General features: G+C 39.5%; 1 protein-coding gene across 1 annotated transcript; it reads left to right on the forward strand.

Annotated features, from left to right (window-relative positions):
- Positions 1-12481: 12481 nt before the first annotated feature.
- Positions 12482-40090, forward strand: LOC120514766 (EMILIN-3). Its single transcript, XM_039735306.1, has 4 exons — positions 12482-13421; positions 30376-30498; positions 35747-36075; positions 38043-40090. Exons 1-4 carry the CDS (start codon positions 13255-13257, stop codon positions 39881-39883), a joined length of 2460 nt encoding a protein of 819 aa, XP_039591240.1. The 5' UTR covers positions 12482-13254; the 3' UTR covers positions 39884-40090.
- The last annotated feature ends 31999 nt before the right edge of the window (positions 40091-72089 follow it).

Consider the following 72089-nt stretch of genomic DNA (forward strand, 5'->3'; position numbering starts at 1 on the left):
AGAAGAAAAGGAAATGGGAAGAGAATCTACTTCCTCAGTGCTTTAAAAGCTTATTCTAAAATGTTATTGATTAGATCCTGCCAGGTTTTGAAAACGTTCTTCACAGATCCTTTAACTGAGAATTAGATTTTTTCCAATTTCAAATAATATAAAACATCAGTTACCCAATGACTTAAAAGAGGAGAGTTAGGATTCTTCCAGTTTAGCAAAATAAGTCTGCGTGCCAATAGTGTAGTAAAGGCAATCACAGTTTGTTTGTCCTTCTCCACTTTAAGCCCATCTGGAAGAACACCAAACACAGCTGTTAATGGGTTAGGAGGTATTGTGACACCAAGGCTGTCTGAAAGCCACTTAAAAATTTTGGTCCAGAATAATGTTAATTTGGTGCAGGCCCAAAACATGTGACCCAGTGAAGCTGGAACTTGACTGCAGTGTTTGCAGGTTGGATCTTGCCTTGGAAACATTTTGGACAATTTTAAGCGAGACAGATGTGCTCGATATATAATTTTCAGTTGAATAATTGTATGCTTTACGCATATGGAGCTCGAATGAATTCTCTGCATTGCTACCTTCCACACCTTTTCTGATATGTTGAGTGAGAGATCCTTTTCCCAGTGTCCTCTTGGATCTTTAAAAGGGAGGGACTGTAAAATCATTTTATATATTGCAGAAATGCTGTCTAAGTCCTCGAAATTGAGCAATATTTTTTCCATCATAGAGGAAGGTGGGAGATGGGGAAAATCAGGCAGGTTCTGTTTAACAATGTTTCTAATTTGAAGATAGTGAAACAAATGTGTTGCTGGAAAATAAAATGTGGAATGTAATTGTTCATAGGATGCAAAGATGTTGTCTATATGAAGATATCTAAGCAATTTAATCCCAAATGTTTTCCAGATATTAAAAACTGCATGTTTGCGATGGTTGAAAAAGGTGGTTCTCGTGCAGAGGTGCCACAAATAAAAGATTCTCCATCTTAAAATGCTTTCTACATTGATTCCATATTCTGAGTGAGTGAAGCACAATTGGGTTATTAGTATATTGGCGATAACTTACATTTATTGGGGCACAAAGCAGGGAATTTAAAGAAGTACTGCAGGATTTTATTTCTATTGCGGACCAAGCCTGTGTATATTCATCTATTTGTGTCCAGGTTTTTATAGCTTGTATGTTTGCTGCCTAGTAATAAAACTGAAAGTTAGGTAGAGCCATGCCACCTTCTTTGAATCTAATTGCTTAAAAAATGATTTATTGATATACTGTATATTGGAATGTTTTGAAATAAAAAGAGAAGCTTAGGAAGGATATTCATCTTAACAACGTTAATTCATCCAGCAAGAGTGAGATGAAGGGTTGACCATCTATGCAAGTCTTACTTAATTTTTTCTATGCAGACGACAAAATTTTTTTGATAAAGAGCTTTATGTTTACTTGTGATATTTACCCCTAGGTATTTAAACTGATCTGCAATAATAAAAGGGAAGGTGTCCAATCTAATATTGTATGCTTGAGAATTCACTGGAAAGAGCACACTTTTAGTCAAATTAATTCTGAGACCAGAGATCTTTTGAAATTCTGTAAGTGCTGTTAAGACTGCAGGCACAGTATTTTGTGGGTCTGATATATACAGTACCATATCATCTGCATATAGAGACATTTTCTCTTCCAGTCCTTCTATGATAATCTCCTTTATCTGATAAGCATTTCAACAGTGAACTGCCAGTGGTTCAATGGCGATTGCAAATAGCAGTGGTGCCAAGGGATATCCTTGTCTCGTACCACATTCTATTTTAAAGTAGTCTGAACAAATGTTAATACAAACTGAAGCTTCTGGATTGGTATACAGTAGTTTGATCCATGCACAAATGTTCGGGCCAAACCCAAATTTCTCTAATGCATTGAAAACGTAGTTCCGTTCAATCATATCAAATGCTTTTTCTGCATCCAACAATAATAATATCTTCGGGGTGTTTGACTATGCAGGTGAATATATTACTTTAAACAGGCATCGGAGACTGGAAGCTAAGTGTCAGCCTTTAATAAATCCACTTTGATCTTGTGATATTACCGAAGGTTGCACTTTCTCCATCCTTCTAGCTAGGACTTTGGAGAGTATCTTCATCATTATTCAGAAGTGAAATTGGTCTGTATGATGCACAATGTAATAAGTCCTTATTTTGTTTAGTAAAGACGATGATTAATGCTTGGCGAAAAGTTTGAGGTAGAATTTGATTGTCTCTAGCTTCTGTAAAAGTTGCTAAGAAGAGGGGAGCTAGCTGAGTGGAGAATTTCTTATAAAATTCGACAGGGTAGCCATCAGGGCCTGCTGCTTTCCCGCTCTGAAGTGACTTTATAGTATCTAATAATTCTGATAGCGCCAGACGTTTATCAAGTTCCTCTGCAATAAAAGTGTCTATTTGTGGTATCTGTAATGTATCTAGAAATGCATTAGATTGTGTGTTGTCTTCTTTGAACTCATTAGAATATAAGGATTTATAGTAGTCTTTAAATGTGTGCATTATATTGTTATGGTCAATGCAATGATTTTATTTCTGTTCGTGTTGGTGATTGCTGGGATTGCATTGCAATCTTCTTACTTGTGGATTTGTTGAGCTAAGAGCTTATTAGCTTTCTCTCTGTGTTCATAGTAATGATGTCTTGATTTAAAAATTAGTTGTTCAGTTTCTTTGGTTGTTAAGAGGTTGAGCTCTGAAGGCAGAGCCTGTCTTTTCTAATGAAGATCCTCACTTGGACACCTGGCATGTTCTTGATCTATTCTAGTAATTTCACTGGTTAGCTCTGATACTTTCTTGGTTTCTAATTTATTTCTGTGGGAAAGACATGGAATAATCTGTCCTCTTAAGAAGGCCTTTAGAGTTTCCCAGAGTATTCCTGCAGAGACCTCTGAGGATGTATTATTCTCTAGGAAGAAACTGATTTGTTTTGATACAAATTCTGTACAGTTCTCGTTTGATAATAGAAGTGGGTTAAGATGCCATCTGCGAGATTAATATGTGGGGCATAATGATTTTATGAGTGTTCACATTGGGAATGGATGCAAATAAATTTTGTATAAATTCCTTATCATCGACATTAGGTGCATAAACATTTATCAAAATCATTTTACAGTTAAATAAGTTGCCCATGACCATTACATATCTCCCTTCAGGATCAGATTCTATATCTGATGCTACAAATGAGACTGTTCTATGTATGAGGATTCTCACACCTCTAGTTTTCTCTGTAAAGCTGGAATGGAACATTTGGCCAGTCCAGTCTTTTTGCAGCTGGAATTGGTCCTTGCTTAATAAGTGGGTCTCCTGTAAAAATACAATTTGAGCGTTTAGACCTTTTAGGTGAGAGAATACTTTCTTTCTCTTTAATTCGTGATTAAGACCTTTAACATTCCAGCTCACAAAGTTAACTGTCCCATCATGGAGACATTGATTCTGAATTTTTGATGTTATTTTGTAGTCTTAACTGGAAATGAGACAGCTTTAACCTTATTTTCCCTTGAGTTATTGCCATGCAACCTATTGTTACATTGGAAGTTATAATTGTAAGGATTAAAAGGATAGAATAGATATAGCTTGCTCTCTTTCTCTACCCCCTTATACCCCCATTTTGCCTCCCCATGTTAGGCTGGACCCCACTTCACAAAGTCCCAGTCCTCTGACATACCTAGAGATAGAGGACGTCCAAAACAAAACAAGCCCCCCGTTTGAGGATTAAAAAGTAGAGATATCTATCGCTGATAAAGTCTAAATAATATAAGCATAAAATATAATCTTCAACAGTCTTGAAATATTACGACAGTAAACCCAGGAAATGGTGTTAAAAATTGGCCCTGGATAAGCATAGTAAACCCCAATGCAATAATAACAATATCAATAAACCAAGGGTGTGATGTTAAACAGTCTCCTTTAGAATAGTTATCGAATCATTTCGGCTTCTGTGCTCCGCGGGTGAAGTGGCAACCCCCGTTACAGCCGATGCTTCCGGCTCGCGAGGAGTAGATGAATGCGTGGACTGCAAGGCCATCTCTAGTTTCAAGTGATCTTCTGGAAATGGCGAGTTATCGTGACCTGCATCACTTGCACCTTCGCTCCCATTTTCGCTCTCAGCTGGAGATGATGCTGTGGAGCAGGGTCCTGAGAAGTGTGTGCTTTTGCCTGCCTGTTTCAGAAGCCCCACAAAGTAAGGGTCTTGGATCTCTGCTGCACCCACAGAACTGAACAGAGCTGCTCCATGGCACCTCAGTTCCCAGCATGCCCTAGGTGTTGGTATGGGTACTGAAACCCAGGGATGCTGCCATCCAGTGTACCCAGAGATGGTAGCCACATCCAGTTGTCTCCCATTGTCCTTCCATTATATTAGCCTACCAGCCAGGTAATCGTCCTTGCTCCATCCAAGCTGGGATGCCAACAAGCTGTTCATAGTTTTGGGAGCTTCTGCCAACTCTCTGGCAAAGACAGGAATTGTTCTGTCCTTTCTTCCTCCTGGCCTCTTTGCCAGGTAATGGATGATTGCCCATGCTTGAAGGGATGCCAGCCCATAAGTGCTGTCCATCACAGCTAAAATGTTCATTGCCAAGGTTTTCATTTTAAAAAGGTACATGATTTATTCTGTAAGTAGCATGCTTTGTTTTAGCTGAAGGATTCATGAAACATTAAAGCAATGGCTGAATTAATTTTTAATTTTTGAAACTTAAGCTGATGACCCAGTGACTCATCCAAAGGTTGAAAGCACTGCTTTACAGCTACACCTGCGTATTGCTGCAAGGATGGGTTGGGTTCTTTCTCTGATCTGTCCTGCAAGACATAAAGCATGTTAAGAAGATGCATTAATACATGTAAGTGTTAATAAATGTGCTTCATTGTTGTAAATTGCTAGATGCATGTGTACTATCATTACCATTATCCTGCAATAAAAATATTTAGGGAAATTGGACCTTGTTTGAGAAGAATCAAAGTCTATTCATCAATTCTTCAATTGATTTCTTGAATCTGTTTGCATGGAGCTGGAAGCATTAGGCATACTGCAAGAATGAACTCGGAATGTTTGTTAGTTAAGTTCTGTAAGTCATCCAATTCTGAGTGGAAGAGTTTTACGGAATGATAACTCAAACAGGACTCATTTCCATATTGGTTTCAGTATATCACAACAGTTCACACATTATACTGTAAGTCAAAGAATCAGACTATGTAATGCTAAAATTTACTAACGGGTGTGACAGTGCAGGTCAGCTCCATGCTACCGGTCCCATCTGGGAGCTTCTTGAACCCACCACTGTTGATAACGTTACCGAGATGAACCAGGCAAATGAGGACACATATAGTGCAAAGGGGTGGGTGTACAACTGCTCAAGTGCTTTTATTTTTATTAAAATCCACTTGAAAACAGGGCAGTGTAATCATCATAAATAAAAAAAACTCATAAAAAGAGTGACGGTCCATGAGTGACACCAGGAGCCACGATTCCTCCTTTACATGACCTTCATCTTAGCTGCCAGAAACAGTTCCAGCGAAACCGGCCAGGATCTGTTATCTTCCTGTCATCCTTCATGCTCCTCTCATTGGAGTAGAATGAAGCAGCAATCACCTCCACTCTACCACCAAAACTCAGTGAGATCAAACCTCCCCAAGAGAGCAGATACTTTGCTCCTCTGCAGGGCCAACAACCATGGCACTGTTCTTAGGACTCTATCCTTCTGCTCACTCTCCCCGTTCTTTCTTTCCACCCTACTTTCTGTCCTGTGCAGGCTCATTTATCCTGCCTTCTCTAATTGGGTGTAGGTGCAGCATGCCGCTCCACCCAAGGTACAACTGAGGCACCCAACCAATTGACTTGTCTCCACACGCATGTGCGACATGGATGGCTAAGTACCCCAATTAACCATGGAGCAAAGTGTGCCCCCTCATATACAAACCTGATTGAAGCCCTGCACTTGATGATTATTTATTTCAAAAGCCGCCCTACGCCACGGACAACTCATCACAAAGGGTTATAATGACTTAGCCATTTTCTATATACTAGAAAAGTGACACTAATTTAGAATGTGCCCCACAGCATCCATTACCTTTCAAATCCCAATTATTCCATGAGAGGGCACATTAGTTGTGGACCAACTTTTAATGGGGCTATAATCTTAGGGCACTTTCAGACACACACACACCACACAACAAAAGTACATTCTCGATGGTCCCAGACCAATTTACTGACGTCTACTATTTTATAGGATCTGGAGCAAACCGTGGACAGAGTGAATGTGTGAGTTCCACAAGGGCAGTGAACCTATGAAGTAGCAATGCTTACTGTTGTGGCACAGAGCTGCCCACAGAAGTAAATTTCACATTTTATTCTCTGCTTACCATGCATTCTATTGATTTTCTATAGTGTTATGTGTGGCAAGTCATCCATACTGGGGCAAAGTAAGTTCTTGTAGAGTGTGTGCTGCTCATCCATTGTCATTGTTTGCAAACCAGTGACAAACGTCTGGCAGCTCTGAGCAAGAAGGCTATGTTTACAAAGTCAGATGAGAGAAATAAAAATCTGTTAGCAAATGCCTACTCTTCTCAAGTCAGCGTTAATAAATTATAGAGCGGGTGCAAATTAGAACCTAGAGATGAGACTCTGATAAAAAAGATTCATTGTTGACATTGGAAAGGCTTGTAGACTCGTCATGTCATTTCAGTGCAGAGTGCATTGCTTTTTATATTAGGAACATCTGAACAAGTCTGAAATCTTGGCGTCTGTGAAGAACTAAAGGGCTGTGGCCCTAGCTATAGACAGCCAGCATAATAAGGTTGATGGCCCTCTTTCTTTATAAATGTCTTTTTTAGCATTATTTTGGCAGGGATTGTATACAGCTGATCTTAGTGAGAACAGTTTATGCTGAGACTATAGAAGGATTTCTTTTTCATTATTGACGCATAATGGGAACATGCATGAAATATGCATTCTGTTAAAAAATGTCTGATTTCAATCACCAGTGACACACACTACCTTTACTAGACATTAATTATCTAAAATACACAGCAAACTTTAGATAAGATGTTGTGGTTTAGGGTTAGGGTTAGGCAGTGTTTGTGACATTCTGGAATTTTTAATTTTGGGGAATTTACTGGTAGGTTAGTAAATGACAGATAGAGTGAACATTCATAACATAACATGCTGAAAACTACGTAATCAATTTCAGGAGAGATTTTAAAAATCAAATTTTAGAAGACAAAATCTATGCCAGCAGTATTAGGTGCAAGGCATGAACCAGCACTGGATGTGACACTGATAAATCACAATGACTACTTGCCCACACAGAGCCAATTTCAAGACATCTTTAGTGTTAGGGACACAGAGCAGCAATGAAGATTTCTTTCAGGTTTTGAATATTTTCACCAGCTTTGATAAACATGTGACAGTGGTGATAAGTTGCATGTTGATTGACTGCATGCAAGTATCTGTTTAATTGTACACTGTACACATGACACTAACAACCCTATTTATACATTGGCCTATTTAATTTCTTTCAGTAAAATAATGTTAGTGGGGTTCTGTGTGTTCTATTTAGAGGTGACTTCCACAGACATGAGTTTTGCTCCTTCTGTTTCCATCGTCAACTTTTGTGTGATTCAATAGGAAGGTGGTTGGTGTCAAACTGGGCTGCTGCCTGATAGACTGTAAGGTTCCCAACTACAGATCTGGGTTTTGGCGTTTTGGAAGTGAGGGCTTCAGGGTGTGCTTGACAATGCTTCCTCTGGCTACCATGAGATCTCTGGCCTTGGTTCAGTTGCGAGTAGAGGACCTGTTTTGGAAGATGGGAGTTCTAATTAAAGGATCTGTCCAGTGGAGATTGTTCAGAAGAATGAATTCAATGCTGTCTCAATGAGGACGCTGGTGTTGGTGTGGTGCTCTTCCCAGTTGATACTGAGAATCTTTTTGAGGCAGAGTTGATGGAATCTTTCCACAGCTTCCAAGCGACAGGAGTAAGTGACCCAAGTCTTGCTGCCATAGAGGAGAGTTTTAACACAAATGGCCTTGTAGACCTTGGTGTTCTTCTTGAAGTCGTGGTTTGCTAAAGCAGGTACTAGCACAGCTAGTACAATGCTGAACTTCTTTCTCAATAGTGAATCATGTAGTTTAAGTTGTAGAAAGTAAGGGAAAATTAATTTAAGACCAAAGCAAGTCAGCAACTTCTTTACACAAAAGTTATAGGAATCTGGAACTGAGTATCAGAACCTTGACATCTTTTAAAAAGTCGAATCAGATATTGAGATAGATTAGCTATTAGGTGTCCAAATTAGCTTATTGGACTGAATGGCCTTTTTTTGTTTGTGAGACTGTAGTTTTTTTTTGTGATCAAATTTCTATTGATAACATGAGAAAAGGAATACAGTAAAAGGAAACCAACAATAATATGCTTTGTGGACGTGGGAGAACAACTAACATACCTACAAAAATGTGCACCGACATGAAGCTAATGTGCAAACTACTCCCAGAGAGCAAATGGGCATGGATATTCAGTCCATAAGGTAGCAGAGCTAAATGCTGTACCACTCTGCCAGCCATGAACAGTCATGTAATTAAATTTTGGAAGTCCGAACAAAAACTGGACATGAAGGTGAGGCATACATTTGCTTCATCACCTCTGTTATATTGTTTTAGGAATCTTTTTTCTGGTCATTGTTAGGCTACTTCTAAATCTTTAAGATTTCAGATCCCAGTGTTTATGATTATGACCAACATACTGTAGCTCTACAGTGGTTGGCTATGCTGCCTCACATCTTCAGGGTCCTAGGATCAGTTCCTTGCCAATTTACTCTTTATGGAGATTTTTACACCTTTTCCCTGAAATCGTGCAGATTTTCCTTCTACATCCCAAAGTGAGCATGTTAGTTTAACTACAGAATATAAATTGGTCCCTTTATTAGTGTGTAATGTTCCAATGAAGGCCATTCCCCGTCTTGCATCAAACCATACCAGAATAAGCCTCAGCTTTATCCTTTTTTGTAAAAATTGTGTCCAGATAATGGAGGGATAGATAACCTTTATACAGTATGCAAATTGTAAGTCTTCTGAATTGAACAAATAATCAGATAAAAAACAATTTAAACAAAAGAAATTATTGATACTTTTGGTGAAGAATTTAATGAAATATATTACATAAAATAAGATTCCATGAGCCCAAGGGTCCATTTATCACCTACACCCACCCACCCATGCATTTACTGAACCTGTTTAATCCAGTTTTTGGAGTCAAGGGGAGCTGAACAGCTGCAAGGCTGTTGAAGGGTCTCCATTTCATCACATTTATACTCACGCACTTGAACTCAGTCATACCTGGCCAAGTTAAATTGACTTCAGCTCAGTTTATTGTTATATAGTGCTCTTCACTGAGTGCAGACACAGAGGACTATGACAAGCTCTCAGGTAAAACACGCCACCACACTTTAAAGATGGCAGTCTGTAGATAACATACCATTTTCACACAGATGAGATAGACACACACCCACAATCACATACACCTGTCTAGCTAGAAGTAGCTAATCAAGGTGTCTTTTGATTGTGGATGGAGAATCCAAAAAATGACTCTAAAGCCAAAGTATTAGACTTGTGCTGTATGTGGAAGACAGATTAGGATAAAACTGCTGAGAATGGCAGTTAACAGAGAGTGTGGAGTTGACTGTTGATGGCATCACAGAAAGTATTAGGGACTCGAAGAAAAGTGCTGACTTTACACAAGCTTTCCTGGGAGATGAATAAGTAAGAATGACTAGGTGATAGCAGGCAGATATACTGTAGTTTGAGGCTAAATGAAAATGACACCAGGCAGACCTCTTAAAAAGCCAAACCAATATATCCATGACCTATTACCATGTGTTCAACTACCTTTGAAAGAAGCCGAGGTGACCACTTTTTTGATCACATGGACCCCACACTATTCAAGTCCTGCATTACTAGGGGAGTAGTCAGTGGAAGATTTTGTAACAACCGATGCAAATTGAGTCCCTTCTGTTCCAGTTGCTGGCAAACAGTCTAAGGGATTTTTTTTTTTCAGAAATTCATGCTACATCTATGTAATGCAAAATATGAAAGTAGACATTGTGATAACCAGTCGCACAATGTTCTGATCATCCAGTTACATTGTCCCTTTGGCTGGATATGATATACTTCCTGAAACAACTGTCATATTTGCATTTGCATACCAAACATGTGTTGTAATATTTCAGATTAACTAAACTACCTCATGAAGACCAACACATTGATACCTATGAAAAAAAAAAGAATAAGTGTCTGTGTGTCTGTATGGTTAAAATGTCTCTGTCATTCCAACAGATAGCACATCACAAACATTTGTAGTAATAAAATGCATTACAATCCAAAGACATGCAGGTTAGTTGGATAGGCGATTCTAAATTGGCCCTAGTGTGTGCTTGGTGTGTGGGTGTGTTTGTGTGTGTCCTGCGGTGGGTTGGCACCCTGCCCGGGATTGGTTCCTGCCTTGTGCCCTGTGTTGACTGGGATTGGCTCCAGCAGACCCCCGTGACCCTGTGTTCGGATTCAGCGGGTTAGAAAATGGATGGATGGATACATTTGTCATTCCAACAGATGGCACATCAAACACGGCTTTTATGAATACCATACCCAATGGCTTATAACAAATGACAACAGATGAGGCATCACAACAGTAAAAATTACATTTCAATAGATGGTGCACGACAAACATGAATGCTAATATTCTGATTTCAACCCCTCTTAGATGGGTAGCACAGCTTGTTGCTCAAATAACTGATTAACCCATCATCAAGGAAAGCACAAAGTGGGGCCATCTAGTGGAAACTGTGAATGTAACAGGCATGCATGCCAAATCACCCTCAGTCATAGTGATCTTCTATCCAATTTTATATTAATGCTGTAGGGTGCATTCTATTTAAGTCTTATATGATAATACTGTTAAAAGGATATTCTAATTCTGGTAAGTATATTACATCAGGAAATAATGATAATGTGTGATACTATTAAATATTTTTAAGAATCAAGGCACAAATCTTGGCTTCTGGCTCTTATTCTACTGAAAATAAAATTCAAGCCATAAGTAATCATAAGGGAGACTTTTATAAGAGAAAGAAAGAAAGTGCTTAATGCTAATGCTGCTTCCATACAGCTCCATGGATCTAGAATGTGAATCTCAGCTTGGTCATGGTCAGAGTGGAATGGAAACTTTCTCTGAGCAGGTAGATTTGAATCTCAAAGTAAAGGCAGTTTTTGATGGGGAACTGTAAACTGACTGACTGTGAGTGACTGAGTGTGTCCTGCAATGTCATTGGTATCCTGTCCAGTGCTCACCATTGTCTTTAGTCTGATGCTACTTGGATAGGCTTTGGCACCATGTGATCCTCTAACTATAAAAACTACTCAGAAAATGAACAGATGGATTCATAAAAATACAAGCAATGATAACTAAGAGTAGCATGCTCATCCTATTAGAATTTAGACACAGGACAACTGTGGCGGGTGGCCACTAACTGGTGATGAAGTTCCTATTAATGATTTTGAAGAGAGTACAGAAATAGAGCTGCTTTTTCTAATAAATTGTGCTCTTAAAGCTGCAATGAACTTTTCAAATGTGTTAATTATGTAGTTAAATTTAAGTGAGAGACACAAAATAACTTGGTTTACATTGGTCAATTTTATATAGCTCTATAAATTAAAGTTTCCTGTAAGAAAGTGAAAGAAGTAACAAGTCACATCCCTGATGGTTATTTTTTTTGTTTTTTTTACTTATTTGACTTAATAATAATAAGTGAAACTGGAAGGTAGTAGCTGTGCTAAGTTCACACTGTAAATTTAGACTAAAAGTTGAGATTTATTTATTATAGGTGTGGATGGGATGCAATGGAAAGAAAAATAAAAGGAAAGTAGATGATTGCCCTTCTTCATCCTTCCAGCTCTTTAAATTCAAAGAAAACCACAAACACAATTTAACTTGTACGTAGTTGAGTTATTTACTCCCATTCACTCCTTTAATTGGGTAAAACTCCATGCTTGGTTTAAAAAATTGATATAATGTAGCAATTAATGGAAGATGAAAAATCAATCAAGTGCGTGGCTCTCCCATCAAAGTGCGCTTTTCAGTTTCATAGCCCATTAGATCAAATGAAATAGGAGCGCCTGGCTACAGAAGCTGGGTGCAATAGGAAATGAACGAACAAATAAAGGAGCCCGCTGCTGCAGTCGCTGACCCACCTGGACAGACTTGGCTGCACAAGATAATGCCTTTACAGTAAGTCCTCACATGAATGAGAATTCAATTACTCTCCTGCTGCGGTTTAGGTTTTATTAGCCAGAGGTCACATAATGAAAATATCCTCCCATGCCACACGTGGAATGCTTTTTTTTTTTAATAGCTCATAAAATAACCCCAGAAATTTAGAAAGTAGCTAGCCAGCTTCAACACAACACAGGTCTACCCTACTGGCCGACCTGCTGTGTGTTTCACTTGCTTCAGTGTCACAGCCTCACCAATGCCATGTATTTGCATTGCATTTCAACTGCTAAACTGAAGTTAAAGCTGCGAGAGAAAGAGCAGCAGAGGGCTGCAGCGCACAGGCGCTTTTGGAGTATTTTCTCTGGCTGACTGCTGGAAGTGTTTTTTTAATTCCTAATTGGTGTGCTCTGGTGGATGACATTTCAAGGACCCTGCTGGGGCGGGATATGCAAATGTGAGGGGTTTGACTGCCTGCCCCATTTCAAGAGGGGAGATCAGCAGGCCGGTGCTTGGAGGAGATCAGATTTGGGTTAGAAGGGCCCCGTTAGCAGGTCTGCAGCAGCAGTGGCAACAGCAGTGGTGATTCTCTCTCTCTCTCTCTCTCTCTCTCTCCCCCCCCTGCTCTTCTCTCTCGCCCTCCCCTGCCAGTCTCTCTCTCCCTATCTATTTCTCTTCCTCACTCTCTCTCTCTCTGCCAGTCCTGCTCAGTGTGTCCCCTCTCACTCTTTAGGCTCATGGACTCTCTCCTGGGTGGAAGCAGACAGTACAGATGTTGCAGCCTCTGTTCTCTCACCTCTTACTAAGGCTGCTGAAGCTCTGACAGACAGCCCACCGACCAGAAGAGGGAAGTAAGACAGCTGGAGACTTACCTTTTATCTTGCCTAAGGATTTTTGAACTTTTTTAAATCCAGCAGAGAAAACTCTGAACTTGAAAAGTTTTTTTGGTTGAAATTCCAGCATCTTGCTTCTGGGACAAGGCTCGGCACACAAAAATGAAATCCAGGCTTTTTTTTCTAGTGACCAACTCAGTTCTTCTTGGATTTTTTGCCACTTTCAGTGAATCTAAGGGTACCTACTATAATAATCCTTACAGGTACAACTTGTACACCTCAGGATCCACCCCACACTACCATGCTGGGAAGCCTATGAGCCGACACAAGTAAGTATAGCTGTGTGAAATTTACGTCTGACAGCCTTTGCTCATTCTACACAAATGTGAGCCCTAGGGATTTCCTGCACATCACTGGCACTTGTTCTGATGGTGGAGGGCAGCCAAGCGGCTTTGCTTCAGAAGTCAAGTTTGATCAAGAAATGTGAACAGCAGTAACCTGACCTTTTGAAATCATGATGTGCAAAGTAGTTTCTATTATGTAAACTGTTACCTTACTGTTTTAAAACAGGATTAGTAATGTGCATCCAGTGTTTTTTTTACTATTATGGTCTTATATTTATAAATCTGTGCAGCTCTGTAGGCTTGTAAATTGCAAATAGTAATAAACCGAGCCTTGTAAGCTGCATCCCTGAAACAAGTCATCTGTAGATGTCACTTTACATCTGCCGTTTTCCAATGGGCGCAGTTTCTTTAAAGAATGACAGTGGCGGTTAGAAAATTGGCCTGACAGATGCCACACAGCGTGGGTCAGAACCCACCTTTGTTCATCGGCTTTATAGAGCCGGAGCAGCAGTGCTGTCCAAGGACGAAAAGAATTGGGCTTTGTATCAGTACAGCAGCTATTTTGTTCAAGTGTTTACAGTTTCAGTTATCCCATGTTAATCACACTAATCCTCTTAGGAGTCTTCCTAGTAGCTCCCTGACACGAATTTGTCTGGGTCGAGCCTGAATTTACGGCATGTACAGTAGTGGTCCCGTTTTGATTCAGACAAAGTAAAGAGACAAACAAAATGTGATGATAGAGCTCAAAGAATATTCACTTAGCCCTGGGCAGAGACTTTTATGAGGACGTTGATTTATAAGGCTCGTGACAGGAGTATTACACAGCACTTGGAGCACTGCATTCTGTTCATAGTTCTGCATATTGACTGTTGTCACCTTGAATAATAACAAATGCTCATTGGCTCTACTTTTGGGAAGACATTTTTCCTATAAAGAAGAACAGATTGAGCTAACAGACCATCACTCAAGAGCTCATTTTGTGAATGGATCATATTACCCCATGGTGCAGTTTAATTATTACAAACGTATGTTACACTGTATGAAGATAAACACTTTCAGCCAAGACTAGAGAAGCCTGGATTCTCTGTGAAAGTTTAGAGCTTCCTTCACAAGAACTACAGTGTCTGTAAAGCAAGATTTGAAAAAAAAGGATCATTGATTCAGACTCGTTCTTTTTCGTTTTAATGCATCAGCTCAATACATACACTATAACTCGATAAGTAAAAAACACTGAATATTAATAATCAGACCACCTTCTTCATTTGGTAGGCAGCAAGAATGGGTATTGAAAACAGGCAAGTAAAAGTGCCAAGACAGGACGTGTTCACTGAATGTAAAGGAGAGCGCAAGTGGACGGTGACGTTAATGAGGAGCTGCCACATATCAGAACATTCTTTAGTTGTTCCCCTTGCTGTGGTTGGCGCTGCTGCCTTCCAGATCAAGAATCATGAGCTTGAGTCGCATGGTCAATCAAGGTGTGAAGTTTGGACATACTCCCCCTGTCTGCTTGTATATTCCTCCTCCTAAACCCTGTAAGGACCTGTGTGTTAAGGTTAAGAGGTGGGATATCTCAGTGAATGTGTGTGCCCTACGATGGGCACTGCACTGCTAAGGGTTATTTTCTACTTAGTGTTCAGAGCTAGCTTGGGTACTCTCTACCATCCTCTCCCTACAATGCCACATAGCATTAGTAGGTTTTATACTAAATTTAGACATGTTCACAGTATAATTTCAAACAACCAAACATATCGTTCACCTTTTTTAATCCAGACATTAACATTTATAAATATATGCACTTGGAGCAGAGTTTGATTCCCAGCTGAAATCACTTCTAGGCTGAGTCTGTATGTTTCCCCCCCAAGTTCCCTTCACGTCCCTAAAGACAACAGCTTCTTTATTGAATCCAGAAAACGACTTGTGAGGTTTATTATGGTAAAAGTGGTCCTTCATATGGTTGTTTTTTTCCCTTGAAAATACTGCTGCTTATTTAGAAAATGGATGGATAGATGAATTAAATGGTTAGTAATACTGGCGCCCTGTCCAGAGATTGTTCTTGCCTTGCTTCTTTATGCATGTTAGAAGAGGCTCGAGCTTACCTGCCATCCTACCCTCGATAAGCAGGTGAAGAAAATGGACAGATGGTAACAATGTCGGTCTGAGTTCAGTATTGTGGCACAGTGGGTAGAACTGCAGTCTCACAGCCTAATTATGTTCTCCTTGTACCTATGCTGCTTTTTCTCCAACATCTCAAAGGTACGTTTTTAAGCTAATGCATTGCTTTAAATCGTGCTGATGGCAGTGACTGAACCGCAGTGGACTGGCGCACCATCAAGGGCTGGCTTCTGCCCTGTGCATGATGCTGTTGGGAAAGACTTTAACTTTCTGCAGACTTTTCCATTGATTTATGTGCATGATATCCAGTATACATGTAAAAAACTACAACAAACAAAAATATTAAAATATTATTATCAGAGTTTTTTTGATAAAATGAATACCTTTGAATCCATCCATCCATTATCCAACCCGCTATATCCCAACTACAGGGTCACGAGGGTCTGCTGGAGCCAATCCCAGCTAACACAGGGCGCAAGGCAGGAAAAAAACCCCGGGCAGGGCGCCAGCCCACCGCAGACCCTTGAATCTTAATATTAAAATTATTCTGTGAAACAAATTAAAGCCAGGTTTTATACTAAAGTGAGTAACTGTTAATATATGCCCTTCTTTCTTATTTGTAAATAAGATTAAATGTTATATTGTGCATGGAGTATGAAACATATATAGGAAACAAGTGGGTGCGTGCATAAACATATGTATGTGTGTGTTTGTACATAACATAGAGACACACACACATATTTACTGTATATCTGTATAAATACACACACACATATTTACTGTATATCTGTATAAATACACACACACACATTTACTGTATATCTGTGTAAATACTCACACACACACACACAAACATAGTTTACCTTCCACACCCTAGATATATGTGCTTTAGGTAAATTGGCATTTCTAAAAAGTCGCCATACGGTTGCCCGAATGGCCGTAGCAATGAACTAAAATGCTGCCCAGGGAAGTTTCCTGCCTTGTGCCTTATGGCGTCAGGTTAGACTCTGGCCATCTATAGTACGCATGATAGTATTGTGCTCATGGATTCAAACCCCATGCCTGGACATTGCCCCTGTTGAGTTTACACATTTTGCATATATCATTTTTGGTTTTCCTCTTAATTCCCTAAAAACATGCCAATTAGGTTAATTTTGCAATTCCAATTATGTCTAGGTGTGTGAATGTATGTGTGTGTGTGTGTGTGTGTGTGTGTGTGCTGTGTTTGAGTGAACCCTGTGAATAATGGACTCCTGTCTAGCATTATTTCCTGCCTTGCACCCAGCTCTGCCATGTTAGGCTATGGCCCATGCAGCCATGAGTTGGATTGAGTGGGTTTGAGAATTGATTGTTTTGTGTGTTATTTTTGAGGGTAGAAGTAGTGGGACTGTGACTTGACTGCCCCCTCTCTCTCTCTCTCTCTCTCTCTCTCTCTCTCTCTCACTCGCTCTCCCAGGGTGGCTGAGCCCAGTTGAAATGCTTCACAAACGGCAAATAAAGTAAACAATTTCATATTGATAAATGTTCCAGTTGCTCTGCTATGCTGTTTTTTTAGTACCGAGTGGTTTTTCTTTTGAAATGTTTGCAATGAAGCAAGTACATTGGCTCTCCAGGTCACTTGTTTTGTATATTTCTAGTTGTAGTTTTGCTTAATGAGGCAGAACAGACACCATAAAAGTCAAGATTATCTGAATCAAAATGATGAGATGCAAGTCCAAAAAGCTTTTTTATGAGGACCTATATCACCCTCCCCTCCTCAAAAACAGAACTGACTTTCTACTGCTAGACTTTTAAGTATTTTTTTTCTATTATTCTTAAAAAATAACTTGAAAGATACTGTACTGTCAGTTCAGTTTTTTTTATTTCTTTCAAAGCAAAGATTACAATCTCCTCACCACAGAGCAAACCAGAGAACAAGGCTGGCGTTTCATAGCAGCTTTGCCATTCGCCCCAAGTTCCTGTGTTGATCTTGGGCAGTCTTATGGTTACTGTTGAAATCTGGGTTTGATCACCAGGTCAGCCCTGACTGACACGCTGGACTGAAAACTTGCATTGGTCCCATGGGATTTGGGCTCAAACTCAGTGAAACGTAGGGCATGAGCAGAAAAGAGAAGGAGAAAGGGAAAAGGAAAGGGAAAGACGAGTTCCAGATACTAGAAATGATTTTCCTCCAGAGCACTGCTATGGTTTGAATACATTTTTGAGAATGGCTGATCCCTTATTACACATGTGATTGTTTGATTCCTTCTTGAGCCTTTAACCCCTAATTTTCAGTATTTTTTGCCACCCTGAATTGAACCCTAAGTCAGCATCTTGCTGCAAGAATGACATTTTTCAAAGCATGCTTATGTTTAGCACATTTAATATTATTCAAGGCTTTATCTCATATACTCACTCCTCCTACTGCATTTTGTAAGGTTCAGCTGGGCTTATATCTCTGTTAGGCACTTTCGGACAGCATTCATTATAAGGAGAAATATAAATTATGATATATATGTATTGAAAATAAATAACCCCTTAGACACAATGAGTGGAATTCTATAGCAGTCAAGTAAGTGTTATTTTATGTGCATCCGCTCTCTCCCTCTGTCATACAAATTTGCTATGACAGAATTTATGAAAGTACATTTCACAAGGCAGGCATGAGTGAGATCAAATCCAGATACTGGAAGGCTCGTCTCATAGTGGATTTATTGTGCAAGATGACATATCCACTTTCAGCTGACGACACCTTAATGACGATTTAAAACATGGGTGCAGCACCCTCAAATGAAATCAGTTTTTCCAGCAGCGTTTTCATCCTTATGTGCATACTGCACTTGTACTGATTCATTGTAGTCCTACATGGAGGAGACTTGCTGAGAAACGTGCATATTTGGAACTACATTACAAATCGCTAATACTGTATGTTAACACCTATGGTGGCACAGCACTGCAGTAGTAGTGCTGCTGCCTTACAACAAACTGACCAGCAGGGTTCATGTTCTTGGTGCTTCTTTGTGTGGAGTTTTACATGTTCTGCCAGAGTGTGCACTGAGTTTCTTTCATGTGCTCCAGTTTCTTCTCACAGTCCAAAGATAAGCCGGTTTGGTGCATTGGCAATGCTGAAGTGATGGACTGGTGCCTCATTCAGGGATTATTCCTGCCTTGTACAGAATGCTGGCTGGGATAGGCTCCAGCATGGCTACAACCCTGAATAAGAGGGTTTAGAACATGGATGTTAACATTTTAAAACTTAGGACCCTCATTTATTCCACAGTATCTTTAATCTGTCATTAATAAATGCTCAGCTATTACAGAGTGAGGCCTGTAATATATAAAACATACTGTATGCATACCAAGATCGGTGCACTCACCCTCAACAAAACTCCTCACTATGATGTACTATACTTGTAGCAGACTATTATTCTGGATGAATGAGACATTTGGTAAGCTGTGTGATATTCATTTTATTAAATTACTTCTACATTCTTTAATGAAAAGCTACATTTTTAACCTTAAACCTTTGTTAACTTTCCTGTCCCAGTTTCTTGCATTTATAGATTAATGTGAAATATTAGATAGATAGATATGAAAGGCACTATATAATAGATAGATAGATATTTTCATTGAAAACAATTCAAACCCAGTAAATTTGTATAGAAGTCCTTAACAAGAAAGGAGGTGCTGCTTCCGCATCTGTTTGCTCTGACACTTTAAGTCCTGTGTGTCCAGATGTCAGAACTTTGAAAGCAGCTCTTCAGCTAGTGTGTATGCTCCTCTATAGATAGATGTTGAAGATGTGAGCACTTTCACCTACAGAGAGTAGCCACAGCCATGGATTCTATGTTTTGTATTGTACTATATTGTGAGGGAGTACAATCACAGCAGAGATATCATGCCCTACAGGCAGTAAAACACAGACCACTGTGTAAATGTTGGTGTTACTGCATTTGCAGAGTAAATGAGCTTCACCATAATTAAGTTATTCATTAGAAGTAATGATGTAATTGCCAAAAAGACTACTGCCTGAGGATTGTAACCAGTTATTAACTCTATGAGAATCTATTGCTCTTTCTTTAACAGTGCTGGATACCATTTTGCTTCAATCTATTATTGCTTCCTGGTGGAAGAATATGGATTAAAAAAACTGTCAACTTCTCCGCTTATGAATGTGGAAATAAGTTAAGCAGTCTACCAGAGAGCAGACAATTAGCAATAAAAATCGATTTAAATCCAAATGATTCTAGAGGCACTTATCACCTCCCCTTTACAAGGGTCACTAGCTAAACAGCCACAAAGGGTTCGTGCGAGGATTCTGTTTTCCCCACAATAAAAGACCTAATGGGATTTCAAACGTTGGGTCAACATTTGACAGATTACTGTTGACTGCAGTTAAAAGGGCTGCTCTTCAGTTGCTCAGCACTACCCAATTAATATTTAATTAAAATGGCTTGCCTTAAGTCTTGAGATGAAGGCAAGGCTCAGTTACTTTTAATGATTTAGTAGACATAGGGCCTGCTCCCAAAAAAATTCCACAAATTCATACTTGTTAAACCATTAACATCTGATAAAACAATGTATATATATATATATATATATATATATATATATATATATATATATATATATATATATATAAGCTGTGTAAGCCCGTGCTGTAAAAAGCACGGGGTCCTAGAAACTATTGAAATTGTCAGAAAAAAAAATTAAATGTCGAGATGTCAGTTAACTGAAAGTTTCTTCGGAGGTTTCGTTTTGCTGACGTGCTCGCCTCGCTTCTGTATTAGCCGCTAAGCGAGTGACTCTTTCTTCGGAGGTTTCGCTTTGCCGACATGCTGGCATCACTGGCATGTCCTTGGAGGTGAAGCCCTTAACCCGACTCCACCTTTCACTTCCGGGCTGGACAGACACACACTTCCACATGTAGACGTATATATATATATATATATATATATATATATATATATATATATATATATATATATATATATATACACTCACCTAAAGGATTATTAGAAACACCATACTAATACGGTGTTTGACCCCCTTTCGCCTTCAGAACTGCCTTAATTCTACGTGGCATTGATTCAACAAGGTGCTGAAAGCATTCTTTAGAAATGTTGTCCCATATTAATAGGATAGCATCTTGCAGTTGATGGAGATTTGTGGGATGCACATCCAGGGCACGAAGCTCCCGTTCCACCACATCCCAAAGATGCTCTATTGGGTTGAGATCTGGTGACTGTGGGGCCATTTTAGTACAGTGAACTCATTGTCATGTTCAAGAAACCAATTTGAAATGATTCGAGCTTTGTGACATGGTGCATTATCCTGCTGGAAGTAGCCATCAGAGGATGGGTACATGGTGGTCATGAAGGGATGGACATGGTCAGAAACAATGCTCAGGTAGCCCGTGGCATTTAAACGATGCCCAATTGGCACTAAGGGGCCTAAAGTGTGCCATGAAAACACCCCCCACACCATTACACCACCACCACCAGCCTGCACAGTGGTAACAAGGCATGATGGATCCATGTTCTCATTCTGTTTACGCCAAATTCTGACTCTACCATTTGAATGTCTCAACAGAAATCAAGACTCATCAGACCAGGCAACATTTTTCCAGTCTTCAACTGTCCAATTTTGGTGAGCTCGTGCAAATTGTAGCCTCTTTTTCCTATTTGTAGTGGAGATGAGTGGTACCCGGTGGGGTCTTCTGCTGTTGTAGCCGATCCGCCTCAAGGTTGTGCGTGTTGTGGCTTCACAAATGCTTTGCTGCATACCTCGGTTGTAACGAGTGGTTATTTCAGTCAAAGTTGCTCTTCTATCAGCTTGAATCGGTCGGCCCATTCTCCTCTGACCTCTAGCATCAACAAGGCATTTTCGCCCACAGGACTGCCGCATACTGGATGTTTTTCCCTTTTCACACCATTCTTTGTAAACCCTAGAAATGGTTGTGCGTGAAAATCCCAGTAACTGAGCGGATTGTGAAATACTCAGACCGGCCCGTCTGGCACCAACAACCATGCCACGCTCAAATTGCTTAAATCACCTTTCTTTCCCATTCTGACATTCAGTTTGGAGTTCAGGAGATTGTCTTGACCAGGACCACACCCCTAAATGCATTGAAGCAACTGCAATGTGATTGGTTGATTAGATAATTGCATTCATGAGAAATTGAACAGGTGTTCCTAATAATCCTTTAGGTGAGTGTATATATATATATATATATATATATATATATAATGCTAATGTCTGTCTTCTGTTTGTAACACAATTACTAATAAACTAATAGAGCTAGAATCTTGATCTTGGTCTTAATTAAAAATTTATGATTTGATATGTTCTGGAAAATTCAAAAAATTTTGGCTCCCTGCCATCTGGTAGGCACTTTACTGGTGGGCAGAACAGTGCTTTGTAATTAAAGCTCATCTGTTGATAATACCCCAGGACACAATACAGATGTGTTCTGAATTCATAATCAAGTGTCCATTCTTATGTTTGTAAACAGAGAGTTTACTGTTGTTTATATCTGGCCTTTTTTAGAAGTTCAGTTTTAGGACCATATGTAGGTCCACGTGTTTAACTAGTAATAATAAAAAGCAATATTAGGATTTAATCTTAAAACAATACACGTAGACAAAAAGTCCATATTTCTCATTGTTTTTAGTCATGTTCTTTAAAAAACAAGTAACAGAGTAAAATTAACAGTATAGGTTTGTTCTTGTATGTAAAGAAAATTAGTAGGACGATGCTGACTGGGTGATGTTTTCTAATCTTTTGTTAGAAATTGTGATACAGTAGCCTAACAAGAGCATAACAATACAGATTTACTTTATCTCAGAGATATTGAAGCATCCTGTCACCTCACTGCTCTTAGGAGACTGCTTGCTGTAATCTGTGTTCAGTTTGCAAATTCTCTTAAAGTCTTTTTGTGTATGTGCCTCTAGCATAAATAAAGTAGCGTATATGGCAGAGACGTCAACTAATTCCAAACAAACACCCAGGGTAGGGGATGTGGACCCTTTGCTACTTGCCACTTCCAGAATGTATTGTGGTGGAATTACTGCTGACTACTGAGCTGTGCTCATAACTGGCAACAGCCAAGTTAATTTAATGCAAATTAATTTTTCCACGCTGACGTTTACTTCAGTGCACACACATATATAATGCATTTGCTCCTACAAAATTTGCTTTATATAAATACAGATGCTGCGGCATGATATCGTAGTAAGCTAGCACAAAGAACATATGTAGTCTGATTGATGTGAAGATAGCAGACATACTTACTTATTGATTTTTTAAAGCTCTCATGTAAAGCAATACATTTTCTTTTGACTTTTTATTTTGCCTCACAAGCAAAGTTTGACTTTGACTCAATAGCACCCTCTACAGACCTCTACTAATGTTCATAGTATCTGTTGAATACTGAGGTGCCACACATACCTCTTTATCTGCCCAGTAAAAAAAAAAAATACTGTATATTTGCTGGTACACTTTGCAGTCAGTGGCTCCCCATAACCTCAGGTCAGAACATGCATCCTTGTGCAGATAGCAGTAGTTTGGTCGTCCACCATAGCAATGAACAACCGAGTGACAAGCATTAAGGTGTTCCAGGTTGGTTGGTTTGGTTATATTTCCAAAATAAAATAAAAACAATATGGAGGGACCTTGCTTCTGATTAGAGGGGCCTGGCTTCTGAATAGGGGGAGGACATCCATAACTTCACCCATGCACCACAGTACTGTGTTGTCTGTTGGGTAGGATAATGCACAAATGGCATGTTTAGCTTGTATCCTTCTGCACTCAGGCATCAGCACATGGGTGTGCACTCTGAATCTGGTCCACTTCATGGTGTCTCTTGAAGTCTTACAAGACAGAGCCTTCACTGGTGGTCTGGTAGTGATGCTAGCTAGAAGTAAAAGCTTCCTTACCTCAAATAGTTTATCTACATTTTCACTGATCCAGCATTCTAAGAAATCACAGGACATTTGAGACGCATTGTGAATGCAGAGAAAGAGCAGGTCCTGATAGCTTCATTCTGTTGTCTTCCATGTATGATCATACCATTCTTCTGCTTAGGAGTTGCCACAGCGGATCATCTTCTTCCATATCTTCCTGTCCTCTGCATCTTGCTCTGTCAAACCCACCACCTGCATTTCCTCTCTAACCGTATCCATAAACCTTCTCTGGGGCCTTCCTCCTTGTTTGGCAGCTCTAGCCCCTAGAATCCTTCTCCCAGTATACCCAGCATCTCTCCTCTCCACATGTCCAAACCAAAGCAATTTCGCCTCTCCAGCTTTGTCTACTCACCATAATTTACAAGAGGAAGGGTAAGTAGATTCTTTTAGACAAAGTACTTCACATATTCTACTGCATACTGAAGATGGCAAGAAAAAGGCCTTCCAGTTTCTAATAGCCTAGTTAGGGCGAAACAAAATCTACCACTCCATTTTACTGTTCGAATTTTTAAACAGCTCACTGGGCGTGGTTGCCTTTTCGACACACTTTTTCTTCATCATTCCACTTTCTCATTAATCTCCACTAAAATGCCTCCTGCAGCATATGATCATATACAGTCACATAAGATCCTTTTTGAATATTACAACGCATTGTACAGGTGGAACATTGCTTGCCAGCTAAAATCTACAGAAAGTCTAAAGTTGTGAATCTGTGGAAATTACGATGAAGTAATAAAATGGAGGAACATAAGCCCAATGATTACTTTAAGAGTTAAATGACAATTTCTTTTTCCTTGATGCACATACTGTTCACTAAAATATAATACATCTGCCGTACAGCACCCAGGCTGATTAGTGCTACATTTCAATGTGTTGTATACATAACCACATGAGAGCAGCATCTGCTTTCACATCAGGCTGCTAAGTATAATAGGAAATGATGTTCATGCTATGTACCCTAGTGTATTGTAGGGTGTTCAGCCAGCGTAAACTCAATTTAGGTGAAACACAATTGCTTTTATCAAGTAATGGCTATAATAACATTAAGGATAATGGCGTCAATAACTCGCCAAGCATTACAGTTGTTTCTTTTTCCAAGGAATGTTAATTTGCAATTTCTTAATAAAAATCTCTTTTTAGAAATGAGACAAACTACAAAGGCTATTGGTAAAGGTTTTGGCTAAAAACCAAAAAAAAAAAAAATAGTTTATGAAGATAGACATGCATGTGTTGTGAAATGCTATTAGAAGAAACAAGCCCTTGAAGAGTGCCGCCACCGTGAGATCACATTGGTGTGTGTGGTTGTGTGAGTGGGAGGTGGACTGACAGATAACACGAATAGCCAAATGTTAGCCTTCTTTATAAAATTACAACTTTTCTCCTTAATCCGGGTCGGGATTTCCCAATTCTTCCACTGCAGCTGTGAGTGCAACTTGAGATGCTAAAAATTAATTGCTAAGCCTTTGGGGTCCTTCATACCAAGAAAAGGACTTGGGATTGAACTTCATAGAGCTTCTGAAGTCCGACATGATGTAACTTCAAGGCAGTTTTGTGAAGTTGTGAGAATAGATTGGCTTTATTAGAATAACATTTATTTTTATTTTATCTCATTCTTATCAAAAATAATATTTTGTAAAAATGTGCAAATAAATTTAACTTGGAACTGTGCTCTTTAAAATAAGCATAATTGAAAAAAGATTTGAAAACAATAACAAAACCTTATAGGACAAATGTAAAAGAAAAATATATACTCCATATATATAGAACAAGCACTCCCTTCAGGACTGATTCATACCTTGAGTATTTATATACAACAGAAACTGCATTTTAAAAAATGTATATTCATTTTGTTAGTTGGATGCTACTGAGTCAGTATCAACTCACAGATACTCTATGGATAGTCACACTGAAAAGCATCCCGTCTCCTGTCAGTTGGCTGAGACTTCATAGTTGGGCATCCATGGCTGTGATAACTGATGTCCTTTTCCAGCAACTTTTCATTCTGCATGATGTACCCAAAGTCATTGAGTCGAAGTACAATACAATACAATACAATTTATTTTTGTATAGCCCAAAATCACACAAGAAGTGCTGCAATGGGCTTTAACAGGCCCTGCCTTTTGACAGCCCCCCAGCCTTGACTCTCTAACAAGACAAGAAAAAACACCCCAAAACATCCCTAGTAGTTAAAAAATTGAAGAAACCTCGGGAAAGGCATTTCAAAGAGAGACCCCTTTCCAGGTAGGTTGGGAGTACAGTTGGTATCAAAAAGAAGGGGGTCAATACAATACAATACACAGAGCAGAACACAAGTAATCCTCAATACAGTATAATAGTATAGAAGTCTATAAGAAGTCTAAAAGTCTAATAGAAGTCTTGTCATTTGAGCATTCAAAGACAGAATTGGTAATAGAAGCACATTGTAATTAGTGGCACATACAGAACAAGTAAAGCTGTAAGTAACCTTGACTAAGTTGATACAGTCTGACAAAATATGAAGAATTTATATGGAATGAAAATGTCACCTATTGTGGAAATACATTCAGTAATGAATTAATGAATTTGTTCTTTTTAATAGCAGGGATATTAGCTAAAGCATAACTGCCTTTTGCCAGATGTTCATTTGTAGTTATCATATAGTATATTGTTTTTCTTTGACCTATTATGTTATATTTACAGGCACTATGCCAATTAGTTTCTACTCATGTCGATGTTTATACAGTAATTACAAAGTTCAGCGCTATGGCCTTTAAATCACTCTGTTCATGTATAAATTTCAAACTACGCTCATTATAATAATCAAACTTTCTTTTATCTTGAACATTTCACACAACATATCATCATATAGCATTTTACAAATTGCACACAGGAATTTAATTCAAAGGAAGGCTAACTTTGGGGAGTAACAGTAGATCACAACCAGAACAATGTCAAGGAGGTCAAAATGATTTTAAAAAATGGAGAGATTCTGAATAAAACACAGAAGACAGAGATAAACACATGGAGAATAAAAAGTAACTGAGCAATAAACCTTGTGGTTTTTCTGGGCCTGCCTGAACTGATTTTGAACCCCTGTGTACCTTGTGAGGTGTTCCACCAATAGAACGAAAGCACTCCTTGTGCTCTCTTGTCTCTCTAAACTGGACAGTCTTCTGTCTAAACGTTAGCCTATTCACTTTTTCATCTCTTGATTCACTAGACTTGGGAAAACATCAGATCCTTTCTTCTGCTCATGTGCATGAATGTAAATCTAAGCCTGGAATCACTTCTAGGGTCCAAAGCCATAGTGCTCTCTGGAAGCTCCTAGCACCAGTGTACTCCATCACCTTCCACAGCCCTTAAAGGCCCAGTTATCTGAGCCATCTTCTGACTTTCCTCAATTAAAAGGGCAATATGGTCTCAATTTTTCCACTGTGGGATCCTGTATTGCTACTGTGTGAAGGGAAACAACCAACCTTCTTCCATATCTACTTTTATAAGACAGATTTTTTCCACTTTTGTCTCAACCAGAGACCATATACCAAGAACAAGGTATTCAAAGGTCCTGCTTACCTTCTCGATCCTCTTTCTCACAGTCAGTGGAGGGTCTCTCATCACCTGGCACCTCTGGCATCATAGAGGACTTTACCACATTCCCATCAGGCTGCACTTTTTCTCTCCTTTAGCATCTTTCTGGACTCTGTTCATTTGCAGTGCCATTCTTTCCTACCTGGCAGCCCTTTGTATAGCATGCAAAAAACATTACACAACTAAATGAAGTAAACTGATATAGCTGTTTTAATAATTAAACCCCACGTACTCTTAGAGAATATGCTAGAGCTCTAAAAAGAGAAAAATAAAAGCACCAATCAGCCAGAAACTAACAAAAACAGCAAAAGTGGGAGGATGTCTGCCTATCCAGCATTTTTATAGCAATCAAAAAATAAATAAATACATGACATCCATCCACCACTTTCCGAATCGTCCTTTTTTATAGCAGTGTTAGAGATGAGAGGTACAACCTACCAACACTGTGGTCTGAAACCATTTGTCTCAGTGTGTTTTTGTGTCATTAAACTGTTTAATGAAGGATTCATATTTTAGCATGTGAATAGTACAAATGAAAATCTGAGAACGTGGACACGGTCAGTACAGGCTTGTCATGAAATGTGTGACCTTAAGGTTTCTAGCGAACTCACCTTACAAGACACTTTTCATGATTTGCAATTGGTGGAATATTTCTGTGTGATATATCAGTTTTCATTCATTTTATGGACATTTTAGGTATGATTGCTAATCTCACAAATTCTTGATAGTCATATATACAAACGGCATGACTTAGAGTGAAACATTGTATCGAGCAGAGATATTTCCTCTATAAAAAATAACACAAAATGTTAATCTGAACTGTGTCAGCCTCTTGTAATACATTTTAGGGGCAAAGAACATCACCTAATAAGGCACAACTAACACAAGTTGGATGCAATGTGCAATCATTTGAATGTTGGAGTGCTGAAGCCACAACACAGGTTCTTCTGCCCATTCCCTGTCTCATGTATCATTCTTCCACCACTTTAGTCACAGGGTCTGGGGGCAAAAATTCTGTCAAGGGGTTTTACTGCAGGTTTCAGGTGGGACTGCCCAAATGATGTTCTCACATCTTTGCAACATCTGGAGCATCGAAGGCCTAGGCTGAAATCTGGACAGGGTTTCAGTCCATCACAGGTTATCATTCTGCACACACTCACACTTGCAATACTCGTGTCCTGGTCTTTGGGGAAGATTCACGTGCTTTCCTCTGAGGCATAAGATGTTCTCAGACATCTTGAAGATGTGTGGGTTGATTTTAGACATCAGGTACGGTGGCTCAGTGTCAGTTGGTATCTTTCCAACTTAATAGATTCCTATGCCATTAACTGTGGAATGTGATTCCATTTAAAATGGTAAATACAAGAAGATTGTTTGAAAGCTTGTGGATTGTCCCGCATTTATCGAGCTGTCATTCTCATGCTGAATTGTTGCTAACAGAATATTACTCTTCATGCATAGTTCAAATAAAAATTATTGTAGTTACAAAGTCTGAGCAGGTAAACCAAATTACAACTCTGTAGGTCATTCCTGCTATGGACTAATCATTAAATGAAACAAATAATCTAACAGACTCTATAATGAATAAAATGTTAAGACGTGCATTTGAAATGGTAAGCTGGTGCCCCATCTACAGTACAGTTGAATCCTGCTTTGTGCTTGATGTTGGCAGGATAGACTCTGGCTTCCTGCCACCTTCTGATGGGTCTAGAAAGTGGATGGATTTGATTTAAAATAAATAAATAAATCAATAATAACCAGGATATTCATGGAGACTGAATGGCTAATAGGAGAGAGGCACACTGAAGGGACTAGGGCATAACATCTGTTTGACTGTAAACATAACACTTTTTGATATTTCCATGTCGCAAATAAAAGGCCCAGCTATCAAGCCTATGAGACTCATAAAAGAGGCAGGTCAGAAGTTCGAGCAACTAAATAGTTATGCTTTTACAAAATACATTTAACATGCATTAATATGAAAAGTAACATAAAACATAACATTTGGAAATTGATTTAATCCAATTTGATGTGCAAAGTAGCATTTAATTATAAAGAAAAGCATTGCATATGTGAATAAAAGCCATAACAATATGAAAAGATAGAATGTATTTAAGAGGAGGCTATCGCATAGTGAGCAGATAATTAATATGTATAGCAGTTAGTTACCCTAAAGTATAAAGATAATGTGACAAAACATTTAGGTTAAGTAATAAAAATGAATACACAAATCAGGGAAACATTAACGCAAGAATCACGTAGATGCTGGAAATGTAAAACTATTGAAAGCCCCTTTGGTTCTTGTTGAGGTTCTGTTCAAAATGAGAAGCCATTCCCCTCATGCTTGGTTGTTCAGAATTGTTGTAGGCACTGGGTCTTCCCAAAACCCAGACAGTGCCGAGCACGTTATGCCACATTTGAAACAAAATCAAACGAGCCCGTAGTCGGATTTAAAAAAATGTACAGTAGATCTGTCAGTTTGTTATTTACTCAAAATGTGTGGATTATCCAGATGACAGCCATGATGAGTGTGAGGGGATGCAAAATGTGAATTCTCAAGGCTTAACTGTGGTCTCTGGCATATGCCAGAGTGGGCCGGTCTGCCTATTGTTGTCAAATAAATGTCTGTAAGTACTTAAACCCTCTTAGTCAATAGAAGAATGACTTTGTTTTCCCAGTTCCTCATTATTCATGGCATTAGTTCTTCCAGGCTCAGTTCAAATGCTGCCAGTGCCGAACTCCAGCTTTGGAGCCATCTGCTGTAAAGAAAAATAAACTGTGCCAGTCTCTGGTTCCTGCTAGCACTGACCTTTATTGAACATGCATGTCATTTTACAAAAGTGAATCGATCACTCGGCATATTGTTTGGAATGCTGTAGCCAGTTGGCATCCCGTCCAGATGGGAATGCAGCACAGTCTTGGCTTGCTCGGTGCGATTTCTAAACCAGTCTCTGGAGCCATACGCTTTAAATGAAATGATGATCTGTTTGATATTGCTTCAGTGTAGTACATGAAGAGTCATATGGGAGTAATTGCTGAGGCCGGAATGTGGCTTAAATTGAATTAGTGTATTTTTTTTTCTTTCCTTTTTGTATTTTTAACCCAAGCCCAGGCCAGCATTCTTCAAGCAATATAAGTGACTATCGTGATGATATTTTGAAGATTATACGCCTTTGATCTCTGGACTGAAATGTCTTTGAGAGCCCATCTGAGCAGATGTAATTTTGATTTCCCATATTGTATTTAATAGAATAGCCAAGCCAACTATCATCTTGCCCCACTGCTCATGTATAACATGGTATGTCTGATCTTTGCAGGAATTTTTGCGCCTATGTTGTCCAAAAGAACATCTCATGCACCATACAGGATGGAACTGCTACCTACGTCAAGGCTGAATACAATAAATGCGCCTGGGGGCAGAAATGCTCAGGAAATGTGATGTAAGTGTGCTGCTCTTTCATGTGAGTTAAGCTCTAAATCATATCTCATAGCTTTTTATATTAGGGTGGTATGTGCATAGGGCTGATTTGAAAATGGAAACAGGGACTGTGCATATATGAAAGCAGAGCAGCCTTTTTAAGAAAAGTATTAACTGTTCATCTATTGTATTTCATCATTGTGCTGAAGATCAAAGATGGGAATGTAAAAAATGCCAACTGGTATGTGCCATGCTGAAAATGTTTTGCTAATGAGGTATAGTGGAAATAATTTTAACCAGCCTAGACTGAAAGTAGGCTGGTGGGCTATAACGATTGAACCTCTCATTCAATAAGAGACGCACAAAGCGACACCACATAGACACGGAACAGGCACAAAAAAATGTGCATGTTTTTTAATTATAAAAAATGTAGCAGCAGATAGGGATTCTGGGACCAATAAAATACAGTACATACAGTGCACCTGTGCAGATAAAAAAATAATAAACTGAGCTGAAATTGAGCCGACTGCCAAATGTGGTTATATGACACAAAGCTTAAACGCTTAAGTGACCCTATTGAAATGGTGTAATCGCTCTAGATCTTATTATTATACTACTTATATCCACTTGCAACAATTTAAAAATAATAAAGTGTATGCAATACAACAAAGTATATTTTATATGTGATATTCAGAAAACATAGCATTAGGGTAGAAACAGAGCCATGAAACATTTACCTTATTCTTATGAATTGTTTTCAAAACTCATCAATATCATTATGGAAATATCAAGATTATTAAACTTTGTTGGGATGAATGGCCTGTTCTCATCAACACTGCCCCAGTGTCCTAATAATTTTTGTATATTGTCATCTTACAAATATCAAAGACGCTTATGGCCCAACTACAGAAAGACTTTGATGTTATGTTTTTATACACATATAGCAGCTTATCTCTCTTGCAGCACAGGATGTTCTGCTGCTGTCTTACAGCTCCAGAGCCCTGGGTTCAAAACGCAGCTTCAGTCAGTAGCAGTGCAGATTTTGCACCTTCTCTTCATTACTTTATCTCACATCCCCAAAAACATAAATGATGACTTTGAATTGGTGCTATTTGAGTAAGTATGCAGATGTAATTGAAATGATAATAAAAAAAAATATCAATTTCTGTCAAAAGCATGACATTTCCCGATCATTCAAAACTTTTGAATGCTAGTGTATATATGTATATTTATACAGTATTTTCTATCTATGCATTGTTATATATGGCCAGGGAGATTAGCTTGGCCAGTTATACAAATGATTATGTTTGCATGTCCATTGTGCTCATAGCCAGGACTAAAAGGCCGTGTATCACAATAAAAAGGCGATAACCAGACAGAGTGGAATCTTGCTGACATTGAGATGCTTATATTGCTGCTACAGCACAGCAGGAAAGGCCAGGCTTCGCTTTTGTCAGTCATATTAAAAACAAAATGAGTTTTGTAGGGGAACATTTTTGGGCTTCATTAACCAACCTGCCTGAAGCATCACTGTAGATCTTGTGTGTATGGATTTTATAGTGGGATGATGTTGGTGACAATGGTCAGAGAAAGGTTTTAAGGCTGGATGGGAAATTTGTGAGAGTTTCAGAAGAACAATACCATTTGTCGAGATGTGGTGCCCTCTGACTTACCCTGACTCAGCCCTGAGTGGTGAGAAGTCATTCACATCATTGACCGTTCACCATTGCTGGCTGCATCTTGACTTGTATAAGTATAAGCAAAACAGAACTGTCGTAAGGTCATCTTCAGTGATAATTCATGATGATCGCCTTTGTAGCAAATGACTGCACAGATATTGAATATAGTTTCAAAGGGCATGAATAGCCAAACATCTTTGCTTTGTATTAGGAACAGTTTAACCATAACAGAATATAAATAAGATCCTATCACGCAGTGTGGCAGGCCTGCGTATTCTCATATTTTAGCAGGTCAGTGCTGAGAGGGCTTACAGAACTCCAGCTACCAGCAGCATGCGATAAGTCACGCATGGGACATACTGGGATGCTAACTACAGTCCTATTCTGATCTTTTGCTTTTCTTACAGTTCACAGTTCTTGGTTGAATATGACACAAGACAAAAATCAGATTACACTGTTTATGCTCTTTCATCACTTGTTCTCATCAAAGGTTTTCACCTAAACTAGACCACTGGTTTTGGTTGCAACTCTACTTGTAAAGAGTTTTTCTTTATTGAATACATTGAGGTTGCTTCAGATTTCCACTTGTTTTATAAAGCTATTCAAAGTACAGTTTGTGAATGTAGTTTTCCTCCTTGAAACAATTCTCAAATGATGGCAATACTGCCCTCTAAAGGCCATGTTTGAATATTACAATTAACATTTTTATTTATAATATACAGGTACAGTAGAAGAAGTCCTAGAAATCATAAAAGTTATTCTACACCTATTTAAATATTTGTGAAGTACGGCTTACAAGCATTCATTTAAAAGCTTAATTTACAACATCACAAATTGCAGGGTAACACCATGGAGTGTGCCTTTTGCTTGACCAGGATTCTTCTGAAAATGTTAATGGATGACAGTTTACATACTGTACTCATTGGGAGTCTTATATTTTTGTTCATCCATATCCAGTCAATGTTTCTTGCTTGAAAAGCACCGACTAGAGTTCTGCACAAATAGACATCTCAGCCACCCAGTGAGCGTGTAAGTGCTCCAATCAGTACATTAGTTGAAATGATTGGGATGATCACAGTCTTTCATTTGTTTCCCGTGTTTTAAATTAATTTGTAATGAGATACAGATGAGTTTAACCATGCATCCAGCGGAGAGGAAGTTAATTCATATTCATTTACACCTAGAGTGCCAAACCTCATGCTGGTTTAATACGCACTCTAATTAAGGTGGGCATATGCCTGTGTTCACGTCCTCCAGTGAAGGCGCAGATTATATAAATATTTAAATCCTTAAAATTAGTAAAGTAAATAAAAATATTTATGTGAAATGCTTCAATAATGTGGCATAATTCAGCTGAAGTTTTGGTGGACTGAGCAAAATGTTTGTACCCTTTTCGATGGATGGCATAGTAGCAGAGTTCTAGGCCTCTGAATCAAACCCATGCTATATCTCTGAGAGAAGTGTTCTTGTGGATTTCCTCACACACTAAATAAATAGTACCAATTATTAAATACCCTTGTGATAGTGTCAGGGTTTCTGCATTTTAGTTTATCCATTCGAGAGCGGCATCTTTGAGGACAGGTGAGAAAAGACAACCACTTTATTAACCACTGCTCACTAAAGAAGATACATGAGAAAGAAAAATGGGTACATGCAGGCTGAAGTGAGCGTTGTCAGTACAGCAAACTCAAATAGGAGTGCTTTACTGCTGCTAATTTGGAAAACAGACACTGTACATACCACTTAAGGGCAATATACTTTATGTATTGTTAGTATGGGCATGAAATATACATTCATTACTTTCTACTCATTAACAGTCAGTCAGTTTTGTTTTACACTAAATAAGTGTAGTTGTACCTTGACAATTATGGAAAGTACTGAATATGGAAAGGACACTAAGCCATAATCAAATATACACAAAAAAGTTTATACTGTAGAAGGCAACCAAAACCATAAGCAAACATCTGGTGTGCACTTGCAAAGTATACATCCAATTCAAGAATTACTGGCACCATGAAACTAAGCAAAAAGTTATGCATAAATTAAACAACATATACTTAAATATTTTAGGCCAAAACAAATGAGGATGCTGTATAATTTTATTTTAACCTTATCATTTTTTTAACACAAAACATTTAAATTAGTTTAGTATTTTGGGGGGAAAGCGTATGTTTCAGAATGTATGGCATCTCTAAGATTAATATTTAGTGAGACATCCCCTGGAGAGAACAAAAGCATGCTTACTGTGAAGAGTGATGAGGTTGGATCACACCTCTTGGAGGAATCTTGGACTGCTCCTCCATTCTGAACATTTCAAGATCTTTGATAGTCTTAAGTATGCACTTACGAGTAATTTTAAAACATTAAAGAAACCCTCATTTTATATTTAAAAATAATTTAGATAGATAGATAGATAGAAGGGAAATTTAGCTTTCACAGGAGCTCAAGAAATATAGAATTATGTTATCAAACAACAACCACCTCTCTCAAACACAAGAATTTCAAAAAAGAAGGATAAATGGTTGCCTTGGCTAAAGATGAGATAACAGTCACAAAGAGGTAGCGTTTCTTGACATACTTCTGCAGAATAGTTTGTTACCTGACAACTCTCAGTGTTAGTGTGTAAGAGAGAGGACATGCAGCCTTGGTTTTTTCTTCATTCTCTGTTCTGCTTCTACCTTTAGTTGGCTGATTGTGTGTCCCATAGCTGAGCCAGCCTTCTTAATTAGCTTGTTGATTTGGTGGGCATTCTCTTGCAGTGAGGTTACGAGCCCAACATACCACGAGTAGAAAATCAAACTGGCCATCACAGAGTTGTAAATGATGTGAAGGATGTCACTAAACAAATGCAGTCTCCTAACAAAAATGAGTCTGCTTTGCCCTTCCTTATTCACTTCCTCCGTGTTACTAGACCCAGCCAACATATCACCAACATGAACCCCGAAGTACTTATAGTAGTTCACCATCTCCGCATCTACTCTAGTAACCAATTACCAAATTGGGTCATTGTAGATAAATGTGCAGATTAGGTCATCTGTTGATTGTGAATTAGTTTCAGATATGTAAATGGGTGGGTTTGCAGATATCAGTACTCTACAGTGAACTGACATCTCATCTAGGACTAGTTTCTACCAGGTGAGGCTTCAGCTCCCTGCAACTCTTCAATTATTTAGTTTAAATTATATAATCCATCCATCTTCCAACCCGTTGAATCCGAACACAGGGTCACGGGGGTCTGCTGGAGCCAATCCCAGCCAACACAGGGCGCAAGGCAGGAACCAATCCCGGGCCGGGCGCCAACCCACTGCAGGACACGCACACCCACAGTCCAAGCACACACTAGGGACAATTTAGAATCGCCAATCCACCTAACCTGCATGTCTTTGGACTGTGGGTATAAATGAAATTAAATAATAGATCAATGAAGAATTTAAATGGAGTAAAGTGTTAAGTTGTCCATCTTATTTGTGCTGCCCCACACATTCATACCTGCATGTTAACTTTAAAGGCTATCATTTTTTCACATATCAGTCACTTTTGATAGATCAAATGGAGGTAAAAATCTTATTGCTGTTTCTGTTTTGCCAACAGGTACCGCACTTATTATAAACCCAAGTACAAGGTTGGCTATAAGACTGTGACTGAGCTGGAATGGCGTTGTTGTCCAGGGTTTTTGGGAGAGAACTGCCAAGAAGGTCCAACTGGACTTCCAGAAATGATGCCTCCTTTCAAAGGCTCTATGACACCACCAGGGTTAAAAGGTCACCCCAGAGGACATCCAAGGGGGCGTCCTGAACCACACAAGCCCTTTCCCATTGGCCACATACAGCCTCAGAAGCCTTTTCCTGGTGGACACCCTGAGCCTCAACATCCTGCCCCAGGGAGTCATATGCATCCTGGAAATAAGAAATCTTATTATGGTAAGTCTGCAGAGCTATACATTTTCCGTAGGGAGGCTGCATGTATCTGCCTGTCTTATTACCTAAAAGGCATGTTCATCCTCCAGGCATATCTTATATTAATTACTTACCATTAGTGATGAGTGAAATAGGTAAGTTTCGATTCCCACACAGTTTTGCAACATTTGTTTCAGAGGTGATTTCACAATCATGACTTGCAAAACTCACTAAAAGTGGTTTTTGAAGTTTTAAAAGGTTTTTCGGGTGGAAAATAAGAAATATTGCTCCGTAAAAAGCCTCATCTACATGCAAGTATTACCCATTTTCTTTCTTGCAACTACATGATGCAGGCAATTCACTGCACACCATAAAATCCAATCATGATCTGTGTTTTCTAAAAGGGTAACATGGTGCATATTTTCCACATGAAGTCACGCTATTGTACAGATTACAACTCATGACTGATAAATCAACAAAATGTCTTCACATGATAGAAAATGGTTCAGGTGATTTTTTTAAATACAGGTAGACCTTCACTAATCCACTTCCCTAAAATTAGGTTCTTTTCCTAATCTGGCATTAGTGTTGGATTGGTACTAAAATTTTGTCTTTGATATCAATACCAGCTTTTGGACCTCATTACCAATACCAAATTAGTTCTGAAGCAATTTGTTCCCCAAAGAAGTCATGGATGCGTCAAAGCAATGAGCAGTAAGGAGGGTTGGAGTCCCCTGTGAACTCCAAATTACAGTGCACTTTACACCACATCTCTCTTCATAGCTGCCATCCTGGTATGTCACACCATGCACCACAATGAAGCAATAAATCCCTATGAATTCATGTTTTCTTCGAAGCAACAAGAGAGAGGGGTCCCCTGCGAACACCGCATCACTGTCATAGCCGCCTTCTTCTGTGTCGCACCATGTACCACATTGAGGTAATAATAGGGGAGGAATGGCACAAATAAAGTCACAATCGCGTCAAAACAATAATGGGAAATGGTCCCCCATGAAGTCCAGAGTGCCTAGAAACAATAAGGGGGTGGAGAGGGAGCTTTTGAACTCCCTTTTGTGCTGCAGTGTGCACCACTGCGTCACTCTTCAAAGCCGCCTCCCAGGTGCACCATGCCATCGTGCCATACCGAAGCAATAACAGGGAGGTCCATGTGAAGTCGTGATCACTTTGAAGCAAAAGGGGCAAAGCATGTCAAGTGAAGCAATAAAGGGTGGGTGTTGTAGGGCTTGGGGTGGGGGGGTTGAAAAGAAACTTGACGGTTACTTCTAGTCCTGAAAATACCAAAATGTTGGTACTGTTCCCTTTTTTATTTTTGGTTTTTAAGTACCATTCCAGCACAGATGCATTCATTACTACATTAAAGTTTTGCTTGCTTTTACATTTAATGTTTCTGTGTTCTTTATTATACCATTTTTACTGATTTACATGGTGTTTTAAAGGTACGAAGAGAGGTTTAGCTACTGTTTAGTGGTGATCCTTCTGTGATCTGGCATTTTCACTAATCCATCCCTCCTCAGGTCCAAATGGTGGCAGATTAGTGAAAGTCCACCTGCACTAAATAACAGACACAAGCAGAGCTAATGTAGGAAAATGCTTCCAGACACAAAATAAACACTTTGCTTCTTGTATCAATCACATGCATTTTACTGGTGAAACACCAATGGTTTTGCAAATTGATAATAATGCTCTGGTAGCGCACCTCTAACCATTATCTTTTAAACTAAACATGAATTACTTTAAAATCATTAAATAAATGAAGTACACAGAATTTAAACATACTGTATTGTCATAACCCTATTCATTTTCTTCTCCAACTTAATCAACCAGGAAAGTTGGCAAACTTGGAACAGGGATAGTGGTTTTACTCTGTCTTAACTTAATTCTGCCATAGGATGTCTGACAAGTCCAAGGTCAGAAATAGTTCTTATCATCAACATGCTGGCGATATCTTAAATATTTCTTTTCTGTTTCAGCCCGTAAATTCCAAGGACTGATTGGAGAGCGGCTTGACAGAATTGAGGAGCAGTTACGCCAGCTTTCACAATCTTATGACTCTCTCAATGGCATTGTAAATGGACTAGAAGACAAACTGCGTCTTGCGTTGCGAGAGGATACCACCAAGATGTTGGGATCCCTTCTTAGTACTCCACCAAGAGTATCTGATTCCACCATAGGCTTTGGAGTGATTCCAGATGGCACCCCAGATGGATTGGAAGGAGGAGAAGGATTCCCAGGTTTTGGTGATTTATCAGGAAGGGTAACAGAGGTCAAAGATGAGCTGCGAGCCAAAACTGAAATGCTAGAAGAACTTCATGGAATGGTACTTGGACATGATGGACAGCTAAAGCATTTAATAGAATCAGCAGCAGGAAAACCTTCTCCAATATCTTCTCAGCAAGTTATAGAACAACTGCTGGATTCTAAATTGGCAGGGATGCGTTCAAATATCCTTGATGGCTTTGAAAAGCGCCTGACCGCCCTTGAAAATCAGTGCGAAACACGTGTTGGGGAAGTTTTGCTACAGTGCCAGCAAGAACGCATCAGTGGGCAGCATGAGATGGAGCAGTCGTTAGATGGGCGAGAAACAGGTTTGAGAAAAGAAATAGGTAACCTACAGACTCAGATCCAGGGCCTCACACTGACAGAAAGCTGCTGCACTCAAGTGTCTAGCCTGTCCCACAGAGTCTTACTGCTGGAAAATAGTGTGAAAGGGTTGACTGAGTCTCAGTTAGCACTTCAATCCAGTCTTGATGGACAAGCTACCCAGATTGAGACCTTCCTGGATGGACGATTAGAAGAAATAGAGGCCAAGTTGAATGCTTCAGAGACATCAGACCCAGAGATCAAAATGAAAGGGTTTGTAGGTACAGAAATAGATGGGTTCAAGTCTCTGCTAGATGAAAAACTGAAGATTTTAGAAGACAGACTTTTTGTAGCTGTAGAAGAACTCAGCAATGCAACAGCCCCAGCACTCTTAGAAGGACAAGCTGTACCTGCCTTGGAGTCGGAGTTGGTAAACCTAAGGAAGCAAATAGAAGGAGATCTGAAAGGGATCCAGGGACGCCTGACTGATTTTGAGACAGTGTGCTCTTCAGCTTGTCCTCATGCAACTGGAGACATACAGAAACTACAAACCGAAATAGAAGAGTGCCTAAATGAAGACAAAAGAATGTCAGGTCAATTGGATATCCATGCAGATTACCTGAAGAAACTCAATGTCACATTGATGGAAATGCTGAGAAAGATGTCAGAAGAAGAAGAAGAGGGAGCAATTCATGGTGAAATCACTCTGCTGAAAATTAATGTAAATTCAGTGAACAGATCCCTCAAGGGTCTCCAGGATTCACTCAAAATCTATGCTCAAGAGGTGAGCCATGCTAATTCAAGCTGGCAGCAACATGAGCTCAAGATTGTGGATCAAGTCCATGGCCTCCAGAGCCTAGTGGAACAGCAAGGATCCCAAGTGATCCTCAGTGAGCGCCGACTGCAACAGATTAAAGGAGAGCTGCAGAACCTAAAACGCAGGCTGACTGGGGAAGTGAAAGGGTGCAAAAATGTGGCTCTAGGAGCTCAGCGAGAGGTCATGTTGGTGGACGGAAGAGTCACACAGGTTGAAGGGCTTTGTGGAAATTTAGGTGAGCTAGCAGGAGACCTGGAGAAAATCCGAGGTGAACTGGAAGAGTACTCCAATGATTACTTGTCCAGAGTTAATGGAACACTCACTGTGCATACAAATCAACTTGCCCAGCTACAGAGTGGCCTGAAAGACTGCCAGAACAAAACAGAGATGCCAGGGCTTAGGGGGGACCATTAGGATTAGATGGCGATAGGGGAAAAAAACATGTTTTATATTAAAGGGGCATTTTTGTGTGTTGGTTTTTACTTTTATATTGATTGATCTGCCATTTTTAACTTATATGGAAAAAGACATGAGTAATATTTTTGAAGAAAGGAGATTTTTAAAAAATAATAATAAAAAGCTGCTATGGGTTTCTACTGCCAATTCACTCTATTCAGTTTTTTAAAATGGTGCTAAAATATTTTATACTTTTCAGTATTTCTGTGAATTATAACTTTGTAAAAAATGAATTTAGTTGTTTATTGTTCATTTAGAACCATTTGCTTTTGCTATTACAAAAGAAAAAAATGCTTTTCTTTTCCAAATTAAATTTTTTTACATTATTTCCATTTGCAAGGTAGTGTCTGATTGGCTCCTGTTTTAGAAAATGTGAGAATTTTTAAAAACATGTCGGGTGAGGCGGGCAGGTGAAGTAGATATTTGTGTATTTCTTATACAAATGGAATAAGCTGCTTGTTTTTGTTTTACCCACTCAACAAATCTTAAATTAGTGTCAAGTGCTCCTATTAAATGAGGAAGCTATAATACTGGTGGACACTAGATGTCTCTGTAGAGGCAACAAAACCAAGTGAATGGAGGAGAAAGAGAGACAGAAGTGTAGAAGGATGCTGGAGTAGGGTTGCGACATATTTATTACCTTATTGACTTAAGTGCTAATCCACAACAAAAATATGCCAATTGCATAATTAGAAATAAAACCAATTGAGACAAAAATGGGATTTAACAGATTGGAGAGAGCATAGAGAGAAGGCCAATTGCTGTGAATTCTGTTCCTATTAACTCTGTTTTTGCATTCTCTTTTGCATTAACTCATTTCAAAATTAACAGAAAGACTATGACAATTTGTTCCTACGAAATATGAAATCTGGATAAAACTGTAGGCCCCTCCATTTGTGAATTGTGAATTTTCACCTGTTCTAAACCCACTGGACGTCAACTAAACATATTTACAGCTAAAGAGAATCTATTGCAATTTTGAAATGACGTGGCAGTGGTGTGTTTACAAAAAAACATTTATTTATATACATGAAAGTATCTCAAAGTGCTTTACTATTTAATGGTTAAACAGAGTTACAAAAGAAAGTAAAAACTAAAGGACAGTTACTTATAGCAGATTTGATTAGTGACTCATCCTTCAGCCACAATAACAGTTACTTGGGTTCAGTTTCCAGCTTTGGAATTTGAATATTCGTCTTATGCTTACATGGAATTTCTCCAACAGCGTAGAGACAGAGCACTATCAGCTCTAAATGGTAAGTATAGGAGGTGATGGCACAGCTTGTGGTCCATGGCCATTTCCTGCCTTCATAATTCTATTATGAGGACTCACAAAATGGATGCATGGATGTCATAAGTAACTAAATTGTATTAAAATTATGCATTTTTAAAGTAGTTCCTTCATTCATTTTAAAATCATTTATCCATTCAAACATTTTCATGCTTGCTTTCCAATGGAAGTCAATCCGTGCTTAGGCAGACTCAGATGTAGGCAAATACATCCACTTTCACAGAATTGAATTAAGGTGCATCAATTTATTTATGCCTGCCAAATCTTATTAGCATCTTGCTCAGAGCTGGGTACTTGCAGCCATTTTCCTAGAGAAGCTTCTGCAGGTATGATGCTGAGACACAGTATATGTGATTGATTACCACCTAAATATCAGATTTTTATTTGGAAATCAGTAGATTTTAGTGTCATTTTCTATAGTGTTACGTCATGAGTGCTTCCTGTGTGGAGCTTGCACGTTGTACTCATGTCCATGTGGGTGTCCTTCAATTGCTGTGGTTTCCTCTCACAGGCCAGAGACATGCAGGTTAGGTGGATTGTCAATGCTAAATTTGTCAAGTGTGTGCATTTGTGTGTGTTCACCCTGCAATGAACTGCTGCCCTGTCCAGGAATTGGTCCTGCCTTGTGCCCAATGCTGGCTTGGATAGACTCCAGCTTCCCTGCAACTCAAGACAGAGCAGTTTTGGAAGATGGATGGATGGATGATTTAAGTATCATTTACACCTCACTAAGTTTTATTTGATAGTTTTGTCCTACTAATATTACAAAGAATAATAAAAGCACATCAAGAAACAGTAATTACTGTTTTGCTGATTTGCTTCCTTGTAAATGTAGGAAAACAGATATCATGTATTTAAAATATCCAATGGATGACGGTGCTTTTCTTTTTAAATTTGTCAATCAAAATGGCAGGCAAAAACATGTCCTGTCTGTGAACATTATTTACTTGAATTATTATTTTGGTGATGGGGAGTATTATTTTCAGTAGGTGTGTTATCCTTTTGCAATGTTAAATAAACTAAAATACAGTATTACTAAGCTGTATCATATATCTATATTATTATTATTGGCCACAGGGTTTCAGCTTTTGATTAGTAGAATAAAGCAGAAATTCCTTCCAAGACGTGTCTGACTCGGTAACATGTACAGCATGTAACAAAGGAGCCACCTAACAGCTTGCTAGTTATTAGATGTGCCGCTGTTTTTGAAATCAAAAAGCTATCTAGGGAAAAAAACTGGCCCTAGCTACTTTAAAGGTTTGAAAACACCACTACCATTTAATATTTATTTTTTCTAAGGTCACATTTACATGCTTACCGGTTTAGCAAATGTCCTAACACAAGAATTAAATAAGAAATAAGACAACAACTTCTGTGGTGTAGCGGTAAGATTTGCTGACTTGTAATCAAGAGTCCCCGGTTTGATCTCGACTGCCTCCTATATTTGCCGTTTTCGGTAGTGAGCTGCTCTTATTGTTAATATTATACAGTACACACATACATTTGGTTTGCTACTGTAACAGATGGTGTACATTTATAGGACTTGTAAAAGTTACTGTTTTTTTCACTTTTTTTCACTCAGTCATGATCACGATACATACTACCACCCATACCAGGGATCTGACACTGTTAGTTTTTATTTGAAGCTGTTGTTATCTTTGAACCTTTTGTGAAAGTGTTTATTTGATCTTTGGACTTCAGGCTTCACACATTATATAGTTTGTGCCAACATTTTGTTATTTACTACTAAAATATGAAAAACGTTTATGTTTTAACAATGTGTTTACACAGATTACTGTAGAAACGGAACATACATGAAATGCATGTGTTCCAAATAACGATCTATTATTTCCACTCTAAAACTCCAGCACTTCACTCCCAGATAATCAAGGCATGAGCTGGGAGAACTTTGTGCGCGTTCTGTGGCAGTGGGGGGATAGAATAGCAGGCTGATTGCTGCTTGACTTTATCGGCACATTTACAGGACAAAAGACGGTGACGGAGAGGTGCGAACAGATTTAAGGTGGGCTGGATCTACGAGATTTTTCATAGGCTCTGGTAATTATAGTGCTAGTGTAGCTGGAATGAACTTGGCTGTGCAGTAGATGTTGTTGTAGTGTCCTTTAGATTGAAGTAGAGACACACTCATTATAATGTTGATTATTTTCTAACCCTGTTTAACCAACATGTTTATTAAACCACACCCTTCCCTAAGGATGGCATACGTCCCAAAAGACGCAGACCATAGTAATCAATACCTGAACATAAAGTAATCGACAAAAGCATTATTAAATAATCATATACAACAGTAGTGATCTCCTTTTTCAAAGAGCCCTTGTTATATCTGTTCAAAAATGTCTTCCCTCTGACTGATTCATATAAGAGAGATGCTTAACCTGCATGGTGGAATTTCAAAGCTTCTCTTGACTGGGCTTTGTGGAACACCAGGAACTCACAAGTAAATATCTCACCCAAGACTGACTCCAGAAATGGTTGCTGTTATCCTGTTCCAGAGAAGGCTGAACTTGATTTTCTGAAAATTAACACGAGAGCCTTGTTTTCAGATTGCTTGTCGTCTGGCACTTCTCCTTAGATCGAAAGATCACTGAGACATACAAGCCATTCCAAAGCACAAAACTCACAATCCTAGGATAAGATGAAATGTTTACTAATACAGGAAGGCCTCAAAGTAGAATCACTGCTTCTTCCAGTTGATAAGAGTCTATGAAAAGGTTTGAACATGTAGTTGGGATGCCTTCTGGCCTCTTCCATTGAAGATTAAAAGGTATTGGAGCAGGGAAAGGTCAAGACATGCTGAAAGGATTATATCTCTCAACTGGTTTGCGAACAATGGAGAATTCCACAGAAGCAGTTGGTCTGGTCTATACAGAAGGGTGCATTTCCACCATGACCTCAAAAAGACAGGCACATAAATAACAAAGTTATATAAGAGTTAACTGAGTAAGGCTAATGAGCTTAATATTATAGGTGCTACATCTATTTTTGGGTTAACTCCCTAACTAGTGTGGCCTCACTCAGAAACAGAGAAAGTGAGTGAATGTTAACCTCAGGGACATTGGAGGGTTTAATTGGATAGGACTGGCGAGCTTTGTTGGGCTGAATGGCCTATTCTCTTCTAGATGTTTCTAATGTTCTAATGTGTAAATGTGTATGACAAACTGACACTATCCATTTTTGCTATTAGAACACAAGTCCTAGCTTAAAAACCTACTGCCAGAAACTCTTATCAGCAGCTAATAAGTCTTCCAAGGCACGGCCCCTTACCTTATCTGATAAGATGATTGAAAACCAGACCTTGTGACATCACAGGGATGTCTCTCGGGGGTATGGATTGGACCCTGAAGTTCAAACAAAAAGCCATAAATCAAGGATGCGTGTACATTGATAGAGTGTTGCACTAGTGGTCAACCAAGAGGATGGGCTTATACTGTATGTGCCCAAGAAACAAATGGCAGGACCTCTATTCCTTCCTTTATAAACCTCAACCACACCCTAACACATTGCTCTTCTCTTATCAAGCTTACAGCTCTCTACCAGGCCGTAACTTCTGTTCCATAGTGGACACCCATTGCTGTTTGGGAGTGGCCAGAACAGACGAAGCAAACCCTTTCTGGGCAGAAAAAAACACCAAAGGCACATCTTAGCACACTAATTGATTTCTTTGACTTGAATCTAGTGAGGGATAAAGCATTCTGAGACCTTCGTGACATCATGAGCACAATGTTTGTGATTATATGGCACCTTCTCAGGCAGTGCATGAATAAAAAATAAGCAAGATGTGTGCAAAATGTATTTTGTTAAATCCAATCAAAATACAGATAAACCACAGAAACGGAAAATACACAAAAAGTCACATGTAACAAAACATTAATATAACAATTTGTGTGACTGAAGGAGAACTTCCTGGCAGGCTCCACACAAAGTAATACATCCAAGAAGCCACAGATAAATAAAAAAAAAGATGAATTTATTGAAGATAAAATAACCACAGGGAGGATAACACTTAAGTAATCAAGCAAAGTGCAAATAAAATATAACTGCTGTAGACAATCCCCTGTAGGTTTGCCTAAACAACTTTGAAACCTTACCTATCCAGTAATTTGGCTTCTCCACTTTCCCCCTCTTATCTCCTGTCTGCCTCTTTCATCCTCTGGGTTCCACTTTTCACCTGCTGACCTCTAATTCTCCTACCAGGTGAAACTTCACCACTAATTATCTGCCTGACTCTAGAATCACTTAGTTTCTGCCCTTGAGGTAATGATCAACATCATCGCAGGATCATTTCTAACCCTCAGGGACAAACCAGTTTTGGCTTCACATACTTAAGGTGACCAGATTTCCCCAATAGAATACATGACAGCCCCTCTGGGAAAGCAAGGGGTTATTGGGGAATAGGGACTGAGGGAACCGCAGTTTTACAATACAGAAAACAAACATATTTGCACTTCTCATACACAAGACAACTGTAAAGAACCAACAAATGCAGCCTTCAAAGCCACTCATAGAATAAATTACTTTATTATTTGTGTAATTTAAAAAGACAGGTTATGCACTTCCTGGGGGTGTATTGCTACATTTTGATGCTAACTATGACATGGCTTACACACATGATAGCTTAATCTACTCTCTATATATAAAATCCTAAGCCTAAAAGTGCAGCAATGACATTTTTTATCACACTTTAAATCAGGCTTATTTTAAAACCTACATATATATGTTTGGTATCATTCTTTTCACAATTTATCGAACTTTAATGTAATGCTGTTAGATTTTCAGATTCTTATTCCATTTTTAAATTATAAACTAAGAAATATCAAGAACTCACATCTCGTGAGACGGGACTTTGTGCCAAAAGGTTTAACCACGCCAGGGGCCGGAAATAAATCACAAGCAGCAGGACAGCTGCTGTACAGGCTTTTAAATGTTTAAAGCGCTGCATGATGTGTAGATCACGCGGCACGTAAGCAGCAGCAATCCAGCAGCTGATCGAGCAAGGAGGAGGTAAAAAAAAAAACTATTTGTTTGTATCACCGTTTAAGAGGGGGTTTCGGAGGAGCGACTGTTTCTCCTTGGGGTTCATTCAGCCCCCCTCTTCACAACGCGAGTGGCAGAGACGCGAATCGGCTGGTGAGCAAAGCAACCAGGGGGGTTTGCCAGTGAAGCGAACAGGGGGAAACTCCCTAGTTCAAATATAAAGACTGAATTTATTTTATGCTTTCGAATGAAAAGCCACCAGCCCTACGCTTGCATAAATTATGTCTGCCTCAAGTAAGGGTATCTTTTTGTTTTTGTCAATAATATACTGAGTAATATCTCTGTGTCCTCCATGGGAATTTGAACATATACCTTCAAATATTTGGATAGATAGATAGATAGATAGATAGATAGATAGATAGATAGATAGATAGATAGATAGATAGATAGATAGATAGATAGATAGATAGATAGATAGATAGATGGCACTTAAAGGGCATTCCCATTCACTTGTGCCAGTTCAGAAGCTTATCTATAAATGAAAAAGAATTAGGTGATAAAGATATGATGGGTTTCGCCTATCTCAGTCACCCTTCCTTTTTCTCAGCTCCTTTTCTTCATTACCTAGTCACATGGAACTAGAACTTATTTCACCTGCATCCATGCATCAGTAACAAAGCAAACACATGCACATCCACTCACAAACTACTTGAGCTCAGTGCATGAAGTGAACCGGTACTCACTGAGACTTTTACGTTTGTATTGGCATATTTACACTTTGGTGTTTTGGTGTTTGGAGTACCAGGAGTTTTTCAATGCATATCGCCAATGTTTCAACAACAACAACATTTACTTATATAGCACATTTTCATACACACAGTAGCTCAAAGTGCTTTACATAATAAAGAATAGAAAAATAAAAGACACAATAAGAAAACAAAATAAGTCAACATTAATTAACATAGAATAAGTAAGGTCCGATGGCCAGGGGGGACAGAAAAAACAAAAAAAAACTCCAGACGGCTGGAGAAAAAATAAAATCTGTAGGGATTCCAGACCATGAGACTGCCCAGTCCCCTCTGGGCAATCTACCTAACATAAATGAAACAGTCCTCTTTGGATTTAGGGTTCTCATGGAAGGACTTGATGATGATGGTCACGTAGACTTCTGGCTTTCAGTCCATCATTGTTGGAGCATCATGATGCTTTGAGTAGGTGGAGGTGGCGCAGGCCACCACCACAAAGAAACCGGAAAAAGAAACAGAAGAGAGAGTAGGGGTCAGTACGGATTTTAGAGCCACCATGAATAGTTATTATGATGAATTGAACATACAGAGTATCAGGATTAAGTTAAAGTGAAGTTATGAGAGGGTCATGTTAAAGTAATGTGTTTTCAGCAGTGTTTTAAAGTGCTCTACTGTATTAGCCTGGCGAATTCCTATTGGCAGGCTTTTCCAGATTTTAGGTACATAACAGCAGAAGGCCGCCTCACCACTTCTTTTAAGTTTTGTTCTTGGAATTCTAAGGAGACACTCATTTGAGGATCTGAGGTTACGATTTGGAATATAAGGTGTCAGACATTCCGATATATAAGATGGAGTGAGATTATTTAAGGCTTTATAAACCATAAGCAGAATTTTAAAGTCAATCCTGAATGAAAAAGGTATCCAGTGCATTCTGCACTCGTTGTAAACGATTTATGTCTTTTTTGGGTAGTCCTGAGAGGAGTGCGTTACAGTAATCTAGTCGACTGAAAACAAACGCGTGAACTAATTTCTCAGCATCTTTCAAGGATATAAGAGGTCTAACTTTTGCTATGTTTCTTAGGTGAAAAAATGCTGTCCTAGTGATTTGATGAATATGCGATTTAAAATTCAGATTACAGTCAACAATTACCCCTAAGCTTTTTACCTCCGTCTTGACTTTTAATTCTAATGTATCCAGTTTATTTCTAATAGCCTCATTGTATCTATTATTGCCAATAATGCTCACCAGTATGCTGTATTGGGACTTCTCATACTCTCTTGTGTACCATAATGCCACAAATGTTACCCATTTGCTGTTGTAGCTGTTGCAACCCCCTAGGTCTCCTACTTAAAATCTCTCCATCCCTTAGCTTTTATATTGTGACCACTGACCCGACAGCAGTTCTTGTTTTATTCTACCTTTACAGGCCCTTCTAGAATCATTCCACAAAGCACATCGCAATTATAAGAATAAAAGTATTTCTGCATTTTTGTTCTATTCCACTTCCTCCAGACAGGTGTTGTCCTCTGCCTCCTGGCTTCAACTCCCTGAGGTCCTTTTATCTAGGACCTGGAAGTACTCCCAGCAATAGGGCATAGTCCATTGGAAGCACTTCAAGGTCATGTGTCAGCCCCACACAGTAAAATTCACAGATCTTGGTAGCACCCATGGTAACACCCACAAAACCTCAAAGTGCCACCCTCCTGGACTGCAGATCCCAGCATGCCCTGCAGATGTCCCTACTGATGCCATAGGCCAGGGATTTTGCCATTTTGAGTCTCAGGGGAAGAATAGTTCATTTAATTTATCTCCCCTTGTTTGCCGTCATAATGGCTCCTGGTATGGCATGGAAACTCAACTGAGTCCTTCTGGGATGTCAGCATCTCCTCTGTGCTGTTGGCACCTTCTGCCCATCTCTTGGTTGAGGCAGGGAATGTTCTGGCTTCATTCCTGTCACAGTATTGGTTTGGCGTTCCAGTCGGGTAAAGAACCTTGAACTGTCCCGGTCTGGTTGCAAACTCATGCTTGCCATTTTTAATAATATTTACTTAATTATGTACACTTATCTGCGTTGGTTTTTGTTTCCTGCCTTGCGCCCTGTGTTAGCTGGGATTGGCTCCAGCAGACCCCCGTGACCCTGTACTGTATATATATATAAAGTGGGACACTCCCCAAAAGTACTCTTCTTTTTCCACTTCAGCTACTGACAGGAAAACAGATTACTCAGGGAGAAACTGATTCCAACACAAGGAGATTTTGCCAATTTCATACAGACACAACTGAACTAGGAATTTCAGGTCTGGAGGCAGCAGGTCTCAACACCTACTAGAACTGAATTTAACTGCACCTGATATTATGAGCCATCAGACAGAATAAATGATACCCCCATTGGGATGCAATGTATATGGGGCAACATGTTACATGTTTGGTGAAATGCAAGTAGGAACTTCACTGTTCACATGCAAATGAACTGAACTTGGTCACATAGTTTAAGAAACTAAACGTTCTGCATAAAAATTCATTTTGTTACAAAATATACAAAAATTCTGAAAGCTGTCCACTTACCATGGTGGCCACAGGGTGTCAGTCAGCTAAACTAAATGAAAGGAGCCGAGCTGCTGTGAGGAATGCCAGAGTGAGTGAGTCATCAGTTGTATAACTTTCACTTGCTGTCAGCAGGAGTTCATTTTTTATTCCACTTCTGCTTCTTTTCTTCACCTTGAAAACCACCTCCTTTTAGACTTTGAACCGTGGATTCCTCCGCATGCCTTTGTGAGGCCTCTAATTTGTTATTCCTGCCCAGGCTTGATAAAGCTGCTGGGTATCTCCATTAAATAAAGGCTGTATGTGTAGAAATGATAATAAATACACTAAGGAGCTGAGTCTTCTGGAGGAAAGTGCTTGCTTATCAAGTCTGGTAACTCTGCTAGAGTTTACCTTTTGTTAATCATCAAGTTCCCTGGTTTTGTATAAATAGTCTACTTCCAGTATTGTGAAAGCTTATTACTATTAATTGAGCACTCCCTTTAACTTAACAGCCCCTCAGAAGGCTCCAGCAGGGCCCAGTGCATTTACCACTGCATGGCCATTACCCTCTAGCCAGATCTGAATGTTTCCTATTCAGGATACAGAGTTGTGTTTTTTTCTTCTTCTTCTTGCCAAAGTGTATTGCAGCGGTTTGTGTTACCGCCTCATAGCTACAAGGTTCTAAGTTCAAATACCGGCCTTGCCTTGGTAGAGCATTCAAATGATTTCTGTGTCCACTTATGTGGTTTACCACATATCAAAACCTTCAGTTATTGCTCTGGTTTAAGTGAATATGAGAGTCTCCATGACTCCATAATGAAATAATTAAACTCTGAAAAACAGAATGAGCAGTCACTGGATTTATATGATGCCCCAGTTTCCTCCTCCTCCCAGTGCAAGATGTGCTGAGAACATGGGGGACGACAGTGAATTGGGGAACCACCACTCCCATAGGAGGGTTTAAAAGGGAATCCTCCCTATGCAGGGAAGGCTCCTGGATTTATGATTTAACACTTTGAAGCCAATTAGTTTAAACAAGCCCAGTAGCTTACAGTGTTCCTGTCAATTTAATGTTTGTCGGGTTATACTTGAAGCACTCCTGGGTGTGTTAGTGATGATTTTGCAGCAGTAACCTCCCAGCTGGTCAATATTCCTTGATACTCCAGCACTGGTCCATTCTAACATAATATTGTCCAGTATAATCTTTGTTTTGTAGGTTAGATATTTGGCTGTGGAATAACCTCAGTTTTTAGATATTTTTACATGTATAGGATGTGGACCCACAATTTAAAGTCAGCTCATGCTGATGAGACTATATGGGATTAAGTGGGCTCTGAAATGCAACATTCAGTTAGTCTTCATGTAGGTGCAATTCTTTTTGGACTATTCCTGTTGTTCAATGAGCATTCGGCACCTGAAACTTACTTTGGCGACTCAATGGGAACCATGACTGAGCTGCAACATCTATCATATCTTGACTTTCATAATCCATCCTTACACAAGATGTTTCCACAGACACGGTATTCACACAGATCTATTGATGGACCAAGTGCTGTTTCCCTGAAAACCCTTCACACTACTGGATGCTGGTGTGGGTGCATTTGAATTATTCTCCAAATCAGGTGTGTTTAATTAACTTTATTACATATAATTTCAAAAACCTGACTAAGACTAGGAGACAGTACAATCATATTGAATGATACGGACAACAGACTGTCCAGATGAGTGGACAGCTTTTAAAAGCCATATGGAGAGCTGGTGGGTCTGGATTTGAATGTTGAGAAGCTTGAAGCCTCAAGAACAATATCTTTTTGTGTTGACTTCTCTATGGAATTGTACATCTTCAGGGTTCATTCCACAGTCCAATGACTCAATGTGAGGAAGCTTACTAATTCCATATTGGTCAAAACATAGTGTTTGATGAGACTGTCTCGCAAACATTCCTGGTTTTGTTAATGCCTTTCCCTTGTTGCTGCTGGAATAGGCTCTGGCTTCAAGTGACATCACAATCACTTCAGAATCAATCACAAAAATAGCAAATAACTTCGTAGGCTCTTTTTAAGATAGGGGATAGGAGGAAATGTCAAAAACAACTATGCAACTCTTACATCTTGTAACAGGTACACGTTGCTAGTACCAGGTTGGACCCATTTTTACATTCAGAATTGCTGTAATTCTTCATAGCATAGATTCAACAAAGTGTTGGAAACATTCCTTAGAAATTTTGATTCATATTGACATGATAACATCACGCAGATGCTGCAGATTTGACAGCTACACATCCATGATGCGAATCTCCCATTCCACCATATTTCAAAAAGTGCTCTACTGAATTGAGATATGGTAATTGTGGAAGCTATATGAGTATACTGATCTTATTGTCATGTTCAAGAAACCAGTTTGAGATGGTTTAAGCTTTGTTACATGGTGCATTATCCTGCTGGAAGCAGCCATCAGAAGATGGATACACTGCAGTCATAAAGGACAGAAACAATACTCAGGTAGGCTGTGGCGTTTAAACAATGTTCATTTGGTACTAAGGGGTCCAAATTGTGCCAAGAAAATATCTCCCTCACCATTATACCACTGCAATCAGCCTGAACTATTGATGTAAGGCAGGATGGATCCATGCTTTCATGTTGTTGATGCCAAATTCTGGCCCTATCATCCCAATGTCATAGCAGAAATCGAGAATCATCTGACTAAGCAACATTTTTCCAATCTTCTGTTTCCCAATGTTGGTGAACCTGTGCTAATTGTAGCCTCAGTTGCTTGTTCTTAGATGTGAGTGGCCTCCAGTGTGGTCTCCTGCTGCTTTAGCCCATTTGCTTGACGTGCTGTGCATTCAGAGATGCTCTTCTGCACGCCTTGGTTGTAACGAGTGGTTATTTGAGTGACTGTTGCCTTTATATTTGCTTGAACCAGCCAGGTCATTCTCCTCAGACCTTTGGCATCAACAGGGCATTTTAGCCCGGATAATTGCTGCTCACTGGATATTTTCTCTTTTTCTGACCATTCTCTGTAAACACTAGAGATGGTTGTGAGTGAAAATACTAGTAGATCAGCAGTTTCTGAAATACTAAGACCAGCCTGTCTGGCACCCACAATCATGCCACATTCAATTAAATCACCTTTCTTCCCCATTCCGATACTCAGTATGAACTTCATCAAATTGTCATGACAATGTCTACATGCCTAAATGCATTAATTTATTGCCATGTGATTGGCTAATTAGATATTTGTGTTAACAAGCAGTTGAGCAGATGTATCTAATAATGTGGCCAGTGAGTGGATGTCTTTGTATGTGACTGTCTCCAACTGTGCTGTCATGTTTCATTTTTCTTTTTTAATGTAAATGAAGAATTAACGTAAAAGAAATCCAGAGAACTTCGACCTTTGATGTCACCGTAGGAATGGAATAACAGAGAAGAATCAGAGGTGGCATAGTTGTTTTTTTTGGTGACTGGAAGATCAGAAACAAACAGCAAAAGGTGTACTCAGTATGGTGACAGTCTCAGGTATGTTATTGTTAATGAGGAGATCATCAGCAGGAACTGAGGGAAAAAAAAACTGTGTTAAAGCAAACCTAGGGATGTTTTGAAGACCCTCTTTGCAAGTAACTATTTAGGTCAGGTCAGGATGAGGAGCATTGCCACACCCACCACATGACGAAACAGCTTGGGATCCTGGTTGGCAACCCCCCAGGCAGACACACGGTCCAGTCCCACCCCCCGGAAATTACCCTCTATCTGTTGCAGCCAGGTGTTACATGGGTGTCTCCTTGGCCTGGTCCAGCCACTCTAGGTCTTCAACAATGAGGATCCCTCTGGTGCTGTAACTGACCATCCCTTCACAATGTAGGTAATGTGTCTCATTTGGGACTCCATGATAGCCATTATAACAGTAACTATTGATCCAGGTTAATGGTTAGCAGTGAGATTTCGAATGCTTTTAGGGATCACTTTTATTTTTTTTTAACCTTAAGTTTCCAATCTGATGAACACATTTAACATTCAATATTTAATGTAGAGTTTTTGGAATTTGGAACTCTTTAAATTGGAACTGTGTTTTGTGTTCCTTGTATTTTGATTGTTAATTTGTAATTCTATATGTTTAGATTTTTTTTTAATGTAATACATCTCATAGAATATTAATGATAAACCATGCTCAAGTACATTATTTCTTGGCTAGAGAATATACAGTAACTGTTGCCAAAGTCACACAGTATAAATTCAGCTCCTATTCTTTATTTAAACTCCCTTTCAGAGTCTTTTTATGTAGTGACTGGGTGTCAAGTTGCCATTTCACAATTCGTGCTTCACCCTGTATGTTTTAGCTGAGGGACCTCTGTGGCAAGTTGTTTGCTTACTGGAGCTGTCTTTACTTTCCACCCAGTTTACTACCAATAAAGGTGGTCTCTGTGCCTTTAAAAGATCACAGTTAGACGAACAATGAACAATCTAACTTCCTGGCTTAGTAGCAGTCAGACAATGAGACTGGCTTTAAGCTTTTATTCACAAACTCAGTTTAGCTGCTTGAAAACCAACAACAGCAAGTGCAAAGTGATACAGTATATAGAATTATACAACCTGGATGTGTTAAATCTTCAAGCAGTTCCACTAGAAACAGAAAGGTGCTGATAATCTTTCCAAGATTTCTCCGTTTCTTAGTTGCAAATTATACCTCCTCATTCAGAAAACAAAGAAAAGATCTTTCCGAGAAAGAGCAACAAGGCTCTTTGAAAAAGTGTCCATATTTAAAAGAGATCAGCTTCTCCTCCCTTTCTTAGCTAATGAGCACTGTCACACATGCACGTCTGTGGATCACCCTTAGGACTCCTTTAAAGCAGAGGTTCTCAAACTCGGTCCTGGAGGTCCCCTGTGGCTGCAGGTTTTTGTTCCAACCAGATTCCTAATCAATGACAACACCTGATAGCATCTCATCTAATCTCATCTCATTTAATTAGCTGGTATTATTTATCTTTTATTCTACATTCAGAAAAGCACAGCAGCATGATTTTTACATTTATAAGAAACTATATATTTCGCCCTTTCTCTGTTTAGTTTGCTCCCTTCATTGAATCTTAATAATGACAATTAAAAACAAGCAGAGCAGAAACCCAAGCAAACAACACTCAATCGTGAAAGGCTGCAACTACTTTAGTGTCAGCCCCACAAAGTAGTAAATAACGGATTAATTAAACAATTAGAACACCTAGAAAAGTAGAATGATAATCAAGATGAAAATACTGCTAAAAAAAAAAAATACATATAACTGCTTAGTACATTTTAATACTTTTTTTTTTTACCAAACTTAGTTTTCTAATTTGTATATTGTTCCCAAAACATGGAATCTGGGAAACAACAGTTCACTTAATTAGCCCAGGAGTCCAATTAAAAACAAAGGCTGGTTGGAACAAAAACCTGCAGCCACAGGGGTCCCCCAGGACCGAGTTTGAGAACCCCTGCTTTAAAGTATGAGATACCACCCTGGGTCGAGGGGGAGCTCAGTAGCTAAATATTTTTTTCTCCTTCCACATCATTGAGAAGACACAAAGTAGGGGCACCTGACTCTGCCCTTTCTGGTTTCCCGCCTGTTATACACATAGTCAATGGAAAGAGGTGTCACTTTCTAAACAGAGCATGACACAGGATGGAGCTCCTGTGTTATTCACCAAACAGACAGAATGATCTGAAGCCCAATTTGGCTACATTGTTTTTGTTTGTTTCCAGTTCCACCACACCATTGGGCGCATGTATTTTAGCTTTAATTTTTTGTGAAGTAAATGGGGAAAACCGGATTGACAGCCCAACATTTATTGTTTGGGACTTGTGATTCCTCACTTGGCTAAAGGACATAAAACAGGACACTCTGACTCACTTAGCCAAACGATTTCATCTTTGCTATGTCTCTCTACATGTTTTGTAAGTGCTTATTGATTGGAGTGCTTATATGCTGGGGGCTCTTGCAAAGCAGCAGGGTCTACAGAAGTGCCCAGTTTGTGAATTCTGACCACAGACTTGTTGTTGCTACTCTTAGGATCCTGCTTAGGTCCAGTATGTTACCACCTATTAGGAAAATGAGCCTGGACTTGGCCAAACTCCAAGACCAGGCTGTTTGCATGCAGTTTGTGTGAGGAACTTGCAGATTTGGGTGCAACTGAAGACCCTGAAGATTGCTGAGGGTTGTGTTGGTGTTACCAGTGTTTCCAGGAGGTGTTTCATCTCGCAGGGCACCCAGGATATCATGCGCACGGCTCAATGGCAACTCTGGTCTGCACTGGGAACTGTGAGGGATGGCTGCGAGGGCTCTGAGGGCAGATAAAGAAGTGTTTGTTAGAGGAATATGTGAGCAAATGACACACCATCTGTGGTCTAGCAACCCACGACCTGCTTACAGAGGAATCAAAGCATTACGCATATCTGAATCTGTTCCTCGGAGAGTCGCAGTCAGGGCAGCTGATGGAACGGTCCTTACAGATGACAGTATAGTTGTGACCCACTGGGCTGGCTACTTTGAGCAGTTGTTCAAAGCTGATCCTCCGGCTAGGACGTTGGATATCTCTGGGTCCATGGTTCTTGAGGCTGATCCTCCAATTAGCTGTGAACCATCCAGTCTAAATGAGATTGCACAGGTGGTGAACCAGCTGAGGGGGAAAAGGCTGCAGGGATCTGTGGTATCCAGGGTGAACTTCTCCAGGCTGGTGGTAAGGCTGTCCTCCTGGCATTGCAAGCAATCTTTGCTTCCATTTGGGAGATTGGCATCATTCCAACTGACTGGAAAATGGGACTTGTCATCTGGAAAGGGAAGGGTGATCGCCTGGATTGCAGCAACTACAGGGGGATAATATTGCTCTCGGTGCCAGGTAAGGTCCTTGCTAGGGTCATCTTCAATAGGATCTGTGATGACTTGCTCACCTACCAGCGACCGAAACAGTCTGGTTTTACACCTAAGAAATCTACCATCAACCTGGCCTTTGAGGGTTCTCATGGAGCGCAAACATGAATATCGGCAGAGTTTCTTTGTAGCTTCTTTCGATTTTCGCAAAGAGTTCCACTCAGTGGGACATCCCAAGGGTTTGCAGGATCCCCTCGAGGTTGCTGGGTATCATGGCCGGCCTGTACACTGTTATAGCATGAGTGCTATGCAGAGTGATGGCAGGACTTCTACGTTTTTCCCAGTTGATGCTGCAGTTTGCCAGGGGTGTGTTCTTGCTCTTAATCTTGTATGAACTAGGTGTTGGGCAAGGTCGTGGGGTCCAGCGGCTGTGGGTTATCTGTTGGTGAAGAAAGATTCACAGATCTTGACTTTGCTGATGATGCTGTGATCTTCGCGGAGTCAATGGAAGCTCTGATTGGGGCACTCGAGAGACTGAGTGAGGAGTCTGTGTCTGGGCTTGTGAGTGTCCTGGATAAAAACCAAGATCCAGGCCTTTAATGACCTCTTGGGCACAGCCATCAGCAATGTGTCTGTTTGCGGAGAGAGTGTTGACCTTGTTGAGAGGTTTACTTACCTTGGCAGTGACATTCACGTCTCTGGTGACTCTTCCTATGAAGTCAGTAGATGGATTGAGAGAGCATGGGGGGTCTTGAGGTTTCTGGAAAGGGGTGTGTGACGCTCCCGATATCTATGCAAAAGGATGAAGGTCCAAGTCTTTAGAGTCCTGGTGCTTCCTGTCTTGCTATATGGTTGTGAGACATGGAGTTATCCAGTGACCTGAAACAAAGACTGGACTCCTTTGGTACTGTGTATCTCCGGAAAATCCTTGGGTACCGTTGGTTTGACTTTGTGTCGAATGAGCGGTTATTTATGGAGTCCCAAATGAGGCACATTACCTGCATTGTTAGGAAGCGTCAGTTACGGCACTACAGCTATATGGCGCGTTTCCCTGAGGGTGATCCAGCTTGTGAATTCGCATTGTTGGTGACCCAAGTGGCTGGACCAGGCCAAGGGGTCGCCCACGTAACACCTGACTGCGGCAGATTGAGGGTCATTTCCGGAGGGTGGGACTGGGCCGCGTGTCTGCCTGAGGGGCTGCAGACTGGGATCCCGAGTTGTTTCCTCGTGTAGTGGGTACGGCAATGCACTGTACTGGTGCATGCTCCCCAACTTGTCTTGATTTATTGATTATATATTGATTGTAATTTTTGATTTATTATTTTTTTATATGTTATTTATTTATTCTTTATTTTTTTTATCTTTTTCTTAGTTGTTTTTCTTTTATTGTATTTTTTTTCTTTGTCATCCTTTACTTTTGTATTTTAGCCAGGGTTTCCTCCCTGGCTGGGGTTATAATGCAGTTTTTGTTTATGCTAACATTGTAGGTTATTTAGTTTATGTTTAAGCATTTTTCATTATGTGTCATATATTTTGTGGGAGGTCCCCCAAGTGTCAGAAGCACCTCCCATCATTGTCAAAGGACTGCCTTCAGCTCTATAAAAGCTGGGGATAACCCACAGTCCCTTGTGGTTCATTGTGAATGCACTTGTGGTGGGGTGAGTTCTCTTGAGTTATTTCTGTGCTGTTATGAGCTAGGGAGTACCAAAGCACAAAGTCCCGAAAGCTTTGCAAGCACTTCCAATATTGCCCATTTTGGTTGGGGGCAACATATTAAAAATCTAGATAAAAATGGGCCACACAGAATCTTTATAAAATAAAAGATTTATTCTTAACAATAAATATTCCAATCTCTCCAAAAGGAGTCATTCAAACTGGTTAAAATAAGAATATGAACCCCACCCAGGGGAGGAACTCTATGCTGAACGATAGCATGTGCCTTTGTGATTGTTGGATTTTTTGACCACTTCTGCTCTGTGTTTTGACCATTCTTGGATGTTTGTATTGGGACTTTGTAATTGGAATTGCCTATATTGAAGGCATTGCTTTTTTTTGCTTCAGTTATCCTCAGAGCTTATGTTTCCTCTTTTTTTATATGTTTATTATTTTTGTTAAAATAAACCTTTTTTCCATTAAGTTTCTTCCTTGCCCTTTTTGTGTGACTAGTCAGGGTTGGCAGTTTCCCCCTCTTGTAAGCATTTTGAGAAATTATTGGGACTTTTTTGCTTCAGGACTCTCTAGGTCATAACATTTATATGAAAAGGTGCTATAGAAATATATGCTGTTGTTGCTGTTACTAGCAGAGTGCACTGACATTTTTCAGTAGTATAGGTATACACAAAAAATGAAGGAAAATGTTATGAAAATCATTATTACTCAAACTCATAAGTAGCAAACTCATCCCACATCTCAAGATTAGTTCCCTGGTTCATAAATAACGTGACAATGCAAAACACCCTAAAATCTCCCTTCCAACTTGGCCAGCATACACTGTACTCCTGACCAAACCCCTTTCAGATGAAAAAGTTAATCTATTCCCTATAGAGTGACCAACAATAACACCATCAGTGACACTTTTCTGTATCTGCCTAATTAAGATCTGAGTCACAGATGGATGGTGCATGTCCCAAAATCAGGACACAATCCACAAGTTCAGAATACATGATTAGTTTAATCCAGAGCACATGCAAACTACACATATTAGAGCAATTTAGTGTCAGAACGTCTTTAGATTGTGGTAGGAAACTGAAGTTCCTAGATCAATGAATGGGAGATCATGCAAATTCTATGCAAAAGTTACCCTGCTGGAAAATGAAGGTCCAGGTGCTATTTGGTGACAAAATTGCATACTGTACTGTCATGCCACCATCCATATACATACAACTATAGAGTATTTTGAGGCAGGTATAATCAATTTATCCTATTACCAAACCTGCTTGGTCCAATTAAATGTCTGTAGATTTGGGGCCTATCCTGGCATCATGTGGTGCAAGACTGGAACCAACCCTGGATGGGCTGACAGTCCATCACAGGGCACTTACTCCTTCATATGGTGCCAATTTTTAATCTCCGATAAGCACATCTTGCAGATCTGGGAGAAAATGTGAAGTATCAGAAGGAAAACTGGCATGTACTGTACATGTGGTGGCCATGTAATCTCTGGACAGAATCTTAATCTGAGATTTAACCTCAAGAATCCACAGCAGTGAGGCCGGCAACACTATCCACTCTGCTCATGGTTATAATATATTGAAATAAAAAAAGGGGTCAGAATTGCAAGCAAACCTCCACCTTCCCACTCTAAAATTCCTCAAGCAGTGTTAAGAGCATACTACAAAAACATTACTGCATTGTGTAAGACTGGATAGACAGGGGTATTCCAGTTCCTTGATACAGTTTCCATGTGATTCTTTTGTGTTCTAAATATACAATCATTTTTAGCCCTCAAAGAATGAATGTACTGATTTAAATAATCCTTTTGAGAACATGCAGCCGCTCTTTGACTGAAGGACTGATAGATGCTTTTTAACCTGGTACAAAAAAGAGAATTGTAAGGAGGGTTCATGGAGAGTTAATTTGGGCAATCAAGTAAGTCATCAAAGACCTTGTGACTTTCAAGTGATGATCTTTAGCTAGCCCCTTGGCAGTAAGAGAATGACTCCTTGTTCCTCTGTTTAACTGGGGTATGTCACATGCTAAGAGAATGGGATCTCATCATGCCTGCTGGAACAGAGACTAGAAAAGAGGGAAGCACAATACCTGAATACACTGTTAAAATGAGCATCACCTTAAGAACCTCTAAGGATGTTCTGGCTACTGTAAAGGTTACCTCACTCCATATTGTGGAAATCCTTAGTAAGTCCAATTATGTGTTACTAGTGAAAAATGTAGAGCTACAGTCCTAAAATAAAATGGCAAATAAAAACCAAATTAATGATAAGAAGCTGTAGATACTTCTTTCAGTTCATCTAGAAGTTATAATGTATTTTATTACTTTGGATGGCTCATCTAGACCAAGCAGAAAGGTTTCTTTTTTGCGCAACACATTCTTTTGTTCTCAACATGATAAAATACAGCTTGACATTGAACAAGTTTCTGATGTAACTTTGCTAAGTAGTGGTCTTCAAAGAAACATCAATGTAAGGAAGAAAAAGCAATGCTTTTATATGGTTGAAAGTTTTGAGTATTTGATGATTTTCTCGATTGTCACCGTGCATTTCAGTCTCTGCGGTTTTCTTGGAATGTGTTTTCAGGATTTTGCCTTGCATGCCTATGGGACATTGTGTTTGTCTGCTGCTCAACTGCTGCATATTCAGGGTCATTTCTTACTTGGCTGTGTGCTTCTGCTTCTTGTCTCCTTACTCTTTCTCATTCATCATCACTTACTTGCCTTCTGTTATTTGTTTGATGCTCAACAGATATCACTACTGTACTTTGCATCCAGAGAGCTCTTGTGGGTCAGGTGGAACTTCCCTGTGACAAGAGCCTGCCTCCAGCAGCTCCCTCTAGTGGCACCCGTGGACCCCAACAGGGCAGCCCATCAAAACTGTAACTCCCATACAGCCCTGCGGTTGTTTGAACAGGAAGCATGCCCGAGGGATATCTGCAGCCAGCGTACTGGGGAAGCACATGGCTCTGGGAAGCAGTCTCTATAATGACCTCCAGACCAGGAAAGACACCACTAAGCATCCAAGTTAGGATGTCCTTCCACCCATGTCCTTCCATTAAAAAGGCCTCTCAGCCAATTAAGGCACCCTTCATCCCGGCCAGGATGCCAGCCACCCTATATCATTTTTTAGAATGGTCATAGCCATGTTGTTTAATGCCCGATGCCAGTCCTGTGACACAAGAACCACGTGACATATTATCTCATTTCCTCTGTATAAAAAGGAAGTGCAATCGTACATGTCATCCTAGTTTTTAATCCCTTTCCATATTTTTTTTTGTATTCTGTCAAAAATAGTGAGCACTATAAGCCTTGGCAGTCTTTTGCTTTGCTTTTTATAACTTAGTTGCTAGTGTTGTACTCTTAATTTGGTCATTTTCCTTTTGTCTCTTCTGGTATTCAAACCCCTATCTGTTCTTTACACTTTGATTGTTGCTTGTTCCCACTCTTGTCCTTTCTTCTGGCCAATTTCTCTTTAATTTTATTATTCCATCACCTCTGATATGTGTAAATAAATAATGCAAGTAAGAAAGGCAATGTAATTCAATTACTACACAAGTTAAGAGTATTAAAAAAGTGATAACAAAAGCACTGTGTGTAGCTGGCAGTTTATAGTGATGAACCTAAGAAGTTATGTTCATGTAATAAATGATTAATAAAAGAAGGTGCGAGTACACATAGGGGATGGGCAGACAGCACCGGTCTTGAGGACCTGAACCTACCCTGAAATTGTCATTAACAGTGTCGTGATATGATAATGATGTTAGTAACATTTTCCTTCATTTTGTTTTTGTGCATACTTTCAATGTGTTTTGAGAAAGTATACAATGTCAGTGCACTCTGCTGGCAACAACAACATTTATTGCTGTAGCACATTTTCATATAAATGTTATGAGCTAGAGAGTCCAGAAGCATGAAAAGTCCCAATAACTGCTCAAAATGTCAAGGGGGGAACTGTCAACCCCAGCTAGTCACACAAAAAGCAGCACAAAGAAACTTAAAAGTGCTTTACAAAAAAGTTATAAAAAAAGAAAAACAAATTAAGGCAGGTAAGAAAATAATGAATCAATAACAAAAAACAAATCAGTGCAGACTTACATAACATGAATATATCATTAATAGAAAGGTAGAGCCTTTATACATATAATTGGTTTTTAAGTCTCTAAAGAGCAGTACAATGATGACGTTAAATGATTGGGATGACATAAAAACCCAGAGAAGATGGAGGAAAAACAACAACAAACAAAATCTGCAGGGGTTCCAAGGCTAAAAGACTACCCAGTTCCCACTGGAAATTCTACCTAACATAAAATCATTCCTCATTTTTTCCAGACTTTGTCCCAGATAGACTTAAATCTTGCATTTATAGAATGTGCAAGGAGACTTGGTGAAAAAATGACCTAAGGAGGATTGTCTATATATGGCTTCCATAAGTTATATTATTTGTAAGCGGTGGGGGTTTCAGGCCATCATTGGATTATGAAATGAGGAGTGTGAAGGTTGGCAGGGCATGGACGTGCACTGCGAGGTGTTTTTGCTCTCGTCCAGGAGCTGGTTGGGATAAGACACCAATGGAACCATCCAGTACAAGATTAGGTAGTAAAGGTGGCCAAGGGAGGAGAGGAGAAGCTACTCCCAGGTTGAAGCCAAATATAGATGCCAGTTGCCTGTTTAATATATGTCTTTATGCCTTCCAAAAGGTCAGGAATGATTTGGAGCCATTAATTGGCCAGATGACTGAGATCCCTGAAGCAATCAAGAACTATACTTTAAAAGAAACCTCCTTCTTCCCACAGCCAGGTGAGTTTGACGTCAGGTGCAAAGTGGAGGCCAGGACTCACCTGGCAAAGAGGTGGGGGAAGAAGAGAAATGAATACCAGTACTGCTGGTGAGACAGGAAAGAGGTGAAGAAAGGTGGTCAGAGGAACTTTTTTCATTTAATAAATCCTTCGTTGCTGGGCTTTGGAGTGTCTGTGAGCCATTCTGAGTGTGAGGTCTGCTCAAGAGTTCCCAACCTCACCGATTACGGAAAAAATATATATGGTCAAATAAGAAAGAGCAGCTGCAATATCAAAGTCAGGAAAGGAGTAGAGAATTAATGACACCAAGGGGAAAGAAGCTTTCTTTGGGATTTTGGGTTAAAACTGACATTGGTGAGGTTCAGGTTACTTTTTTATAGAATCTGGAGTCCATTAATCTTGGAGTCATCTATCTTGGAATTTACTTACGTTTATTCAGTTCCAGAACGGAGCAAACCAACGAGCACTAAACTTTCTTTAATTGGGGGATTGTGTTGTTGGCTGCCTGTTCAACAATCATTCCATGTTGCCACATATCATTTCAAGTACAGATAATATAAAGAACCAAACTGGATTTTTATATTAATTTTCTTGTTATGTAGTTTCTCTTGCAATTAGCTTATTTCTCTTACTTGTTTGAGCATTTCTTTGTTCACTATAAAGTTCATAGCTGAGATTTGGCATTGTTTTATTTATATAATTGCAATTTTTATTTTACTAATTAAGATAATTGTTAAGGGGCATCACCTCAGACTTAGCAATTGCCCTGAAGTGCTGCCGTTAGACACTAAGGGTGTTCCTGAGAGCTGTGTATTAGGCCCTGCTGTGACCACTGCTCAAGTTCAGTGGCATTAACCTTTGGGGTTGTGTTTATCTTCTCCCTTTTGTTATTCTCGTAGTAATTTTATCTTATGGCCTTCTAACCATTTTGTTTAGGCTCTCTCTGGTTTAGACTTTTGGCTTTGTTACCTTGGTTTTGACTGTTGGCTATTGCTTAGGCTTTTGCTTAATGAATTTTGGGGCTCAGTATTTTAAAATTATTTTATCTTTTTGATTCGGTATTTTTATATTTGGATTTTTTTGGACTGTGGACGTTTTGTTTTATAATTAATTATTGGCTGAGTTTTGGGTTTATGGTTCCATCTTTCATTGGTTCATTTTGTATTTTTAAATGTTGAGCTCTAGTTTTGGTTTTTCAATATCCTGTATTTAATTTTCAGCCTTTGGACTTTTCTAAATTAGTGTTTTGATATTTTTATTTAACTCTTTCAGGGTTAATGTTGACTTTTGTTGAAATTCAGGGGTAGAGGAAGGTAATCGGCTGTAAACTGCGACTAAACTCGCACTTACTTTTTAGTTCAACTCTCTTTGCTTGAAGGAAAGTTACATAGCTTTGTTGATTTGACCTCAATTCCCTGCGTGTGCATGAGTAGTGAACAGCAAACAGCCTCTAAAATGGCATCAACATCTGGCGAGACTAAAGCAAATGAGCAAAGCAAAATACTCCCTGGATGTTTTTCTTGTTATCGCTGAATGTGACTCTGACTTTTCAGACTCTGAGTTTGATGTAAGTGACCTGGAGATGGATATCGAAAATAAAAGTGAAGTACCAGCATCAGCCTATCGGTCCCCAGCTGATCGTGGTGCTGAACACGTTCGCGTAGCTGGTATGCTTACAGCAGCGTTAAGTCTAGGAGGACCATCACTTATGATGATAAGAGGTACAAACCATATTGTGTCACACTGCGACTGCCACCGTCACCCACCTGCTGTGCGAAGACTGAGAGGTAGCCGGCCCGCCATGCATTCTTGCCACTGCTGCCAGAGATGCCGAACAGGCACCAACAGCAGCCACAGCACGTAGCAACAGACATTTTATTTTAATTAATGTGCGAAACTAGTGCAATGTGTGCTTTTCAGAAAACTGAGTTTTTTTGGAAAAAATATTCAGCTTTAATGAGTTAAATACATTTAATAATGCAAGTTTGTGATCAGGGTTTTTTTTAACAGTTTACTCTCTGTTATCGTAAGGCTATCTGGCAGCAGTGTTTGTAGTGTTAGTAGTTTAGAAGCTACAGTATCTTTTACAACTTCTTCATAGCTGTCTGATTGTGAAAACTGACAATATTAGTCTCTTAGATTCTTTTTATTGGTGAACAAGAAGAAATGCACCTATAGTGCACCTTAGCTTACTGTCATTTTTTTTACATGTACTCGCCCTTGGAAATTTCAGCAATGGCAGGCCAGCACTGACAGAACCACAGCACATGATCTGCCCACAGGTTTCCACCACCACAGAGAGGACTAATAAGGATGTTTAGCAGATTTCCTGCAGGATCTGGGTTAAAGAGGAACATCTCCCTAACCCCTCTGTGATTCTAGTGTCAGCAAGCAGTCAGGTTGTTTAAGTGACCGTGACAAGGCCATGTCACAGGGCTTTTATTAGGTAATTATACAGAGATTCATAGATGTAGGTTCCTGGATTGTTTTTTTTTCTTACCTTGATGTCTGAAGCAGTGCAGGATAAGACAACCTAGGACAGCCATAAGAGATAGCAGGGAGCCTGCATGGAATTGAGCTCCAAGTTCAGACAGCTGCCAAGAATTGCGCATGCATAAGTGGAATGGAAGTTGTCACTATGGAAAAGCCGTGTAGCTGTGAGAAATGAGAAAATTAAAATAACTGCCAGCAGAGAAAAGTGAGCACAAAAATTATACCTACACAATGTTTTACAAAGGTTTCTGGATGGGAGAACTGTGCGAGTAAATCAGTGTCTGCTTGCAGCATGTGTATATAGCTGAATATCTTAAAATGAGTGCCTGTTTAAAGTATGCAGCTACACGAGTGAGGCAACGTGCACTCCCACTGAAATCCTGTGGATGCTTAAAATGACACAACAGACACCAGGTAGGTATCTTCTGAAGGTGCCTTGTTGTCTATCCAGCAGTGTCCCTTTGAATAGTCTGAAAGAAGGAGTTACTGTGGAGTCGCTGTGTGCCTTCATTAGCCTGTACAAGAAAATCTTCTGGCTTATCCCAAAAGGAGAAAGCGGTGCAGTGCTAGAAGCCAAGGAGGCATTGTTGTAAATGATCTCCAAACACGGACATCCTCTATTTGCACCTACAGGTGAAGTCCCACATGCTCTTGTTAAAGCAGTGTGGAGGACTGAAGAAATCATACAGAGCACACCCTTTTAATAGCTAAGTTCATTTACATAACACATTTGAGTATGTTTTCTTTTTCACTAATAATTTTTAGATAAACACACCTCTGAATTAAGTATTACGTAAAGTCACCATCTAGTTAAACATATTAAAAGTCCGAAGTACAGTATAAGAGATAAGACTTCTTACTGTGTGCATAAACTGGTATCAGAGAACAAAGCACAAAGTTAAATATTACATATGAACTAATTTTCTAGAGAAAAATGTGCTGGTACAAATGAAGCCAGGATGTCCTAATTTAACAGGCAGGTAGTTTCAAGCACTTTTTTCTTTTCCATTATAATACCTTTAGAGAGAAAGGCTGGAAGAGGGATCAGTGGATTTAAAGTGCTTACATTTTATTTGGGTCCTCCCTGCATGGAATTTGCATGTTCTCCCCGTGTCTGCTTGGGTTTCCTCCCACAGACCAAAGACATGCAGGTTAGGTGCATTGGTGATCCAAAATTGTCCCTAGTGTGTGCTTGGTGTGTGTGTGTGTATACACCCTGCGGTGGGCTGGCGCCCTGCCTTGGGTTTCTTTCCTGCCTAGCGCCCTGTGTTGGCTGGGATTGGCTCCAGCAGACCCCATGGCCCTGTGTTTGGATTCAGCGGGTTGGAAAACGGATGGATGGATGGATACATTTTATTTGTGAAATATTTCTTTTTCAAGGAAACTTTTAGGAAGAAAGATGTAAAAGAATCTGGTTTTTGAGTTTTTTTTTCAGTTATTTTTTTATTTCTTCTTGGGTTTTTAATTTCAGATTATTACACTTGAAAAGAATTAATAAGTGCCTGCATTGACACAAGACTGTGTGATTTTTGCACTGTTTTTAATAAGAAGTTTCGTATTTTTCCACATCCGGTGTCTGTGTTCTTCTCCACCACTTGATCCTCACTTTCATGAACTACAATTGACTTGATTTCCATGTATGCTGCAGTCTTTCAGCATGGAGCCTCACAGTGAGATAATAACAAACTGTAAGAGTTACATGAAAACATACAACATAAAGTCCTTACAGCAAGCTTCATAGTCTTTTCTTAAATCATGCTTGCATCTGTTGGTGGCATTTTCTTTTTATAGATGGTGTGAGTGCTATACAGCATGGACTGGCATCCCTACCACAGATGGAGGATGGTTCCCTCTGTAAATGACTGAAAAATTATTCTGCACGTAGGGGACATGATAATGTAAGTTTGGAGAGACTTGTAGTGACCTTTATCTGTCTGTTTCTTTCTCCTTGAATGCTCTTGTTATGTTTATATTGTAACAACAGAAAAGAGACAACAACATTCACAAATGTTTGGGGAGCTTCACCGTATAGTTTGAAGTGGTCCGAGAAACAATTCAGACTGTTACAACAGAATGAGACACAATGGGACAATGAAGGCAGGAAATGAAGGAACTTTACACAGAATTGTCAGGAAGTGATGTACAGAGGAAATGAAGATGGAGATGGAGATGGAGATGACGTTGGAACCAGAAACTGGAAGTGACATTATCGGGTTGGGACGGAAGGTAAACAATCATTTTAGAAGTGAGACGATCTTATGGAGATGTTCTTCTGGAGGTTTTCTGAAAGATACAGACTTTATTTTTCTGTTTTTCTGCTGGATAAGAGGGAGAGGGGTAAGTGCTCCGTTCCAAGCCCACCTTTCTTGTTCTATCACATTTCATTGAGCCTGTCGGCTGTCCCCCAATCACACATGTGTGACAATGTTTAAGTTATTAAACTGTAAAGTGTGTATTTTTGCTTCAACATTTTCTGTTTGATGTATGAGTTAGTTTAGTTGTCGTTTTGGCTTCTTTGCTGTATCAACTGAAGGTGAAGAGATAACGGAAGGCAAGCGCTGATCTTTGAAACAGATAAATCTTTAAGATTGTTGCACCCTTGGTAAGCAGTCTGAGGTATGCAAATGAGATCACATGCCATTTCATTTTTTCTGTTTCTCTGTGAAATAGGTGTGTGCAAATTGTTTATATTTTATTTTTGTTAATAGATTTCACAGTTCTTGTGATGGTGTAATGTAAATAAACGGATATGAAGATGGAGAAGTAAAAGAGCCATGCTGAGAATCTCTGCGTCTTGATTCGAGAAAACTAGGGGCTACTACACCCTACCTGGAAGGGAGGCCATGAGGAAAGGACAAAATTGGACTGGCTGCCCATTTGCATTGGGGGCTAGTACCTATACCTATATATAAGGGGAGGTTTGGTAAGAGGAACAGAAGGTGCCTGCTGATCAAAGTTAGGTGTTCCCCTGGTACACATGGTGGCAGCATCCCACTGGTGAATCACCCTTATGAATACCAACAGGGCATGTTGGGAATTACAGTTCATTGGAACAACCCTGTCTGCGTTTCTAGGTGCCACCAGAGGAAGCTGCAGGGAGCGATGCACCAGCATAAAAGAAGCTGTTTCTCCTGCACGGTAGTCAGAGCCGGGTGGAGGTGGATAGAACTGCAGTGGAGCTGTGAAGATGGAAAGGAAGCCTGCACCTGTATTATATTACTTTGGAAGAGGATTTGGATGTATGTGGAGGTATTGTGTACAATGAAACAACCAAAAACCGTGCTCTCTAGTTGTGTCTTGGAGATTGGAGTGCTGCCACGTTCCCTGTTGGTCACAGTGGCAAGCATATTGTTTCTTTCATCCCTTGGCAGTTTGATGTTTCTTTTCTCCTTAACACACCCTTTCTCTCTCTCTCACATATCCAACACTGTCTTCTTCATGCCTAAAATAACAAAACTGTGTCCCTCACATATCTCCTACACTCTCCCTCTCTTATATCAAGCAGTGGGTCATCGAGTACTCTCAACACCTTACTTTTATAAAGTAAAGTTCTTGTGGAAAAGTAGTGGTAAACACCTTAAAAACTGTATCAGCTAAAAACAGACAACAATGTGTCAGAGGTCTTGCAACTTCTCAGTAAGACCACTTTAATCATTACTGTGTAGTCAAATATAATAAATTTGTTAACTAAGAGATCCCATGCACTTTGTTACCTTCTGTCACACACGTGCCCATGGGAGGCAGCTAAAGGGCTTGAATGAGGGCAATTCCGAATCAGACCGGGATGTGGCAGAGTGCACTGATTCTTTTTCTCACTTTCCTGCAGACCGTTCACAGGAAATTCTGCCTGGCCCTGTTTACATCACTTCCGGGTCCTATGGATGAAGACCCTTCCGGTGCCGGCTCCTTTGATGTCACTTTCTATCCTGACCTTTAAAAGCCTCCATCTTTTCCCTTTTCCCACAGTTCTGTTTTGGACTCTGGTTTGTGCACATCAGTGCTATCATTTGTTTTGTAATTTAGCTGCCCCAAACCTTGCTATGGCTCTTGTGCAGGTTTGTGACACTTCTTACACATACACACTGGTTATTTTATCTGAGCTTAAAGGTCATACAATGCATTACCCTGTCATTATATAAGTGGCCGTTTGAAGATGCTTCAAGGTATTATCATATTCTCCATCAGCCTATTCATCAGCATATTTGTATGCATCCCATCAGCCTTCACAGTGTTTCTCCCTCTGGAAAACATGCACTCATGTTAGCCATACCAAGTTCCTAGCTTTTTCCTAGAAGATGTACATTTGTATTCTACTCACTTACAAGCTGCATCTTATCTACATAATCCTTAACACATCACACAAATTAAATGAGTCTTACTTAACACAGTGTAAAAAGGAATATTTTGAACTCCATTACAATAGCATCACCAAAAATAAATAAAGTAAAACAAAGAAAATTAGCAATGTAATATTCTCAGTCCTCACAGGCTCAAGGCCATGCAGCCTTAAATTGGATTTTGCAGGCTTGAGAGTTGTTTTAAAAGGATTGGTCAACATGAAAAATAGGATTTATAACTTTCTGTTTCTCTTCTGCTGTGGCGTGTACAGTAATGGAGTCTAAACATTTAGTGCATATGCTGCTCATGACAGCCACAGTTTAGACCTCTGACGTGAATACATAATTAAATCGTCATTCATCATACTGACAGCAATGGCCAATTAGTCTCTGTGAAAATCCGAAATAAACTTCTAGATTGCATTGTGTCTTTGTATTCCAGTAATAAGTGTTTCTTTTTACTGTAGATTTAGCACTTTTTTCTGCAGTGTTGCAGAAAACAGAAAATTACCTTGTTTTCCCCAAACTGTTTTGCATTTAACATCTTGCTTTCTGAGCTACAATTGGCAAAAGTGTCAGTTTTTTGAAAATGAGCTTACGTAAAAATGTAACAAATGAGACTCTTCCAGTTAAGGTATTTCCTCATAACATGAAAAACACGATCAGCATATGTGAGGATGTTGGGTTGGACCATGACTTACAGGTGCATTAAAACAAATAATGCATATTTAAGTCAAAAAACAGAGGAAACATCTTGTCATGGTGATTGTGTGTGTGATTGTGTCTTATGAAGGTCCATTCCTTGCACCCAATAGATCTCTGTGACCTGGTTAAGCAAACCTGGAGATCAGAAAGTCAATGCATGGAGGCTAAAGGTACTTAAACTTGTATGGCTGTTATTAGTTTTTTATAGTTATACTTATGTCCATCTTAAAATAAGTCATTCAATCACTTATTTGTCCCACTGCCTGGAAATGAATTGATCATTCACCTGCCACCTCAAACCAGAAAAAGTGACATATAACCTAAAACACAGTTGCCTGTGTTCGGGTCTCATAGTTGTGACTCACCATTGTATTCAAAGGAAGAAGGTCATGTACGTTTGGCGAAGTGGTGAAGTATCTCGCGATGGGTCACTGCCGTAGTTTAAACAGTCGACATAGCTTCATTCTGGCTGTCTGTGTTGATTCTCCTAGGGGAAATAGGGATGACTGTCAGCTGTGATTCTCCAAGTGTGACCTCCCAATGCCGAAATGAATGTTGGAGTCTAATCTGAGTCTTGAAGATACTAAGAAGGGCAAGATTGGGTTGTCAGAAAAAAGTTTAAGAAACACTGATCCTGAACATAAGAAATTTGACAAATGAGAGGAGACTATTCAGTCCACCAAGTTCATCAGTTAGCTAATAGCTAAGCTGTCCCAATATCTCATCCAGATTCTTCTTGAAATTTGTCAAGGTTTTTGTTTCAACTACATTGCCCAGTAGTTCGTTCCAGATTGCAACAACTCTTTGCATAGAGAAGTGCTTGTTGGTTTTAGTGACTGATTACTGGGATTCCCTATATCTTTCTCAATAGTCTGACAATTCAAGAGGTTTGAGGAATAAACTCCACACTCACATTGAGACAACAACAAAGTCCTATGTAAAGAATGCAGTGGCTAAAAACTGCACTGTTCGTACTCCATAAACTCCTTCTGGGTTAGCAAGCCTTCTTCGTTGCCCTTTATAGATTATTTTACTGCTACAGACTCAAACACAGGCTGTAAGATGTGCATGAGGAATAGAGTGTTGTTCAAGGTAGACTCAAGTCTCAACAGCACCCTTGGGATTTCCCTCATTGGAATGCATCATGGAAATGGGCCCAGTTACTCCTTGATTGTAAGAGAATATGGATGAAAGAGACTGTCCTCATCATTAATGGCAGCTGGCAGTCAAAGAAAGGCATATAGAAACCTTGGCTGAAGGCTACTTGGGTTTTATCTCAAGTCTTTTAAATAGGAGGTAACAAAAGTATGTCAGATGGAACTCTAAGGAGATGGAATTAGAGATTTCAAAATACATTGTTTAACCTGGATGTGGGTCCTGAAGCAATGCCATGACAGGATTTTAAAGACCAATCCCTGCCCATAGCTGAAAGAATGGTGCATCAGTAGGTGAAGATGGTCAACTTGGGTAAGTACTTAGTGGTAGCAGGACACAAAAAAGAGAAAGAGTATCAGAAGTTGGAGGGCCAACTCTTGCCACTCCACATAACTGGAAAGGTTCTGAGATTTGCTTATTCAGACACAGTCGAGCCAATTTTATTGCATTCCATTTTTACCTACTATGTGGTGCTTCTTGTATTTCTTGAATTTGCATTTATTTTGGGTTACAAAGGCACCTTTTTAGATATGTTTTTTCAATGTTTTATGCTTCAGAATCATAAGGGAAATAATATAAAGACCCCCAACCTGCTATAGTACAGCCAGGGTTG

This window comes from Polypterus senegalus, chromosome 14 (assembly GCF_016835505.1).
Source record: "Polypterus senegalus isolate Bchr_013 chromosome 14, ASM1683550v1, whole genome shotgun sequence".
NCBI lineage: Eukaryota > Metazoa > Chordata > Cladistia > Polypteriformes > Polypteridae > Polypterus > Polypterus senegalus.

Excerpts from the sequence above, each read along its gene's own strand:
- LOC120514766 (XM_039735306.1), top strand. The coding sequence starts at position 13,255 with ATGAAATCCAGGCTTTTTTTTCTAGTGACCAACTCAGTTCTTCTTGGA. Across the intron at positions 13,422-30,375 it reads AAGCCTATGAGCCGACACAA|GAATTTTTGCGCCTATGTTG; the intron begins GTAAGTATAGCT and ends TGATCTTTGCAG. Across the intron at positions 36,076-38,042 it reads AAATAAGAAATCTTATTATG|CCCGTAAATTCCAAGGACTG; the intron begins GTAAGTCTGCAG and ends TTTCTGTTTCAG.